General features: G+C 41.6%; 1 protein-coding gene across 2 annotated transcripts; it reads left to right on the top strand.

Annotated features, from left to right (window-relative positions):
- The first annotated feature begins 25,961 nt into the window (after positions 1 to 25,961).
- Positions 25,962 to 61,817, top strand: LOC147634748 (protein GID8 homolog). Of its 2 annotated transcripts, none has more exons than XM_086803918.1 (6): positions 25,962 to 26,119; positions 59,994 to 60,153; positions 60,302 to 60,405; positions 60,489 to 60,620; positions 61,306 to 61,462; positions 61,574 to 61,817. In XM_086803918.1, the coding sequence occupies exons 1-6, from the start codon at positions 26,117 to 26,119 to the stop codon at positions 61,693 to 61,695; spliced, it is 678 nt and encodes a 225-aa protein (XP_086660044.1). In that variant the 5' UTR covers positions 25,962 to 26,116; the 3' UTR covers positions 61,696 to 61,817. The 2 variants fall into 2 exon arrangements, with proteins under 2 accessions (XP_086660044.1, XP_086660045.1); XM_086803919.1 differs by having other exon boundaries at positions 25,974 to 26,119; positions 60,299 to 60,405.
- The last annotated feature ends 10,272 nt before the right edge of the window (positions 61,818 to 72,089 follow it).

Genomic DNA, 72,089 nt, shown 5'->3' with positions numbered 1-72,089 from the left:
ATTTAAGCTTAAAAAAGAATTTATAGTATTAGAACAAAAGGACTACATCATAATTTTATGCTCAAAATTGTATGTTCAATTCACTATATAAGTTCAAAAGAAAAAATTATTTTGAAGTTAAAGCTATTTAATTTTAAGTGATATACTAAAGTGCTATAAATTAACAAAGATGTTTAATTTTAAAAGGAGAAACACTTGAAGTAGGAAAATTATGAAATACTTAAAACAAACATAATGTTTAATTTTAAGTGATATACTTAAGTGCTATAAAATTATTCAATTTTAAAAGGTGAAACACTTGAAGTGAGAAAATTATGAAATAGTTGAAACAAACATAAATACTCATGTACATATCCATGGGAAACACTTAATCCTTCTTGCCAAAGGCTAAAAAAGCCAAAGGAAAAATAAGCCAAAGGTTTTATTTTTTTATTTTTAGCATTCCTTAAAGCTGAGACCAAGGAGTACTATGAATCCATAAAGCCAAGCCCAAGGAACACAATGAGGAATAGCTCACCAACCATTGTTTATACAGAAGAAGTTCTTGTACAAGCCTTTCATACAAAATAAGCGAATATTATTCATAATTTGGACCAAAGCCTTTCATCAAAAACAAGGAAATATTATTCATAATTCAGACCTATTTTCACAAAAAGGTGCAAATAACAATGAAAATTTTGTACAAATAATTTATTAGAGCCATAATAATGCAAGTTATGTTAAGTCATGGTGGTAATGTGGTTCTTCTTCACAAGGTATTTTATATATGCTGCTTAAGTGTTGACCTAGTGCATATGGCTAGAGAAGAGGATATAAAGCGATGTGATCTTATTGTTTTATGATGTGTGAACACCCACACCTATTATAACAATGCTAGTTTAGACATTGGGGTTGTCGATTAGGAGGAGGATTATGTAGATTTGGCTACGCATGGGTAATCCTCACATTGCATGACCAAACGGGCTCTCAGATTGACCTCGAATGGGTCTGGAAGTTGCACTAAGACTAACAGTCACTTTTTTAGTCTAATATTATCCAACGGGCCATATGGTTGTTTTTTTCCATCTTGACCAATAGGGTGGTCAACCTCATTGACCTACAATATAACCAACCCTGGGTACTGTGTATATAGATAGGTTTAGCAGCCTCCTCTATCATCTTGAGATCTATCTTTATTTCATTGTGTGCCCTTGTTAGTGTATGACATCCTCTATCTCAGAATCTACCTAGGTTGTCATCAAAGCTCCTTACCATGCATGCATGGGTGGGTAAACACCATCAGTTTTGTAATTCAATTTGTAACAAAAATTTTATATTTTTCTCCATCTCTCTTGCTCTAAGTTCTTTTTTCTCTATCTCTCTTACTCTAAGTTCTTTAACTTGTGGAAGATTCCGTTGTTTGTGCAAATGCACAAGTTGTATCTTCTTACATGGTGTGAGAGCATAGGCTCTATACACAAGGCTCTATACACAAGGCTTGTTTGTAAGTGGATTTGTTGTAGTAGATTTGGAGAGATGGCTCAACCTAAAAATAATGCAAGTGCAAAGGCTTGGCCACCATAATCATTTAGCAAAAGAAAATTGGATGGGACCAACTATACACTCTATAAGTTTATATTGAGGTTAATTTTTGCAATCGGAATCTTATTCTAGGAATTGATTGTGGAAGAGTAGAGAAATAATTCAATCATAAAAGCCATTGCTTGTAAGCTTCAACTAAATCAAATCAATTGAAATTTAAACACTTAAACAAAATAAAAAATACTTAGCTCATAGACCATATTGGATGCAATCTTCCCCCCTCTTATGCGTGGCCTCTCCCCACACAAGAGTATTTCTTTATTAGCTTTCTTTTTCACCAAAATTAGGCCATAGCCCCCAAAATATACAAGATGTGCTTTTTAGAGAGCACGGCACTCTTCTTTAACAAAAATAGAGTGTTAAATATAGGGACTAGGGTAAAGCCATAAGCTTTAATAAATTCAACATAAATAAATGTATCTTTCCTAAAGTTCAAAATGGAAAAATCATTTGATAAGGTTACAAGCTACTATGCTTGCCAAAAATGAAATGTGATGAACCAAGACATTTCTTCCAAAGTAAACTCTTCAATTCCCATAGTCTTCATCACCTGAAAATATAAGCCCAATTAATTATTAAATTAATCCCACAAATATTAAACAGGCACAAATCATCACCAACTCATGACTACCAGGCGGCGTAAGTACCCCAGGAATCACCCTGCCATACAAACCTAACTGAAATAATCATAGGTGGCCTCAAACATACGTCATATACCGCACGTATTAATATTTATAGTGGTGTCACCCACGATATTAACCTAGCCGGCATGATGCAAGAGTAATCTAGGCATCCCCAAATTACTCAAGAGGGGATAAATAATATTTTTCTAGAGGACTTAAAATATATTCTCATGGCATCCCTCTTGCTTGAGTTTGCAATTGTCCTCAATTGCGGATTTGCTGGGTTTGAAAAGAATGAAGAATTTCAGGGTAAACTCGGAAAAATTTCTCAGGCATCCATTTAGCATCTTCTTGTGGATGATTCTTGAAAGTCAAAAGATACTTGAAGTATTGATTACCTGTCCTTGTTGTTGTTATCTCTTGGTCAATGATAGCATCAGGAACTAGTACTTCTTCCTCTCCTTCAATAAGAGGTGTTCCTCATATGTTGGGTGAGTAGGAAGTGTTCCTCGAAAAGGTTTCAAGAGATGGATATGAAAAGAATTGTGGATATTCCAATTAGATGGAAGCTCTAGTCTATAGGCCACATCATTAATCTTTTGAAGGATTTTAAATGGCCCATAATATCTAGGCGCTAGCTTCACTGCAGGGAATTTTTCCACACTCTTTAATCGACGTTTTTCAATTCTCAAAAGTACATAATCACCTTCTTGAAATGAAAAATCTTTGTGCTTCCTATTTTCTTGAGATGTATACTTCTCAGCTCTTGCAATACAATCACGCACTTCAGCTAGAATGTGATCAAAGTCTCTAACATATTGGTCAGCAGCTTCAATCTTATGAGAGAGTCTAGTAGCTAGAATAGGCAATGCTCTTCCATAGATAATCTCAAATGGTGCTCGACCAGTAGCAGTATGAGGAGTATTATTATAAGCAAATTGGAGTAGGTGTATGTACTTATCCCATGCACTAGGTTGCTGGGAAACATAGGCTCTAAGCATATCTAAGATAGTGCTATTTGTAACTTCGGTTTGTCCATTCAATTCCGAATGGAAAGCCGTGGAAAAATCTAACTTAGTGCCTAAGTTTGAGAAAAGAGCAACCCAAAAGTGACTACAAAATTTAGAATCTCTGTCAGAAACTATCACTTTGGGTAGTCCATGATGAACAAAAATTTGCTTAACAAATATGTTCGCAGCTTGCTGAGAAGTTAGTGTCTTTTTACATGGAATGAAATAGGCTTGCTTACTAAATCTGTCCATTATTGTCCAAATCATGTCATGGTGACTGGAAGTAGTAGGGAAGCCAGTAATGAAGTCCATAGACACTTGTTCCCATGGTCTATGAGGAATAGGTAGAGGCATAAGCAATCCTAAAGCTTTGCCTTTATAGCTTTTAATTGTTTGGCAAATGTTACATTCAGCTACAAATTTAGCTACATCATTCTTCAAATAAGGCCAATAAAATTCTCGAGAAACTACTTGAAGTGTTGCGAAAACTCCTCTATGTCCCACAAATGGTGGTTGGAGCATCTCTTCCAAGACAAGTTGTCTTGGAAGGTTGAGTAACACACAATCTTTTCTCAAAGAAAAGATAGCCATCATTATGAGAATAACTTCCTTGAGATGTCCAATTGTTTTCACGCAATTTGATCCATATTTCAGAAAAATCTGGATCAACTTCATAAGTTTCTTTCAGAAGGACAAATGGTTCATTTTTAATAATGGAAATGTTGTTGATATTTGGTCTTCGACTCAAAGCATCGGCAACAACATTTTCTTTTCCAGGTTGATATTGAATCATAGGTTGGAAACTTTGAATGAAAGCTGCCCATTTGATATGCCTATCTGAAATAAGAGGTTGCGTAAGCAAATGCCTAATGCTTTGTTGGTCTATCTTGATAAGAAATTCAGAGCCCATTAGGTAATGCTTCCAGATTTTCAAAGCATGCACTATTGCTGCTAATTCCTTGTCATAAGTGCTATAATTTTGCTCTGCAGGCTTAAGCTTTCTACTTTGATAAGCAATAGGATGGTTGTCTTGCATACGAACAGCTCCAAATCCTTTGCCACTAGCATCAGTCTCACTAGCATAAAGAATGGTCTTTGAAAATCAGGTAGTGTTAGAACTAGTGCTTGTGTTAAAGCATTCTTGAGTGTTGCAAAAGATTTATCTTGCTTTTCAGTCCAATTGAAATTTGTAGTTTTCTTAAGGAGTTCAGTCAAAGGATGAGCAATACAAGCAAAATTCTTGACGAACTTCCTATAATAACTACATAAGCCAAGAAAAGATCTAAGATTATGTATGTTTCTAGGCGTAGGCCAAGAAGCAATACACTCAATTTTCTTAGGATCTACACGAATCCCTTCGGCCGACACTATATGACCTAAGTATTCAATCTCTTCTTGAAAGAAAGAACTCTTTTCAGGATTGACATACAATTCATTTTCTCTCAAAAGGTTGAACACTTGTTCCAAGTGTTGTTCATGCTCTTGTCGATCCTTGCTGAAAACAAGAATGTCATCAAAGAACACTATAACAAAACTTTGAAACTTAAGGAATATGCGATTCATTATACGGCTGAAAGTAGCTGGAGCATTGGTCAAACCAAATGGCATAACCAAAAACTCATAATGACCAGTTTGGGTTCTAAAAGCTGTCTTGAAAATGTCAGATTGAGTCATACGAACTTGATGATACCCAGACTTTAGATCAATCTTGCTAAAGACCTTTGATCCTCTAAGCTTGTCAAGAAGATCATCTATCCTAGGAATAGGATATCTGTTCTTGACAGTGATCTTATTCAATGCACGATAGTCTACACACATTCGGTAAGTTCCGTTCTTCTTCTTAACAAGAAGTACTGGAGCTCCAAAAGGTGAACTACTAGGTCGAATAAGGCCTCTCTCTAGCAAGTCTTCTATTTGGCTTTGGATTTCTTTTTGCTCTAAATTGTTGACTCTATAGGGAGCTTTACAAGGCGGGAAATTTCCAGGCAATAAGTCAATACTATGATCCTCAGGCCTAGACTTAGGTAATCCTGGAGGCAGATCTTCCATGAAACAGTCACTAAATTTGGAGATAAAAAGATCAAACTTTGGTCTTTTGGATGTGTCAAACTCAGCATCAAGCTGGTTAACCCATACCATATAAGTCTTGTCTCTTTTTCTTAGAGCTCTCTTTGCTTGAGTGTGACTCAACAAAGGACTCATTTCTCCTTTGACAAACTTTGGTCTTTTGAATGTGTCAAACTCAGCATCAAGCTGGTTAACCCATACCATATAAGTCTTGTCTCTTTTTCTTAGAGCTCTCTTTGCTTGAGTGTGACTCAACAAAGGACTCATTTCTCCTTTGACTTGACACTGGACTTGACACTGGAGGATAATATCTTCATTGTCCTTCCTTAGAGAAATGCTATGAGTGTCATAGTCTATAATAGGATTGTATTTGTGTCTCCAAGGCATACCCAAAATTATATCTACCCCTTGTAAAGGTGCAACTAAGAAATCCCTCTTTTCTGTTAAAGGTTTGATGCATAAATCCAAATCTTTCACCTCTTGCATGCAATTATACTTTGTTCCAGTAAATGCTGCTTTGACTTTATAGTGCGTAGGTGAAGAATGAAGATTTAATGCTCTAAGTGCCTTTTCAGAAATGAAATCATGTGTACTACCATCATCATGCAAAATAAGAACTTCATGTCCATTTATCGTTCCTTTTATTTATCGTTCCTTTTATTTTAAGCAAAGAATGAACATGAGGTTTACCTTCTTGTTCTGAGTAATCTGGATCGGAATTACCCTCTTGCTCGAATGATTCTTCTTCATTGTCGTCTTCTTCAATCATGTTGACTCGAGCTGCTGCTGTTGGTGTTGAATTCTTGGTACGCTCCGGACAATTCGGTGCTATGTGACCTTCTTTGTGGCACTTGAAACATTTGATAGGAGATGTCTTCGGTTTGCCACCATTGACTTTCTTATTGGTACTCATGTTGCCTTTAGCCTCGTCCTTGCCTTTGTCATAACCTGGTTTATACATCTTCTTTGAAGCATAAAAAGATTTAGTAAATGGTTTAGAAGAAGTACCCTCATGTGCTTTAATCTCTTTAGGAAAACCATTTTTACGTTCTGAATTAGTTGCCAAAGATATTGCAGAAGATAGTAAATGAGGTCGAAACATATTCACATCGGCCCTAATGGTAGATCTAAGGCCCGATATGAACTTCCTTTTTTGGTCCTTCTCGCTAACTCTATCCACAACCTGCACCTGTAATAAAGTATTCTAGAACTTTTCTACATAGTGTGATATAGTTTCCTTTTCCAATTGATGCAAAGTGTCCCATTGGTGTCTAACTTTGGACTTGAATTATGAGGGTAAAAAGTGCTTTTCAACCAGCCGTTGAAATCTTTTCCAAGAGTCTGGCTTGTCACGACCTTGCTTTATTACACTCCACCATAAAGCTGCACTATCTACCAAATGATTGACTGCACATTTAATCTTATCACTCTGAAAATTTTTCTCCAGAAAAATAGTCATCTAGTTGACTAAGCCAAGCTAAAATGACCCTAGCATCCTTCTTTCCATCATAATTTTGAAATGTGAAAGCTTTCCGACTAATCTTGGATTCTTTTTGTGATCTTTGTGCTTGCAATGTAGCATTTACAGCCCTTTGAATAGTGTCATCTTCGTCATCAAAAGATAGCGAAGAATCACGCTTGCGTCTACGACTCGAGAGCTGTCTCTCCAATTCAATACGCTTCTCTCTTTCTTCTACAATTTGATGTTGTAAAGAAAGGAGTTGCTCTTGAATTAGCGAGATAGGCAAATCTGCCATAGTGCTTGTGCAAATGATGTAGATAAATAAAATTTTACTTTATTTGATGTAAATAAATAAAGCAAAAATAAGTACTTATCTTGTTTTTCTCCCGCAATTTGATCCTGGTTGAAGCTGAACAAAGACGTTGTTCAATGGCTGAATTGAATTCTCGTCACCTCAAACAAATCCCGAACGATTTCACGTGATTCAAGAGTCTTGGGCTAGTCAAATTATTGATGAAATAATTTTTCTGCACTTTGAAACCTGCTAAAACAGTCCTGTAAACCTTGCACAATCTCTGTAATATTTTCTAAAATTTTTCAAAATTTTTCAGAAGCGATTTCGGAATTTTCTGGCCTTTTATAGGCAATTTCCAAGCTTTTTAAAACCTGTAAATCACTTTTCTGCACCCAGAAATTTTTAGAATTGGAAACCTTTGAATTTCTCTTCAAATTTGGAAATAGGAAAAAGTAAAGGTTCAAAAAGAAGTGATGTGACTTGTATGGGGATTGGGAAAAGTAAGAGTAGGATTAGAGAGAGATTAGGCTTATGGAGAGATTAGAGAGAGATTAGGCTTATGGAGAGATTAGCTTTGGTTTTTTTTTTATCACCTCCACTAGCCGTTTTGCGCCGCGGCAGCCGTGCGCCTCTCTTGGATTTTCTTTTTGAAGAATTTATTTGATGGCTTTTACATGCTTAATCTACTCCATCCATTATAGATTTGCTCATCCTTGAAGCTTTCTGATTTCTGAGAGATACCCCCGTGAGGTTTTTGGCTATGAGGATTTCATCCATACGGTCAGATTTTGATTTCACTGAGTATTTGGAAAAACCACTTTTTGATAGAGAGGGATGGTTTTGCAGGGTGGTGAGTGGGTTTGAGAGTAGATCTAGTTTTGAATCTTTGACCTTTGGGTAAAGACCTACAAAACACCCTTCTGTCCACTGGATAAATTCCTGCACTTTCTTGATTTTTGAGAAGTTGAAGCCCTTTCCTACCTTCTCCACAAATCTCCTAGCCCAAGCTCTGATACCACAGCAACACAGAAATCTTATTCTAGGAATTGATTGTGGAAGAGTAGAGAATTAATTCAATCATAAAAACCATTGCTTTTGTAAGCTTCAACTAAATCAAATCAATTGAAATTTAAACACTTAAATTTCAAATCAATTGAAATTTAAACACTTAAACAAAATTAAAAATACTTAGCTCATAGACCATATTGGATGCAATCTTCCCCCCTCTTATGCGTGGCCTCTCCCCACACAAGAGTATTTCTTTATTAGCTTTCTTTTTCACCAAAATTAGGCCATAGCCCCCAAAATATTCAAGATGTGCTTTTTAGAGAGCACGGCACTCTTCTTTAACAAAAATAGAGTGTCAAATATAGGGACTAGGGTAAAGCCATAAGCTTTAATAAATTCAACATAAATAAATGTATCTTTCCTAAAGTTCAAAATGGAAAAATCATTTGATAAGGTTACAAGCTACTATGCTTGCCAAAAATGAAATGTGATGAACCAAGACATTTCTTCCAAAGTAAACTCTTCAATTCCCATAGTCTTCATCACCTGAAAATATAAACCCAATTAATTATTAAATTAATCCCACAAATATTAAACAGGCACAAATCATCACCAACTCATGACTACCAGGCGTAAGTACCCCAGGAATCACCCTGCCATATAAACCTAACTGAAATAATCATAGGTGGCCTCAAACATACGTCATATACCGCACGTATTAATATTTATAGTGGTGTCACCCACGATATTAACCTAGCCGGCATGACGCAAGAGTAATCTAGGCATCCCCAAATTACTCAAGAGGGGATAAATAATATTTTTCTAGAGGACTTAAAATATATTCTCATGACAATTTTATGCCCTTAAGATTTGTGGGAGACCTCTATTGGGCTTGGCTACCAACATTTGGCAAAAGAAAGTTAGATGGGACAATTATACACTCTATCAATTTATATTGAGGTCAAATTTATGTTCTTATGATTTATGGGGAGACCTATATTGGGATTGAGGTTGAAGCTAACTCCAAATCATACAAAGCCAACTCAAACAATTCTTCTAGATCCCGCTCTTATTTTGGCATGGAGGAGAAGGGATGCAAATACTATTTGTGCCATTGTCACCAATGTCATTAATTCTAACTCTAATTCAAACACGTTCAAAAGCATGACTCATTTCAAGGGAGGAGAAGGGATGCAAATACTATGTGCCATTCTCACCAACGTCACTAATTCTAACTCTAACTCAAAACACATCCAAAAGCATGGTTAGTTTCAAGGAGCTAGCATAACCTTGAGAACTAGCTCTAGCATCAAAGAAGTTCTCCCATGGGAAAAGTGGTGGAGTAATTCAATAAAAAGATCAAGAATTTATGAGAATAGAGAATAGATGGTAGTTATTGAAATCAACACACTAAGCAAAGAATTTTCTAACTACTGCATCAAGGTCTTGCCCCAAAAATACGATGGTCACTTCTTTTGAGCACTTAGGTAAAAAATCTTGCCTTATTTTTTGAGGAATTATGTGTAATGTTTTTTAAGGAGGAGATGTGCCAAAGGAGGAGATGTTTTTTAAGGAGGAGATGTGCCAAAGGCTCAAGATGGTGATTTTTCCTTCTCAACAAGCACAACCCCCTCTTCTTTGATTGGAAAAAGAACAAGAAGAAGATGGAAAAAATACTTCTTTTTCAACAAGCTTAGTTATATGCAAGCCAAATGTGGAAAGAGCGAAGCAAACAAGAAGAATGACACAGTGAAGCCCATAAAAAAGGAGTCAAGCAACAGTGCTAAAGTGGATTCATTGTTCATCTCCTGATGGTTCATGCGTCATTTAATAGTGGGGCATCGTAACACATGACCAGTCAATCAAAAGGATTGGTACTTATCTCTATGCAACCAGTAGGAGATGCCATCTTGGGGAATGATGCCAAATGCCCAACAAAAGGCATAAGTATTATATATTTTGTGTAAAAAAAAGTAATGGTGCTATTTTGAACATTTGGATGTGATTTATGTGCATGTTCCAAAATCAAGGACTAAGCGGGATTCCAAATTCTCTATAGTATAGTATGGAGTCAAAGGAGTATCAACTCTACAACCTTGAGGAAAGGAAGATTATGGTGAGCTACGATGTGGAATAGCTCCATTGGATGGAGGAGGAAGTTCCATCCATTGAGGCTCTCCTTGATCCTCTAGAGTCTTGAGAGCTTGAATGATAATCAAGATCACATGTTGTCTTATCTTAGTCCAAAATTCCAACAATTGACAATCCATCCTACCCTATAGTTCCCCATCTATTAGGTTAGCTAAGTCTTCATATATTTGGCTTTTTATAAGAATGCTCAGTAGATTTGATCTAGGGATGATATCCAAGGAGTTATTTCTTAGCTTCAAAGCTCTCCACATAAATGTCTTCCTAAGAGGAAAGAGTGTCACCTAGGAAGTCCCACTTCCTAGGTGACCTAGCCATTACTCATGATCCTAAATTATATCATCATTCTCATCCTCAACTTGGGAATGAAATGAAATCATGGGCTCTCTTACAATGTGGCGCTCTAAAGAAGAATTTAGAGGGGGATTGAACAAAAGTCTTCTAGAGAGTATTCTAGCTGTTTGAGCCCTTTTGGTTTCAAATAGGTCCATATGACTCTTACTCCACCTGAACCTATCCACATTTGTTTGATACAATTGGAGCTATGTCTCTTGGCAAGAATCATTTCCCACTCTCTCTGTTTGAGCCCTTTTGGTTTATAATAGGTCCATATGACTCTTGCTCCACCTGAACCTATCCACATTTGTTTGATATAATTGGAGCTATGTCTCTTGGGGCAAGAATCATTTCCCACTCCATCCGTTACTCTCTCCCTTCTTTTGGCCCGAAGCTCCACGTCTATAATCAATTTCTACATTCAATCAACAAATTTACCCGAGGCATGTTGATCCTTCCCCACCTCCATAGCCAACTCCTTCCCCACCTCCATAGCCAACTCCATAGTGAGCTGATTTAGAGTTTTGAAAGTTTCATCCCTAAACAAATGATCCTTCATCAAATTATTATTAATAGTCGAATTCCTCCTATTGAATCCCCTAACTCCAATACCTCAATCTTTAAATTTTTCCCAACCCATCTAAGGATGCAATGACCACATAAAGTGGAACTAGAGTTAACCCAAACACATAAAGTGGAACTAGAGCTAACCTAAACACTCACAATGGGCATGTCTACTAGGGTCATTACTCCATTAGGCCCCCATCTAATGCTTGAAGGACTTATTTCTTCTAGCTCCTTTCCCAAACAATTTGTGTTTTTGTATGGCGTAGACTCTACATTTCCTATCAGCACAACGTGACTTCAAAAGACCTCTTAGACCTTGTTGGATATTCAGAGTCGCGTGTGTGAGTGTGTAAATGCTCTTATGTGTATGTGTGTAACACTCATTTTTGTGTGTGTGTGTGTGTATAAGAGTGTGTGAATCCACTCTTAATAATATCTTTATATTTGTGTGTATTTGACATCATTGCTTATGTGAAGACAAGTATCTAGATATCTAGATATTTGTGTGTATTTGAAATCATTGCTTATGTGAATACAAGGTTTGATTTGGTCAAAAGATAAGGTTTTCCACCTATAAAAGCATGTACTTGGTGTACTTCAAACTATGATTAATAAAGTACTTTGAGTAGTTGGAGAGACGGAAAACTCTCTCTTTTGTAGTAAGAGGAGTACGATCCACACTAAGCTCACTCCAATGGGATTTGCATCCCTTTCGGAGCTAGGGATTCGACCCGTACCGGTGCACAAGAGCTTATCCACAAAAGGAGAGAATGCTCATGGCTACCATCACTTGACACTAGACTAAGCATACACACAAGCTCAACTTGTCCTCATTCCTACACACCCATTCATTCACAAATACAAGCAAGAGGAATACAATCACTATGCACTCAAGCAAAGAGAAAGACCTCACTCCACTCCTTTCTTCCTACAAGCATGCACACATTCAAGCATCAAGCTTCCATGAAAGCTTCAAATCAATCCATGTACTCAAAAAAATGAAATACTAAAAGCATGCATAAGAGTAAAATGATTAGAGAAGAGGATGAGAAAGACTCATGACATTGCTAATGATTCAATGAAGAGATTAACCTCATACAATGATGTAGATGGGGTGAGAGAAGAGTCTTCACCTCTATGGAGAAGAGGGAGAGTAGGTCTCTCAAAGGAGCTCTTGCATGAACTAAGCCCAAAAGTGTGTAAAGCTCTCAAATGAGCCACCTTTTATACAAAAATTCTAGGACTCCCATAAGTCCCCATGTGGGATTATTATCAAACCCTCTCCCACATTCATCTACAAAGTGGAACTCTTTTCAAGAGCCCTAAGTATTGTTTTTGTTGCATCTTGGTATTGGTATTGATCCTCATTTGCAAGCAACAGTAGTGCAATCTACTCTCTCACTTGAGCTTGTGTTTCTCTGTCTAGCTTTCTCTCTGGGTATCTTTGAGCCACCATAGATGTTCCCTATCCATAGTTAGGTTGTGCCCTATATTTGGTTTCAGAGCATGCTAGCTCTTGGACTTACTGTCTTCATTCCCTTCAAATTCTTGTTGAGTTGGGAAAGTCATCTTGTTTGTCACCATGTACACAGTTCTGTGTGCCACTCCCTACACTATTTAACATCATTGTCGTCTTGGAGCATATTTGCTCTTGCTCATGGGTGTCGCATGGAGGCCTGTGTGGCTATTGATGCACATAGTAGAATAAAGAAAAGCTTTCATCTCTTTGTCATGCAACAACACAAGCATTAGCAATTGACAAGCAAAAGATGGATAAGCAATGATTCTACAGCAAAGTGTGAGGTAAAAGGTGACGTCTTTGAGAGCAATTGATGTTTTTTTCTCTGGCACCACACCATAGGCTCTCTATGTGTTTTTCTCTACCTTGCTGCCTCTGCATGAGCTTCCCCATGCGGCTGCCCCTCTCGCTCCTTATGTGGCCTCCTCCAACTACACCTTCAAGTCCTTCCTTCTTGCATCAACATCTTCACCCTACTATTAGGCATCCTAATAAGTAGTTATATTGGCTGCTTATACTGTTGACTCATGCACCTTTGTGCTGGCTCTAATACCCAACTAGCATGTCAATGCCTTTTCCTTATTGTCGACTTGTAAGGCCACCTACCTAAGCAACCCATCATTGGCAGCATCATCGAGTTGTCGTTCGTTCGTCTCACCACCTTCGTCGAGCTACCGTTCATTTGCCCTCGTCAAGCTATCGTCCATCCGTTGTCACCTTCTGACACTGCCCATCCACCGATTACTATATGCGCCAGCATTGTCGATGGTGCGATTAGTTACTCTCATCTATAATATCTACATAGCAAGAAAGATAAGGTTAAAAAAACTTAGTCTCAATTTTTGTTATGAAAGAACTCACACAAGAGGTGTTCACATGGGTATTTTAAATACCTTCAGATTGAGGTCATCATGGGCTTCCGCAATGTCATCTTCAATGCTATTTTATGTCTTCATCTACATTATCATCATTGAAAGAACTCACACAAGAGGTGTTCACACAAGAGGTGTTCACATGGGTATTTTAAATACCTTCAGATTGAGGTCATCATGGGCTTCCGCAATGTCATCTTCAATGCTATTTTATGTCTTCATCTACATTATCATCATTGAAAATTCTACATTGACAAAATGTTCTTTACTAAAGCACTTTATCCTTAAATGAGACCCAAGTCTTAGAGTCATGGAAAAGCCACCATGAAAAGGTACTTTACAATCATGATTGAGGGGGATTTTGTCCTCGAAATCTTTTATTTAGTTTTTGTATGTGTGTGGGTCATGGGTCCTTTGCCCTGGTCATCCCCCAAAAAAAGATTTGTAATAAATGTTGTGTGTATTTTTCTCTTTGTGTTCTTTGAGTGAGTTACCTTCAATAACACTCTACTAAAAATCCCTTATCAAAGCAAGGGGGGATATTGTGATTGAAACCAATATCATATATGGACAACTAACTCCTAGTGTTACCTTGGCCTTTGAGTCAAAGTTGGCGATGAGCTACATGAACCTTTGAGCCAAGCATGGTAAGCCTAAGCCATGCTAGCATTGAGCCTTTGCGCCCATTGAGGTCAAGCTCACCAGCCTTTGAGCCAGGCTTACCAACCTTTGAGCCAAGTTACATTAGCATCAAAGCCCACAACTAGAACATGCCAAGTTCGGACCAAAGTTGGAGCATGTGTATTCTTGCCTAGTGAAATTTTCACATCACACTCCTACCTTCTCTCCAAGGGGGGGCTTTATTAGATATTTGGAGTCGTGTGTGTGTGTGTAAACACTTTTATGTGTATGTGCGTGTGAGCACTCATTTATGTGTGTGTGTGTGTGTGCGTGTGCGTGTGTGTGTGTGTGTGTGTGTGTGTGTGTGTGTGTGTGTGTGTGTGAGAGAGAGAGAGAGAGAGAGAGAGAGAGAGAGAGAAAATAAAAAAATAATCCCCACCTCCCCCATCCCAAAATGGGATGGGGGAGGTGGGGCTTTTTTTCATTTTGATATTTTATCTATTTGAATTACTTTGAGAGAGAGAGAGAGAGAGAGAGAGAGAGAGAGAGAGAGAGAGAGAGAGAGAGAGAGCTCGCCACTTGGGATAGGGGGAGGGGGGAGGGAGGGGGAGCTTGCCACTTGGGATAGGGGAGATGGGAATACCTCCATCCCCCTCCCCCTCCCCCTCCCCCTCCCCTTCTCTCTTCTTCTCTCAAAGGAATTTGAAAAACTATTTTTTTTAAAAACCCCACCTCCCCATCCCCCAACAGTGGTGAGCTAGGGTTTTTTTCACTCTTTTTTTCCAAATTACTATGAGAAGAGGGTTTATTTTTAAGATCACCTCTCTCTCTCTCTCTCTCTCTCTCTCTCTCTCTCTCTCTCTCTCTCTCTCTGTGCTTATTATCACTTGGGATGGGGTAGGTGGAGGTTTTTTTTTCCATTCTTTTTAAAGCTCACATCTCTCTCATTGAAAAGAGAGAAAGAGGAGACAATAGACACACAAAAACCTAATAGCTTACATTTAATCATCACATAGCAAGTAGAGAAGCACCATGGCTTTCCTCCATTCTCTTCCACGACATAGCACACCCTACATTATGATAAGTTCACACTAAAATAAACCTAATGCTAATGTCCACACACTTAGCCAATTGGGCATGACCATTGCTAATCTCCACACACTTAGCCAATTGGGCATGACCATTATTATCCACATACATGCTACTAGTCTAGAGTCTACACACTAATGCTATCCACCAGTTTTATTGATGAGCTTGCATTCTTACAGTCCCCCTCAAGCTCACTATGTCCATCTCATGTACTCCAAGTCTATCTCTCTAAAGCACTCATACTTCTCACTATGTCCATCTCATGTACTCCAAGTCTATCTCTCTAAAGCACTCCAAGTCTATCTCTCTAAAGCACTCATACTTCTCTTTACCAAGTAGTTTGGTAAAGATATCTGCAACCTGCTCTTAAGTCTTCACATATGTCAAATATATCTGACCATCCAACACTTTCTCCTTGATGAAATAATAATGAACCTCCATGTGTTCAGTCCTTGCATAACAGATTGTATTACTAGTAGCCAACTAAATACTGCTCATGTTTTCACAGTGTATGACAAACAGCTCCATCATGATGCTGTCCCAAAACACCAAGTAACTTTTTCAGCCATACCACCTCATAGTTGCTCCTCTATACTTTGCCTTTGTGCTAGATAAAGAAACTCTAGGTTGCTTCTTGTTGCTCCAACTCACTGCAACACTTCCCATGCTAAAATGCATACCCAGCACTAGTGGATCTCCTGTCATAAGCCCTTCCTGCCCAATTTGCATCTGTATAGCCATACATCATCACATTCTTTCCATGCTCATAAAATAAACCATAATGGTAGTGGTATTCACATATCTCATGATAGCATCCAAGTGTGGATTCTTGTGACTGCACAAACTGACTAACTAGTCCCAATGTATAACATAAAGCAAGTTTAGTAATGGTCAAGTAAATCAAGCTGTCGACCATCTTCTTGTACATTGTAACATCATGTAACTCATTACCAAGATTAGCCCTTAGCTTTATGTACTGCTCCAATGGTGTCACCATAGGCTTGTATGCAATCATGCCATACTTTGCCAACATATCCAAGGCATATTACCTTTGCACCAACCAAATACCATGTGATGTCCTGATAACCTCAGTGCTAAGAAAGAATCTCATCTCTCTAAAATCTTTCATGTCAAACTGGTTGCTTAATGATACCTTCACCTTAGCAATGTCATTCCTATAATCATCTATGGTGACTATCACTAACAAAACATTCTTTGTCATATAGTAAAGAATATGAATTTCCAATATGAAACCAATGTTTATGAGGTACATGCTAATCCTATCACTCCATGCTCATGGTGTTGGCTTCAGCTCATTTAATGCTTTCTTCAATTTGCATATGTGTGTGGGAAAGTCTGGGTATACATAACCCTCTAGTTGTTCCATAAACAACCCTCTGGTTGTTCCATAAACAACCCTCTAATTGTTCCATAAACACTTCTTCTTACAACTCTCCATTCAAGAATGTGTTCTTGACATCCATTTTATGCAATTCCCAACCTTTTAAGGGCAGCCAATGAAATCATAGATCTTACTATAGCCATTTTAGCCATCAGGTTAAATGTCTAATCATAATCAAGTCCATGTGTTTGTGTATAACCTTTAGCGACTAGCCTTGCCTTATACCTTTCCACGGATCCACCTGACTTTGTAAACCCATTTACATCCAATCACATTCTTTCCTTTTGGTAACTTAACCAAATACCATGTAACATTATGTACCAAAGCATCCATCTATTCATTCATAGCGTTGTCCCATACTTCTTTGCCAATAGCTTCTTCAAAACAAGAAGTCTCAACATGCTTAACCATAGATGCCATATATGCATAATGCATAGCATGCCCACTATGTGTGAATCTTTGTACTGGATACCTCACCCTTTGTGACCTCCTCAATGGTGGCTATGGGTCACTAGGAGCTCCTTGAGCTCTAGCATGTGGTGGTAGTACATTTCGTACACCTAGAGTTCTTACCATTGGGATTCCCAAACTAATCAAGACTCTCTGAACTTGCATTCCCAACTCATCAAGACTCTCTGAACTAGATGAGTCATAACCTGCATTCCCAATGAAAATGCCTTCAATCTTCTTTTTACCTTTGTCCAATGCACTACTCTCTGTGCTCACCTCATGTCTCAATATCCTTGACCATGGACTCACATTGTCACTATTAGATGTCCCATGTGGCCCATAAATACTAGTAAACTCCTCTAATAGTAAGTGTACAGCCTTGACCATGGACTCACATTGTCACTATTAGATGTCCCATGTGGCCCATAAATACTAGTAAACTCCTCTAATAGTAAGTGTACATCCTCATTCGCATCGATATCATCAATCATGGCACTTACTTTGCTTATACCAACTAGCCATCTCATTAAATATCGTGTCTCCTAATAATGAGAACCTGCTTTCTCATTGGGTTATAACATTTGTATGCTTTCATATCTTGTATATACCTAATGAACACACATTTTCAGCTTTTAGATCTAACTTGTATATACCTAATGAACACACATTTTTCAGCTTTTAGATCCAACTTCCTGCTCTTCTCATTTGGCACATGTATATAAGCAATACATGAAAAAACTTTCAAATGTCTAATGCCAAGTCTAAAACTTGTCATCCTCATCTCAGGAGTTGTTTTATTCAAGATGTACACCGTTGTAGTACATGTATTTCCTTAATAATACAATGACATACTCTTCTCATTTATCAATGCTCTTGCCACTTCACCTATCAGTCTATTCTTTCTCTCAACAACCCCATTTTACTGAGGAGTATACCTGCATATGAGCTATCGTCTAATACCATGTTCTCTCAAGAACCTATCAAATGCATGTGAGGTATATTCAACCACCACCATCTTTCCTCAAACATTTGATCCAGTGACTATATTACTTTTCCACAAGTGCTTTAATATCTTTAAACTTACCCAATGCTTTACTCTTCTCTTTCAAGAAGTAAATCCGTGTCATCCTACTATAGTCACCAATAAATGTAATGTAGTACTACCTACTTCCATTTATTAATTGTGTTTGAGTAGGACGCCAAATATCACTATACACAATCTCAAGTGGTCTCCTACTCATTTGACCATCTCTGGGAAATGCCAACCTTGCTTGTTTCCCAAACTGACATGCATCACATACATGTGTGCTCCCATCATACTTAAATCTTGGCAAATCACCAACAATGCCCTTTGTCTGCATAGATTTCAGCTTTTGTATATTCACATGTCCTTGTGCCAAATATCAATGTCTAGCACTATCCCATGATTGTGAAAAAATATCATTTATTACCCTTGGCACAATAATGGTACGACAATTTTTCTTCCTCATTTTTATCATGTTGAATTGTTGTTAACATTTTATAAATATCTTATATTCATTTAAAAAGTGTTATATATATATATATATATATATATATATATATATATATATATATATATATATATATATATATATATATCATTCTAACTTGAAAAATAAACATCGAAGCCATGTCTACATGTGTGAGCTTGTTGTGTAGATGAAAATTGAAAGAAAGCAACATCTAGTTTAGCCTTGGATTAGCTAGGATTAGCGTGATTAACTTGGATTAGAGAGAAAACTAGAGAAGATGTCTAAGGTATTCAATGTCATAAAGGTATCCAAAAGGTTCAAAGCTACAATAGTCCTAGAGCACATGCCTTTTATAGTCCCAAGGCCCATGTGCCTTAATCCCGCATGTAAATGACCCTAAGCCCATGTGACTAGGCTCATCCCATGTGCATGTGCATCCTAAAAATACTTTGTTACAAACCATCCCCTCCCGACATGATTTCTTCCTCGAAATCTAAAGGTGGTAATGCATGAAAAGACACATACGAGAGGCTATATACAAAAGCCAAAAATCAAATAGATAGTCCGTATACATCCAAATGTAGAAATGAAGATCGCACAGTGACATAGACGGTGTAGAGGCCTCCCGGATTGAATGGAAACCCAAAGAGTTGCATGATCAAGGACATAAATCTCATGCCACCCGGGTCAAAAGGGTAGGTCATATCTCTCTCGCCCCACAAGTATGCGGCCACCTGGGTCAAATGTGAAGTAATGTCGCCCTACTCTCAAAAGGTGATATTCAACGATGCTCGAATCAAATGGAAAGTTCAATGGACTCCCATCTCGATGATGAGGCTAGACAAACTCCTGCGTAGATCAAAGGGAAATCCAAGGCACTCTGAATCCAAGATAGTGGTCCTGTGATGATTTGGTGCGAATGGAGAGGCTAAGGAACCACCGTCATTGATGGTGAAACTAGTCGTGTACCCTCTAGGATCAAATCGATAGGTAAGGTACACATTAGGGATCCTCGATATCGATGTTGTGGTAGCACCAGGGTCAAAGGGAAATCTCGTAAGCCCGTCCACAGTGTGAATCCAAAACCCAAGGTATCCACTAAGTGGAATCAACACTCTTAACAGGAATGTGGAATCAACACTCCTAACAGGAATGTGGAATGGGTGCCATGCAGAAGATCCATCGTGTATGCCATGACCGAGATGTGCTATAGGTGCATCAAAATGATGTGCTATAGGTGCATCAAAATGATGTGCCACATAGTCTGTATAACCATATGCCCAAAGTGGAAAAGAATGCACCCATAGGAAAATGTCCCGGCCCCAAAGAACAGAGGCTTGTGTCGACACCCGTGAGAGCCAAAAGAGCATAGCTCAATGCTATCATCATCCACTAAAACACCACTTAAACAATCGAAGGCATGATCCACTACGTCAATGTGATTAGAAGCACGATCCAAACCATGCACTACATCCTTGAGTGCAAGATCCTCTATGTATTGCGTGATCTACCAAAGTTAAAGCATGATCAAAAGGATCACTGTAGACCTCATCGCGTCACTAGAAATGGGTAGAGTGTCTACACATGAGATGTAAGTAGAGTCACCATCCTCAAAATATCCAAGATCACTAAGATCACCCCTATAGGAATGATCTATACCAATCCATGATTCCCTTATATGACCTAAATCCCAAGACAGATCTATCTCTAATAACAATGAATCTAAGTAGATATCTAGATCAAATGAAAAGATCTCTAGATCCATATGCATAATTCTTTCTCTCCTATGAGGCCTCACCTCAACAAAGTCATCGCTATGCTCGTGTGAAATGCCTAACTGCCCAAATATATATATTAAAGCCAAGTGAATGCTGCCAAGTATGCTGTGAGAGCTAGGAGTAGAGATAGAATCATGGATAACCTCGTGAATAGAAGACCTAAAAGAGTAACCTAACTCATTTAGCACTAGGAACTCAAGTCTACACCCATAGGTGTCTCAAAAATCCATATGCGGGGTAGCACTAATCTTGAGGGGGTACAATGGATGTCAGCTGAATGCACACTATCCTCTAGAATGCCCTCAAGATCATCTAATGCATCGCAAATGATCCGTAGGAATGTAGGTAGGCGTAGAAATATCATCACACGTAGTGCTCGGTATGCTCATTGCCATCCCTCCCATCAAGATCATGCTCACATGATCTAATTCACATACCACTAACACATACATCATCATCATGTGCATATGTGTAAATGGCATCATATGCATGTGTATCACTATCATCATGCGTATGTGTGCACGATACATCAATATCATCATGTGTATGTGTGTGTGATACATCAATATCATGTGTATGTGTATGGGATACATCATAATCATCTCTGTCGATGTCGATGTGGTATACATCCTCAGTAACATAATCACGACTACTCAAGAATCACTCGAATAAGCAACCATAGGAATCATCCCAACTGAGAAATCATATGCCTCTAAGAAATATCTTAACAACCAACAGTCATAGGACTGCCAAATGTGCCAATCTCCCTTACCCCATAGATGACGAACATGTGTAGATAATAAACTTTACTCTATCCTCCATATATGGCCTGAATGGACTATCTCCTCATCACGTGAAATAGATGATGAAGGATCTGATGGTCGAAGTCTAGATGCCCCAAATGTATGCACAAAGTTAACAAAAGTGAATAATTTAATCATGCTCTATAGCCCATAGTAATGCATATGAAGAATCCCCACTAAAAATCTAGCATCACACATGCGTCGTCGCCAATCATCAAGAGTCACAAGATGATGTCGTCGTCTGCTAACGAAGGAAAGGACCATGGCGACGAGTAACAAAGGAGTAATAGTAATAAACCATGGCTACATGCGTCTAAACACACTCACAAAGCACTAAGCATGCAAACAAGGGCTAACAATGCACAAGTATGCACAAATAAACTCCAATAATGCACAAAAATATCCCTACGCATGATAGAATCAAGAGCGTGTGAACACTACCCGATCACTCATAAAAGTGTCCTCATGCGTGAAAAGAAACCCAAATGTGTGAGCCTCTCTTAATCAATACTCAAAATGAGCCCAACAATGCATAAGAAAGTACTCATGCATGAAAGCATGTGAACCGCCCCTCACCAAGACACCCAAGCATAAATGTTTGGTTGTGTTTTATTTAGTGTATTCTTTTCTTCCCTCTTTCTCACACGTTGGTGGTCAAGTTGTTTCCTTCCTCCTTCTCCCTTCATACTACTAAGAGCTTAGAGAGCTCAATGATGTTGAACTTTTTTTTTTCAAATGTTGGCTAAAGAGACAAAAGAAAACGATGAACTGTTGTGCTTGCTAAAGCACTGAAATGCTATGCGCCTGAGCTTATAGAAGGCAAAGACCTCTATTAGGTGATGACCCATGGAGCTATTTTTCTTCTTTTTTTAAATATATAGTAAGCTGCGCTCAGTAAAAAAAAGGGAAAAAAATATGTATAGTGTTGCACTTTCAATCAAACGATTGTAATGCGCTGTCGGTTTAGCCCGATCAAAATGCTCTACACCTGAGCACGAACAAGGTGATGAAGCCTTGGCCACTTGAGCTTGGCTAAACACTCTAGATAGACCTGCTACATTGCTTGCAACTTGCCTCGCTTCGTTGTTTAATCATCTTGCACCTACACAGCCCACAGCTCGCCTCACTTCGTTGTTTGATCAAACCACCACTTTAAACGATGGAGGACTCGCTGCTACCTATAGAATTCGCAGAGCGGTTGACAGCTTCCCACTCGAGCGCGGACTCATTGCTACCTATATAGAAGTCACGACACTGAGAACTTCCAACTTGAGCTACCAACAGCGGGCTGAGTGAATGCAATGCTTAGGCTTAGCGTCCGATTGATGAACGGTCTGAACCCCAATAACCAAGAGAACCTCCCGGACAAAAAAAAAAAAGCCCCAGGGGCGGTTCGGCACGCAAATCGAGGTCGATGCCCCAAATTTGGGTACCTCGTCCCAAAATTTAGACCGTACACACTTACAAGGGCGCCCGTACGATGGCCGCACAAGAACAAAAGGATGGTCGCCCACTGTGTGGTCCACACGTACCATTACGTGGACACCCATGTTGCCCCTGACCAGATAAGGTACATGCGTACCACTTCTTTCCCTGTTAACCGCCGCGACACCGTACCTTTCCCCTAGACCCATGCAGGCCACTGATCTACAGCCTTTACTGGTACATCGTCCTTTTCTCCTTGCTTTGCGCAGCGCCCGTACCCGTACCCCACAGTTATATAAACCCCCGGGGTGCTCCATGGGCAACACGCATTTCTGTGTAACCTATGCTCTGCTGTGCCGCTGTCCGTACTGCCGTTCGTCCCTGTGCATGTACTTGCTGTAGTATACTACAGCCACCCCTCTCACACCCCCTCATTTGCCCCTTTTCAGATAAGGCAATTTTCCTCTATCCCCCTCTTGCTAGGAGGCAGTGTCCTTAACTCTTCTCCCCCCCCGCAGTCCCCCCACCAGCCCCCGTGTGAAGAGACTTACAGCAGCCCTCAGCCCTTCTCCCCTTTTGAAAAACGTTTTTGTGTTAAGGACATCTCACAATCCCCCCCCCCCCATTTGCATGGACTTTAGTAAGAGGTTTTAGCCTTAAGAGAGGGTTCGTGCGCTGTGGTCTATTGCTCATACAATGAGCAAACGATCTCAGAATTGAGATCCAACTGAAGCGTCATCCAAGATGGCCCCTTCCCGGAAACGTCAGAATATTAACTTGGGAGGAGGAGCGCGAACAACGAGATTAGGGAAGATGCTCCCGATGCAACCCTCCCTTTACAAGCTCCTCAAGGAAATGGTGGCCAGGTTAGCTTGGTTATCTTTTAAAGAAGAGTTTTATTTATATTAGTGTTAATAAGTGTGTATCTTTTTCTTTTAAAATAATGACATAAAATTGTATGAAGTTACGAATTGTGTGATGCTGTATTCAATAAATTGCATTGAAATTGTTATCTTTAAAGAGTGCAAGTTTTTCCTGGCTTCGACGCTAACTCCGTTCCGTGCTTGTGTAGCCGAGCGGCGTATTTAGCAAAGCCCGGGAATGGCCCAAGATATCCCTCAAACCATTGGGAGAATAAGGTTCGCCGATTGAGGTGAGAGATTATGATACTGCTTAGTTCTGAGGACCCAGGCTAGTGTAGTGAATAAGCCCACCCTAGTGTGTAGACATCCCTCTGAGGGGCGGGAGGATCGAGCGATGGAGCCTGGGAGGGCGACAGGCCGGCTTAAGTCCTCGCCAGCGGCCGCTGACGATGAGGTGTATGGTCCCCTAGGGTTTTGCTCAGCATGTAGAGGCTGGAAGGCCAAATTCTAGATCATCGGTAGTATAAAAGAAAAGAATAAGAGAGCCGGTGTGGCTTGTATTAAATTGATTCATGTATAAACTTTTTTATAAATCTTGTCTTTGGTATTATTGTATTGTGAAAAAAGGCTATTTTAACAAACCTTGTGAAAAGGGCCTTAATTAAGGAATATGTTTATTTATGTCAAACACTGTGGTAGGATTAATTAGAAAACAAATTGACACGTGAGTAGGGTGGAAAGTGGGAGGATGGAATGCCCCGACGGCACCATCCTACGGACGGGTGGACCCGATTAGTCGGGTAGCTTTCCAACAGATTAAGTGAAAGCCCTACGCTAGATAAATAGGTTCTTGGCTAGTAGTTGCCCAATTTATGATCAATTACCCTATGGGTGATTTGATTTTTAGAAGATCATGCTCCCCCTGCAGGATAGGACTAGGTCTTACCTATGAATCGTATCTTTGAATCTCTACATGGTCAAGGTGTCGATAAATAGGAAATTTTCTCCAAGTTAAGACTTAGTGGATTATCTTAAGTGTTTCTCCTATTTTAGAAGGGGGGAACCTTACAAAATTGTTAAACTTGTGCACTTTTGCATCAATTATTTATCAACATGCTCTCTACATAACACTAATGCCTAGATCTATACATTTTCTTGATGAAAAATGTATTAAAATATTGTAATCCACAATGTGTGCTTGCAAACAGTGTCTTCTCAACACTTTTCTTGCTATCTTTACTTGCAATACATCAAGATTTATACTAATGTATATAGATAATAGATTTGTAATCTTTGTCCAACGTCTTTGTAAGAAAGCGATAAGATTAGAAGGATTTTGATCAAGAATCATTTACTGTTATTATCATCAAGATTTGATTTTAGTACAATAAACTTTGCATAGTCTATAAACTGCTCTATTCTGCATTATAGATCTGCACAGAATAGTACTATGCATTATAACCTCCAATTCTACACTATTCTTGAAACAAATCTTCATTATTCTTCAACTCTGCACCTAAATCTACAGAGTAATTGTATTCTGCATACTTCTTGAAACTGCATCAAGATTCTACACAACAACCTTGAAACTACATCAAATTTTTGCACAACAACCTTCTTCTTGCAACATTATTTTGAGAACTCAAAGATTTGGCAATCTAAGGTTTCAATCTTGAAGAAATAAGGGCTCTAAGGATAAAGTATGTTCCCTAAGTAAGATAATTCAAGAAATCACTCAATACTGGTTGCTGAAATTTTTGTAAATTTTAATTTAAAAAATGAAGAACTTCAAGAAATCAAATAGTGTTTAATATAAATTCAAAAATGATTAACCCAAATTTCATTGCTAATCTTCTCAAATTAAAAAAATAGCAAATTTGAAAACTGTGTAAAAATCAATTCCGAAAATGGTTCACTAATCATGATTTACAAAAATGCATTTTGAAAAATTGGATTAATAGTAATCCAAAAATGATTATCACTAATTATGATCAAGAAAATTTATTCAAAAGATTAGATTAAAAATAATTTAAAAATGATTAATCTTTTAATAATTCTCTACATAAGGATCTAAGCCAAGAGCTCTGATACTAATGAAAGAAAACAGCAACATCTAGTTTAGTCTTAGATTAGCTTAGGTTAGTTATGATTAACCTGATTAGCTTGGATTAGAGAGAAAACTAGAGAAGATGTCTAAGGTATTCAATGTCATAAAGGTATCCAAAAGGTTTAAAGCTACAATAGTCCTAGAGCACATGCCCATGTGTCCTAATCCCACATGTAAATAACCCTAAGATGTAAATAACCCTAAGCCCATGTGCCAAGGCCCATCTCATGTACATGTGCATTCTCAAAATGCTTTATTACAAAAATATAAAAATTAATATATATATTTTCAATATAGATTATTTTATCTTGAAAAATAAACATTATAATAAATGGCAAGACGAGATATATGTAGAATTAAAAAATAAGCTATTTTATCTTTAAAAATAAACATAAGAACTCTATTAGGGCCGATTTATTTGTACTCTTAGGTTAGTAGGAAACTTTTGAATAGAATTACGCTCAGAATGTTTTGCATAGTTGGTTTTCCTGCTGCAAGAATGCTTTCTTGTTTCTGCGACAGGTAAAAGCTTTTTTTATTTCTTCATGTGTGGTGCGGAGCAGGAAAAGAACATCATTGCTTGGATTTTCAGACAAAATGGTGAGCCACTTTATGCTCAGTTTAGAAAGTTCTACTCTTGCGTTCTGTTAAACCCTAGAAAACTTTCTTGGCAAGCTGTGTGTGTGTGTGTGAGAGAGAGAGAGAGAGAGAGAGAGAGAGAGAAAGAGATTGTCTATTAACGTCCACCAAGGACCCAAAGTGCTATGAGATCAAAAGGTAATACATGTGGTCCATGATTAGACTGAATGTCCAAAAGGAAAAATAGTACTATCTATTAGAAAACAGGGCCTGTGTGGTATGTGAGTACTGTATGTACGATGAAATAGGCAGATCCCATCCTGTGCTATCCTCCCCATATACAAAGTACATGGTATCAATGTCTATCCCCATGTTAATTCCTCTCTATGGCACTGGAGTACGCCCCGAATCTGGAGAAAGAAGGTCTGGATCTTGTAGGCAGGGACGTGTGGCTCTCTAGAGGGAGTGTGCTCTCTTCACATCCACGCAGTCATTGTATGTCGGGGTTGCGACACACTCTCATGGCATTGTCCATGATTTGTTTGCTCTCTCTGGTGCCATTGCAAATGGGCATTCATCATACCCATTTGGTGGGGGCCAAAGAAGTTTTTAATGGAGGTCTGAGTGGTATCCAGCTGATCAACTCAAACCTTCCGTGAGAGAGAGAGAGAGAGAGAGAGAGAGAGAGAGAGAGAGAGAGAGAGATGCAGCATGTCGTTGAAGCTTGTTTTTGATTAATGCTAATCAAGTGCTGGTAAAGAGCTAATTAATGTTAATCACATTATGCTGCAAAAACACAAGAAGACCAGAGAATCAACTTAATTTACTATATATTGCCTAAACTTGAATATGTACAATGCTGAACTTGGATTTAGACTCTTGGAACCCTATCGTGCTAGCCTTAACCTACATGCATAAACATAAGGTTACCGCTGTCCCAAGACTTGTGCATGGTTGAGATCTGCACATCAAGGCGGCCTTCTTACTGGTCCAGACAATTCCACTGTTGCACATGACTTTGACTGAGCAGATATACTTTCACCTGCCCCTCATCTGCCTAGGTGTCCGAGCCAATGCCCATGGTCCCTTAATTGCATATTTAATTCTCCTGTTTTCTTGCTAGTGACCTTAAACAAAAAGGCACTTGCACAACACAAACTAGACTTCCTAATTGACTTGATTAGTGTTCCAGGCACCTAACTAGAGGTCTAATAAATGCGTCAAACACTTGTACATTCATTACAACTTCCAAGTGGGATGTCGTGGTATCTATGCATGATGGAGTTGATGGTTTTTAGTCTTGTGGATGACTACCATGAGGTTATAAATTGCACTTTCTTATAAGGTGAATTTAGGCATGTTCTTGGATTCATCTAGGTATATCTTTATGATGTATTAGCGGACGTGCAAATTTCACATTGTGAAGTTTTTGTCCAAGTTGTAGCCAGTTGATATTGTGTTAATTCTTTCTATATTGTGTTAATTCTTTCTATCTTTAGTGGTGCATATGCCCTATCAACTACCTTTTTGTTGTAATAATTCTTTCTATTTGTTATGATCCTTGGTGCTAGGCTTCATTATGGCTGAGTCTGCCCTGTATCTTCGGAGCTCTGACAGAAACTCAGGACAGAGACCTTTGTGTGAATGTATGTTGTGTGTGCATTGGATGTGTGTGTGTGTGTGTGTGGGAGCATATATTGATACCAAGTTCTACACCCACTATTGGGCATTGATGACGTTAGTGGGAATGTCGTAGTATCTAGTCCATACTATGCATGATGGAGTTGATGGTTTATTGTATTGTGGATGACTACCATGAGGTTATAAGTTGCACTTTCTTATAAGGTGAATTTGGGCATGTTCTTGGATTCATGTAGGTAAATATATATATACATCGATAACTTACACATAGACATTGACATTCGCTGGATCCTAAATCTAGATGGTGCCTAGCGACATGCCCCTAGACGAGGGCTCACAAAATGCATAGTGCCCATTCCAAAATGAGTCCTAAGTGTATCGACTAAGTAGAATGTCCACACTGCACCCTAATACGATAGGTGTGCATGTGACAAAAACGTAGCTTCAAATGCCTACTACCTAGACCTAGATTCTCCCTCACGCAAGATTCCTACATGCAAGCTAACGGATGGATCTATTGCAAAACCCTAAAGAATTATGCAAAGCTAACGCACAAGCAAACTAACAAACATGTGGCTGTGGAACGTCCTGGGCGACCACATGCTCTGATATTAATGTGACATGTGTGCGGAAGCTTGAATAATTTATTGCAGATTAAGTTGCTAATAACACAAATCACATGACTTTATCACTTAGCTGCAAATACATAAGAGACAAGGTGGAATAGACCTTAATTATTCTGGATTGTCAAAACATGAATATATACAATGGTTGCTCATATTTGGGCTCTTGAATGATGTGCGTTAACTACTAATGCATGCTACTGACTTTAAGTGCCACTCCAATGTTCAATGGTTGGAACTTGCCATGCTATGGCTGCAAACTGTTGATCCAACTCTGGCTAGTGCTGCATCTAGCTTGGAGTGCAGATCTTGCACCAGATTCTCTCATTTGACCCTCAATCGCCTATTTATAGGTGTTCTCTTGGGTTGCTCAATCTATTAGGGCTGGTTGGTTGGCCATCAACTGTGGCCAACTTTGCAAGATGCCAAATGTGCCAATAGTTTTCACACTTGGCACTTAGTCTTTGGGATGTTCGGGTAGCACTTGGGTCTCCTAAATAGCACTTTTCGGGCCTTTAAATATGTTGAACTTGCTAATAACGAGTCATGACCAAGTAGCACTTATGGAAGTGGTGCGTGTGACATATTTGCTTTATTAGTAAGAGGGGATGTCATGTGCATCTGGTAATCCCGATGCTCATGGACATGATTATCTTTCCTAGCAGTATATGGGAAGATTTAGAGGCAGATTTGGACCTGATTTTGAGGTCCTACGGGTGCCCGTAAGTGCGCGGAACATGCACCCATGGATGGGACACCTTTCGGGCATAGTTTGGAGGCCAAATATGACTTTTTGGACATTATTATATAGGTCAAAAAGGCAAAACCGCCGTGAACAAGACTCTCCATCCTATCCCTATATAAAGAAGGTCAAAGGGCATGGAAAGGCAGAAATCAGATTAGATCTCTCGGGCATCTCACAGATGTTGTCAAGATTGACTCTCATTATTAGCACGTTCAACATATTCAAAGGCCCGAAAAGCACTATTTAGGAGACCCAAGTGCTGCCCGAACATCCCAAAGACTAAGTGCCAAGTGTGAAAACTGTTGGCTCATTTGGCATCTTGCAAAGTTGGCCATAGTCGATGGCCAACCAACCAACCCTAATAGGTTGAGCAAGTAGCACTTATGGAAGTGGTGCGTGTGACATATTTGCTTTATTAGTAAGAGGGGATGTCATGTGTATCCGGTATTCCCGATGCTCATGGACATGATTATCTTTCCTGGCAAGTATATGGAAAGATTGAGAGGCAGATTTGGACCTGATTTTGAGGTCCTGCGGGTGCCCGTAAGTGCCTAGAACATGCACCCTTGGATGGGACACCTATTGGGCACAGCTTGGAGGCCAAATATGACTTTTTGGACATTATAATTTATTATATAGGTCAAAAAGGCAAAACCGCCCTGAACAAGACTCTCCATCCTATCCCTATATAAAGAAGGTCAAAGGGCATGAAAAGGTAGAAATCAGATAGATCTCTTGGGCATCTCACAGATGTTGGCAAGATCCCCCGCATACAGGCAATTGTAGGCAAGAAGGCAAGCATCTGGAGAGCACGACCAAGATGTGGAATCAGCAAGCTTTTGTATGCACGTAGATTAATATGCACAAATTGGATCTAGGTCAAGATCCAAGATCATTGTACGTATTCATGTTTGGAGTATACAATAGATTAGGTCTACCTTGTCTTCTGCGTGTTTGCTAAACATAGGATTAGCGTTAATCATAGATACGCTTCCACAACGCATGTCACATTGGTATCAGAACTTAGGTCATCTTAGGGCAGTCCTTAGCTTGTATTTTTTGTAGGCTGAATTAGGGTTTGTGGTTTAGTGTTTGCAAGCCAAGATTAGAGTTTTTGTATTTCGCATGAGTTCAGCCTTAGCAACAGTGTTTTCAGCCCTAGATTCAGTGTGGAAGGTGGAAAAACCGAATTAGGGTTATCGTTTTTAAGGTTTTAGCTCATGCACAAGTTGTTAGCATATATCATCTCCTATTGGTGGCTTTTTTGGTGTCTACGGGAGCCATTTCTATGCCCTGGCATTCCCCATATTTTCCCCCATATTTTCCCCTATTTTCCACCTATTTTATGGGCCTTTGATGTGGGTTGCCCGCCCTTTTTTATGGTATTTTACCTATTCTCAGGTCGTGTAGGAGCCTAGGAGGCAGTTGGCCAGCTCATATAGGAGTGTATATATATGCTGCCCTCTTCCTCACTTTTCATCATTCTTGATCACTCTGGTGAGCACTGTCAGCCCTTTGCCTACGGAGTCCACTCCTCGCCTACGAGCTGGTTGTATCCACTCTTTTCTTGAGGATTAGTGCATCAGCGTTTTGCTGTTTTCTCTCATCTCTCTCTTGGAGCTTCAGCATTTTTGTCATTCGTCTACATCTTTCCATTGCTCTTTGACATGGTATCAAAGCACAGAGACGTCTAGACCTGAAATCGCCGATTTGGAGGTTAATTGGTGCTGATTTTTTGCATTTCACGCAAACTTGCAAACTCGGTGGCTGTCTGTAGTGGTTCATCCCTGCGTTTTTTGCTCCAGAGGGGCAAATCCGCATTTTTTGTGTTTTTTTAATCCTCCCTCCTTCCTTTCTATCATGCCCATCCTCCCTACAAGTGCAGAGAGCAGCTCTTGGGCTGTTTTGGTGATTGCGCTTTTCAGAGAAGGTACATCATGGCACTCATCCAACCTCTGTCAGTTCATATATCCACTCTTTCGACTTTTCCTTTAGATGCCAAATTGGATGGCACAAACTACGACATCTGGAAAGTCATGGTGGAAGCAGTTGTGGAGGCTTGTGATCTTCTGGAGTTCATCACTCGACTGGTCCTTCGGCACAACTCGGACATCATAGAGGATGAGGATACGAGGGATGCCCTTACGCACGAAGCTGCTCTATGGGATCAGCTTAATGCTCTTCATTCTTCTGAACTCTCAACCCTCAGTGATTGCTCACATCAAACGGGATACCCATGCACATCTTGCTTGGAAGAGACTATGGAACATCTACGATCGGAAGACACCCATGAAGAGGTTTCCCTGGAACTTCAAATGTCGAAGCTTTCAACCACTGATTCTACTTCCATGCGGGATCACATCAACATATTGGAGTCATTGCGATCTGAGCGGAAATCGTTACCTGGGATGAGTTGGTGTCTATGGTCCTTGATCAGGAGAGGAGATTCAGGGATTCTTCTTCAACGAAAGTTAACCAGGCTTTCATTGGATAGAGAGGGGGCAACCTAACAAAGGCAAAGGTGGGGCACCTCCCTCTAAGGACTCTAAGGACACCAAGGAGAAGTCTTTAACTTCTAATTTGTGTTTATTTCTCCAATTAGGGGCACTTATGGCAACAATGCCGGAGTGGCATGCGGGATTTGGAAGGGAAGTCAAAGGATAAAGGGAACCCTGATTGATCTTGAGTCCAAGACTCCCCCTCCAGTGGCTGAGCAGGCTTTTCCTTCTTGTTCCCACTCTCCTCCGGTGGATTTGGGACACCAGTGCCACAACACATGACTTATCGCAAGGATTGGCTTGATGAACTACAGCAACGCCGTGGCAGAGTTGCCACTAGAGATAACTCTACTGTCCCCATTCTGGGCGGAGGGACAATGTGTGACACAAAAAGGCAATGACTCGGAACAAGCCTTCAAACAAAAAACACACAGCAAAAGGTGGCACAAACACTATAAATAGACATTGCATTGAGCTGGAAACCCCCTCCCCCCCCTAGGTATTGCTTTTATTAAGATAGAAGCTTTTCTGTTACAAAGATAACCAAGGTGCGGGTGAAAACATCGGATCTTTCCCTCAGTTCTTCGGCAAGGTAACTCAAGTCCACGACTGGCAAAGAGCTCCCAAAGATTGTCCAAAGTCTGTCTAGAAACAGCTCTCAAAATTGCCCTCTAAAACGGGTTTCACATGTGTGAGCTGAAACCGACGTGGTACAGCTGTACGGACAGTTCCTGTCATCGACGGCTGTATCTCTGTTCCGTCTCTGTTGAGAGAGAGAAGAGACGTAGCTGTACGGACAAATTAACGCAGCAGAGAGAGAGAGAGAGCTGGTTGTTTGCTGAAGGTGTGAGCACACGCTCATAAGAGAGAGAGCCAGCCCCTTTTTAATGAATTTGGCCGGCTATTTTTGTAGTGCTTTTTTCCCTTTATGCCATAAGTGGCTTTGCTCCCAAAAATAGCAACTTTTAAGCTTTTCTCCAAACTTGCTTCCAAGTTTGAAGTGAGGCTCCTTGTTTTGTCCACAAAGACCTGTCCAATAGTACTAATATATCCAACCCTGTGTGAAAACACTAACTCATCTCTTTAATGAAAGAGTGAAAATATATTCAACCAGAACTGAACATATATTTATTTCTTGCATGTACAAAGCCAAAAATACTTGGCTGATAAAAAGGATAGTGGCAAAAATACGCTGTTGAAGTGAAAACAAAAGTAGCATTCTTGTACAATATTTTATGTCTTGATGTGAGACCGAGATCTGCTAATCTAAAGTTCTGAAGACGCTTTAGCATTGTCATAGTGTGTGATCTTTGGCTGGGGCTAGAAGACTGTCATGTGTCCTTTGGCTCCGCAATCGATACATGTAGGCTGCCACGCACATAGTTTCACAGTAGCTTGAGGCTTCATTCGACATGCTACTCCTTTCTCAGACTTAGTAGATGTTGGGTGAGGATCGTCAAGCTTCTGCTGCTCCTCAAGGGATGTCAGGCGAGGTTTCTTCTTCTCATAGCATGACTGTTCATCCAAGTCCTCCAGTGTGTGTTTTCGGGATTGTTCAGGAGATTTCAGGATGAGAAGATCTCCGTTTGGCTGTAACTGAATGTTGTTGTCTTCCCAGAGATATCGAAAGGCCAAGTCTGTAAGATCCTCAGCATACATTTGGGCTAGATCTCCAAAAATGTCCATAATTGACTGATCTCGAGCTACCTTTCCAGACAGAAGTGTCTCTGTCACTATTTGGGCATTCTCTGCGCTTCAGGCCTATGGACGAGTTCTGTAGGATGGACTGGCATCTTATGGTTGGGGACTTATGTCTACACCGAGAGCCAGTAGGCTGGATATATGGGTTGGGATTGTGTATCTGCGCCCAAATCCAGAGTGTGGTACCACGGACTACAAGCTAAATGAATAGGGAGACTGTTCAATGCATCCTTGCATAACATGTTTGCAAGTTAAAAATCCTGTCTTTGCATGAACTATTTGATTGCATGCAAGATTTGTTTGTGTAGTTCACATGTAGGGGACGCCCTCTTGTGAACCGTGCGAGTGAAACTGTATTCTGACCTCGTTTGTGGGCTGTAGACAGGTGGTAAGTACACCACTTTACTCTTTTATGAGTTAAAGCAATGTATTCTTTGTTTTGCAGGTCCACACTTTAATAAGTGTGTCCGCCCAAGTTATAAGTGAGATTGGGCGTCCACACTTCATTAAAGCTCGGGCGGACAAACTATAAGTAAGAATAGACTAGAATTCCCTTCCGGTCGGCTAGGCGAGTGTCCAGGCACCCTTCCCACTAAATTTGTGTGGAAAAGGGATGGTTATGGACTGGGTGGCAGTATGAGGACCTGTCACCATGCTATTACTCATTTTGAAAATTACCTCTCTCTACACTCTCTCTCTAGAAATAGGCGCCCCCCTTCAAGAGAGCCTATTTTTGTTATTCTCTCTAACTTTTTGCTTGGTGAGAGTGCTGATTTTCATTCCCTCTTGCTCCCAGCTCCAATGGAAAGCTTGAAGATTCTTCCTTTCACAGTTAAGCCTCCAGTTGCTCACCTTTTCACTCTATCTCTCTCTTCTAAATGAATATGGAGTCTCCTAACCATTCTACCGCCCCCAAATTCTGCTGAAATCCTAATTTTCAGAAACCCTAATTCTGCAGAAACCCTAATTTCGGAAACCCTAATTTTGGAGGAAACCATACCAAGCTGTGCCCCTTACTCATAGGCATCTAAAGAGCCCAAAATGCCCAATTTTGGACTCATATAACCTGCTTAAAACCCTAAAAATCAGAAACCCTAATTTCAGCCGGAAGTGGAAAACGGTCACATTCAAGCTGTAGTTCGTCCGCACGGAGGTGGAGCTCGACATTGATCGTCCAATACTTGGTAAGAGCATTTTGCAAGCAATTTTCAATTTGAGATTCGAATGCTTTGTCAATATGGTCTCCTATGTCTCGGTCCTGGCACACACATGTGTATGTGTATGGATGCCAGTGGAGCATAGCTGCGTTTGACAAGCTTCAAGGAATCAAGGAACGAAGCTACTCTCAAGTGAAGCTATGGATTCCATCGTCTACGACAAATTTGTTTGCAATGCTGTTTTCATGATCATGGATGCACTTGAACAGTTTGGCATGTGAATGCCCGTGAGGCTTGTAACAGTTTTCCTTGATAATAAAATCTATTACAAGGGGGGTCGGCCCTTTCCGGCCCTAGTGCAGTGTGCAAAAATAAAATTCAGCTTCTTACTCTATTGTGTTGCGCCATTTAAAATTGTTTAATTATGTTAATAGCTTAAGTGTTTGCCAAGATTGTGCTCAACCCCGACCGGGGGAATCTCATTGGTATCAGAGCCTAGGATCTTCCTCCTTTCTGTGTGGAAGACGGTCCTAATCTAGCTTACACTAGCTGTTAGCATTCTTAAGCATTATGGCGAGCCAAACAGGTACTTCACGGGATGTAAATCCAAGGAAGAGTACATATGTGAAGCCAAGAGGAGACAATGTGCATGATGATACTCAAATGCATGAACAATACACTGCTGAAAATGTTTTTCTTGGGTCACATGATGGTATTGCACATGCCGGACAGCCATCTTATGTTAGAAGGGAAGGAAATGCAACTCATGTATATATGGGACAGCCATCCCGAGGTAAGGAGAAGGCTATACAGAGTGATGCACATGATGCTATGCAGGCTGAAATTGCAGACCTCAAAAGGCAATTATGTATGATGCAAAAATAACTCAAGGATATGCATGAAGACTCACAGTCAAGGCATGTATCTCGTGTGTCAAAGCATTCTCCTTTTGTGAATGATGCATTGGAAAATGTTGCCATGGAATTGGGGGTTCAACCAAGAGATATGGCTGTCTCTTACCTTATGGGACAAGGTGATGTAGTTACTCGAAAGGAAGGAGGGCTTAGGTTTAAAAAGCCTCCTCTTATGAATCAACATGCAGCTGAAACATCAAAGCTTAAATCTATTGTGCGACAGGAAAGAGAAGAGGCGTCTGCTACCTCTCATCATGCCTCTACCGCACATGTTTCTCCTCCCCACAGGTCATCTATTAAAGCTCATGAAAGTCTTCTCAAGGAACCGACTCATAAATCAGCCCCTCCTCATGATGGAATTGAGCGATATGTTCCTACTAATGAAGCAAATAAGCAACCAATCGAGAGAGATGAAGAGGAAACGCATCAACATAAGAAGAAGAAGACTAAAGAGTTTACTGCAGGTGACAAAACAGTTAAGTTTGAGTATTTTCATGGAGAATATGATTCTACCAAAGCTCTATCTTTTATCTCCCAATTTGAAATTGCTTTTCATGAGGGAGAATTTTCAGAATCATCAAAACTCAGACATGTGGGCATGTACATGAAAGGCACTGCTGCTCATTGGTGGTTGGCCGAGAAGCTTTCCGGCAACACCATTTCTACATGGGCTGAATTCAAACAAAAGTTTTATGATCAATTTTTGCCTCCAAATTTTACTCAGGATATATGCAGGAAGTGGGACAGGTTGGAGCAAAAAGAAGGGCAATCCATTACCTCTTACGTCTCCAAATTTTGGGAGGTATTAATGGAAGTGTTACCCTTCATCGTTACTGAAGAAGAAAAGAAGAGGAAATTTGAGTCAGGATTGCAACCCATCTTCCAAAGAGGACTACAAATCTATCCAAACCAAACTCTTCGTCAACTCATAAACTCGGTCTTGGCTTCCGAAGAGCTTAATGTCAAATGGGTGCAATCTAGAATTGACCAAAGCTTGGGCAAGGGTAAGGAGAAAGCTGGTTTTAATGTGCAAAAATAAAATTCAGCTTCTTACTCTATTGTGTTGCGCCATTTAAAATTGTTTAATTATGTTAATAGCTTAAGTGTTTGCCAAGATTGTGCTCAACCCCGACCGGGGGAATCTCATTGGTATCAGCACAATCTTGGCAAACACTTAAGCTATTAACATAATTAAACAATTTTAAATGGCGCAACACAATAGAGTAAGAAGCTGAATTTTATTTTTGCACACTGCACTAGGGCCGGAAAGGGCCGACCCCCCTTGTAATAGATTTTATTATCAAGGAAAACTGTTACAAGCCTCACGGGCATTCACATGCCAAACTGTTCAAGTGCATCCATGATCATGAAAACAGCATTGCAAACAAATTTGTCGTAGACGATGGAATCCATAGCTTCACTTGAGAGTAGCTTCGTTCCTTGATTCCTTGAAGCTTGTCAAACGCAGCTATGCTCCACTGGCATCCATACACATACACATGTGTGTGCCAGGACCGAGACATAGGAGACCATATTGACAAAGCATTCGAATCTCAAATTGAAAATTGCTTGCAAAATGCTCTTACCAAGTATTGGACGATCAATGTCGAGCTCCACCTCCGTGCGGACGAACTACAGCTTGAATGTGACCGTTTTCCACTTCCGGCTGAAATTAGGGTTTCTGATTTTTAGGGTTTTAAGCAGGTTATATGAGTCCAAAATTGGGCATTTTGGGCTCTTTAGATGCCTATGAGTAAGGGGCACAGCTTGGTATGGTTTCCTCCAAAATTAGGGTTTCCGAAATTAGGGTTTCTGCAGAATTAGGGTTTCTGAAAATTAGGGTTTCAGCAGAATTTGGGGGCGGTAGAATGGTTAGGAGACTCCATATTCATTTAGAAGAGAGAGATAGAGTGAAAAGGTGAGCAACTGGAGGCTTAACTGTGAAAGGAAGAATCTTCAAGCTTTCCATTGGAGCTGGGAGCAAGAGGGAATGAAAATCAGCACTCTCACCAAGCAAAAAGTTAGAGAGAATAACAAAAATAGGCTCTCTTGAAGGGGGGCGCCTATTTCTAGAGAGAGAGTGTAGAGAGAGGTAATTTTCAAAATGAGTAATAGCATGGTGACAGATCCTCATACTGCCACCCAGTCCATAACCATCCCTTTTCCACACAAATTTAGTGGGAAGGGTGCCTGGACACTCGCCTAGCCGACCGGAAGGGAATTCTAGTCTATTCTTACTTATAGTTTGTCCGCCCGAGCTTTAATGAAGTGTGGACGCCCAATCTCACTTATAACTTGGGTGGACACACTTATTAAAGTGTGGACCTGCAAAACAAAGCCATGCACAAAGCTGAAAATTCAGATTTGAAGGATGTAAAGCCCCCTCAAAGAGCTGAAAATGCAAAAGAAAAGAAACCGTGGCAGAAAAAGGGTGTTTATGGCTTGACTCCTCAACAAAGGGTACAATACATTCGTGAAGGCAAATGCTTTAGATGTGGTAGTAAAGATCACATCTCTCCACAATGCCCTAACAAGAATAAGAAGCCAGAAGAGCCTAAAGTGCATGTCAACATGGTATATGATGTACAGGGCAACACGGGACATGCAAACATGCATAGAATGGTATGCAAAGCATGGGGACAACTAAAAGACCAGCCAGCTTTATTCATGTTTGATGACTGCTCCACTGACAACTTCATCTCCACTGATATGGCTGCTGCCTTGGGGATTGAAGTAGGTGACATGGGACCCGAAATTCATGCATGTTCAGCTTTTCTGGAAAAAGATGTGAAGGTTACACCCCTTATTGGAAAGCTGCGAATGCATATCCAAGGATACCTCGACCACGAGAACTTTCTCGTTGCCCCTCTTAGTGGATGTGATGTATTACTGGGAAAACCTTGGCATGCACGCCTTGAGCCTACCAAGAATTACAAGACCAACAAAATCACTTTTATGTATAAAGGTAGAGAGCATCATTTAGATGCAGGTGTGTCGGGTGATACTATCCCCGTTGTATCTCATATACAAATCAATAAAGCAATGAAAAAGAGTGTTTCTTCGTACTTGGTTTTTGTACGTGATAATGTGGAACACAGTAATGTACATGTGGACACTCTTACTAAAGAGAGGCTGAAATTTTTAAGCGAATTCGGGGATTGTTTTGCTGACTCTTTACCTAATGTAATGCCTCCTTCACGGCCAGAAGATCACCGCATTGAATTAGTTCCAGGGAATTCACCTCCAAATAGGCCAGCATATCGTGTTAGTGCTTGCCAACAAGAAGAGATTATGAAACAAGTGGGTGAACTACTTGAGAAAGGCTTGGTGCGGCCTAGTTCTTCGCCATTTTGTTCACCCGTTCTTCTTGTACAAAAGAAAGACGGTTCATTCCGTATGTGTGTGGATTACAGGGCATTAAATAAGATTACCATCAAGAATCGGTTTCCCATACCGAGGATTGATGATATCTTGGACAAGCTGGATGGATCATCTTGTTTTAGTCGCATTGATCTTAAAAGCGGCTATCATCAAGTGCGAGTGATACCACAGGATGTACATAAGACAGCATTTCGCACTTCTTTTGGTCTCTATGAGTATTTGGTTATGCCATTCGGTCTTACAAATGCCCCGGCTACTTTCAATCGCATGATGGACCGAATTTTCAGAAATCATAGAACTTTTACAGGTGTGTTCTTTGATGACATTCTTGTATTCTCCAAGAATGAGGAGGATCACAAAAAGCACTTAAGAGTGGTCTTTGAAGAACTAAGGCAGCATAAGCTTATGATCAACGCCAAAAAGAGTGAATTTTTCCTTTCAGAGATTCACTACTTGGGACACATAGTATCAAAGGATGGTGTACGAATGGATCCTGCAAAGATCCAAACCATCAAAGATTGGCCAGAACTTAAATCTATTCATGAAGTCCGAAGCTTTCTTGGTCTATGTTCATATTACAGGAGATTTATCTTTCACTTTGCAATGATTGCTTCGCCATTGCATGAACTCACCAAGAAACGTCCTATGTTTAAATGGACAGAGGTTGAGATTAATGCTTTCAATAAGCTCAAAAATGCCATTATCACAGGGCCAGTCTTAATCATTCCAGACTTGCAAAAGCCATTTGTGGTAGAATGTGATGCTTGTGGCAATTGCATTGGAGCCGTCTTAAATCAAGAAGGACATGCCATTGCATTTGAAAGCAGGAGATTGCAAAATGCTGAACTTACTCTTGATGTTTATCAGAAGGAATTATTGGCCGTCATTCATGCTCTCACAGTATGGAAACATTACTTATTGGGAGCTGAATTTGTTGTCAAAACTGATCACCAAAGTTTGCGGTACTTTCTTACGCAAACTAAACTCTCTGAGAAACAAATGAGAATGGCCAATTTTCTCTCAATGTTTCATTTTCAGATTTTGCATACTCCTGGCAAGAAAAATGTGGTAGCAGATGCATTGTCCAGAAAACCATATGTGGCTGCAATTTCGGTTGCTTCTCATCAAGACTTGTCTACTATGCGAGAAATGTACCATTTGGATGCTGATTTTTCAGATTTATGGGCTGATTTAATGACTGGTCATACACATGCTTCTTATGTGGTCAAAGATGGTTATATCATGAAGGATAACTGCTTATGTGTGGTTTCAAACATGAGACAAAAAGTTTTGGATGAATGTCATGCACCACCTTATGCAGGGCATAGAGGGATACTCCCTACTACTCAAATGATTGAGAGATACTTCTTTTGGCCAGGTATGAGGAAAGATATAGAAGCCTATGTACGTGCATGTGTCACCTGCCAAAAGGTAAAATTTGATAGGCAAAAGACTCCTGGTTTGCTTCAGCCTTTGCCTATTCCGGACCAGCCATGGGAAAGCATTGCAATGGATTTTATTATGGATTTGCCCCGCACCCCAAATGGCAATGATGCAATATGGACAATTGTGGACAGGTTTAGTAAACAAGCACATTTTCTACCTGTCAAAAAGACCATAAAACCAGAACATATGGTCAAAATTTTTGTGTCACAGGTATTTAAACACCATGGTATGCCCAAATCAATTGTGGGAGACAGGGATCCCCGAACAACAAGCCTCTTTTGGAGAGCTCTTTTTGATAACATGGGCACAAAGCTGAATTTTTCTTCAGCTTATCATCCTCAAACGGATGGACAAAGTGAAGCTGCAAATTCAGCTGTGTTGGATTTGCTTAAATGCTATGTGACAGATCAGAAATCTTCTTGGGAAAAGTATCTACCGCTTGTAGAATTTGCATACAATAATACGGTACATGCTTCTACAGGCAAGGCCCCATTTGAGATCATTTATGGCAAAGTGGTATTGCCACCTATCTTACGCACAAAAGATGAGATATTTGCTGCTGATGACTTTGTCAGGGACCTTGATATTGCCTTTTCACAAGTTCGGACAGCCATTGCACGCTCTCAAGCAAAGCATAAGAAAGCTGCCGACAAGCATAGAAGGCAATTGGACATTAAAGAGAATGACTTGGTATTGCTAAAATTTGAGAAAGCTAGACTCAGGAAGAGGTCTGGCAAGGAGAGAGCATGCCCAAAACTCTCTACCAGGTATTATGGACCCTTCAAGGTGATCAAGAAGATCAATGATGTGGCTTTTCGACTTGCTTTACCGGATCATTGGAAGATTCATAATGCATTCCATGTGAGCCTCTTGCGCAAATATGTGGGACCGGAACCTTTGGAACCGGTTATGGAAGATCCACCAGAGGTGGAAGAGCTGGAAGAGGTATTGCAACCAGAGCAAATTGTGTTTCATAAGGAGCGAAAGTTTGCAGGTGGCAAACTCCAGAGGCGCTACCTTGTGAAATTCAAGAACTATTCTCCTATGGATGCAAAATGGATGGATGAAACATACTTCCAGGAGTATCCGCAGCTCCTCCAAGCATATTTGGAAGCATTTCAGTTGCGGTCAACTGTTTAGAAGCAGGGGAGGATGTCACTATTTGGGCATTCTCTGCGCTTCAGGCCTATGGACGAGTTCTGTAGGATGGACTGGCATCTTATGGTTGGGGACTTATGTCTACACCGAGAGCCAGTAGGCTGGATATATGGGTTGGGATTGTGTATCTGCGCCCAAATCTAGAGTGTGGTACCACGGACTACAAGCTAAATGAATAGGGAGACTGTTCAATGCATCCTTGCATAACATGTTTGCAAGTTAAAAATCCTGTCTTTGCATGAACTATTTGATTGCATGCAAGATTTGTTTGTGTAGTTCACATGTAGGGGACGCCCTCTTGTGAACCGTGCGAGTGAAACTGTATTCTGACCTCGTTTGTGGGCTGTAGACAGGTGGTAAGTACACCACTTTACTCTTTTATGAGTTAAAGCAATGTATTCTTTGTTTTGCAGGTCCACACTTTAATAAGTGTGTCCGCCCAAGTTATAAGTGAGATTGGGCGTCCACACTTCATTAAAGCTCGGGCGGACAAACTATAAGTAAGAATAGACTAGAATTCCCTTCCGGTCGGCTAGGCGAGTGTCCAGGCACCCTTCCCACTAAATTTGTGTGGAAAAGGGATGGTTATGGACTGGGTGGCAGTATGAGGACCTGTCACCATGCTATTACTCATTTTGAAAATTACCTCTCTCTACACTCTCTCTCTAGAAATAGGCGCCCCCCTTCAAGAGAGCCTATTTTTGTTATTCTCTCTAACTTTTTGCTTGGTGAGAGTGCTGATTTTCATTCCCTCTTGCTCCCAGCTCCAATGGAAAGCTTGAAGATTCTTCCTTTCACAGTTAAGCCTCCAGTTGCTCACCTTTTCACTCTATCTCTCTCTTCTAAATGAATATGGAGTCTCCTAACCATTCTACCGCCCCCAAATTCTGCTGAAACCCTAATTTTCAGAAACCCTAATTCTGCAGAAACCCTAATTTCGGAAACCCTAATTTTGGAGGAAACCATACCAAGCTGTGCCCCTTACTCATAGGCATCTAAAGAGCCCAAAATGCCCAATTTTGGACTCATATAACCTGCTTAAAACCCTAAAAATCAGAAACCCTAATTTCAGCCGGAAGTGGAAAACGGTCACATTCAAGCTGTAGTTCGTCCGCACGGAGGTGGAGCTCGACATTGATCGTCCAATACTTGGTAAGAGCATTTTGCAAGCAATTTTCAATTTGAGATTCGAATGCTTTGTCAATATGGTCTCCTATGTCTCGGTCCTGGCACACACGTGTATGTGTATGGATGCCAGTGGAGCATAGCTGCGTTTGACAAGCTTCAAGGAATCAAGGAACGAAGCTACTCTCAAGTGAAGCTATGGATTCCATCGTCTACGACAAATTTGTTTGCAATGCTGTTTTCATGATCATGGATGCACTTGAACAGTTTGGCATGTGAATGCCCGTGAGGCTTGTAACAGTTTTCCTTGATAATAAAATCTATTACAAGGGGGGTCGGCCCTTTCCGGCCCTAGTGCAGTGTGCAAAAATAAAATTCAGCTTCTTACTCTATTGTGTTGCGCCATTTAAAATTGTTTAATTATGTTAATAGCTTAAGTGTTTGCCAAGATTGTGCTCAACCCCGACCGGGGGAATCTCAGTCTCAACATTGGGGTAACGCCGATATTTACTTAGCAAGGCCTCTCGTGTAGCCCATTGTCCAAGAAGCTTGTCCAGTTGCCTTGAATAAAACTGTTTCTACGCATCCAGAGTCTTTTGGAACTCTGCAGTCATGTTCTCGAACAATGTTTTAATGTCATACCCCAATAGTGCTGTCGTGTCCATAGTGCAAAGACATGAATTCTCCAAGTCTCCCAAGAATCTTTGCTCTTTTCCAATCAATTTGGAAAAGCCTACGCTCTAATACCGCCGTCACACAAAAAGGTGGTGACTCGGAACAAGAGATAGAAACACCTCTAGCCTTCAAACAGAAAAAAACACAGCAAAAGGTGGCACAAACACTATAAATAGACACTGCATTGAGCCGGAATGGCTGCCCCCCTAGGTATTGCTTTTATTAAGATAGAAGCTTTTCTATTACAAACTTCAAAGATAACCAAGATGCGGGTGAAAACACTGGATCTTTCCCTCAGTTCTTCGGCAAGGTAACTCAAGTCCACGACTGGCAAAGGGTTCCCAAAGACTGTCCAAAGTCTGTCCAGAAACAGCTCTCAAAACTGCCCTCTAAACAAGTTTCACACACGTGAGCTGAAACCGACCTGGTACGGCTGTACAGACAGTTCCTGTCGAGGGCTGTACCTCTGTTCCGTCTGTGTTGAGAGAGAGAAGAGAGAGTATGTTATATCACTTGCAGCTCTTCTGATCAGCCTGCACAAAGAGGAATCTTGCGTTTATGGCTGCCGTACACCTTCCAGCTGGAGTGGAGAGAGAACAAGGGAACCAGTCGCTGCCCAGGCTGTACGAACAGAGAAAAAACAGATCCCGAGGCCCTTCTTCCGGTGTACGGACAGCGAAGAAGAGAGAGAGAGAGAGAGAGAGAGAGAGAGAGAGAGAGAGAGAGAGAGAGAGGCTGAACGACTGCGGCGTCTTCCCATGGTGGCGGCAGCTGTACAGCGCTGCTGTACAGACAGATTAACACAGCACAGAGAGAGAGAGAGAGAGAGCGAGAGAGAGAGAAAGAGAGAGATTGCTTGCACCCCACCTACCTTGGCCCTCTTGTCACGTGTGTGCGACCCCAAGACCTCGAACCTTTGTCTCCATTGGTTATTTGAAGCCGTATTTCTTGTCTACTTGTTGATGCTATGCCCTATGTCAGCTGATCCGCCCTGCTGTACACCCAGAAGGTGTGAGCATGCTCATAAGAGAGGGAGCCAGCCCCTTTTTAATGAATTTGGCCGGCTATTTTTGCAGTGCTTGTTCCCCTTTATGCCATAAATGGCTTTGCTCCCAAGTTTGGAGCTAGGCGTCTTGTTTTGTCCACAAAGACCTGTCCAATAGTAATAATATGTCCAACCCTGTGTGAAAACACTAACTCATCTCTTTAATGATGAAAATCCCATGGTATTTTTGCCCAGATGCCATCTTTCAGGCCAAAACCTTGCCGGTTAATGCTCCGGCTTTCTTTTGTAGAAAGATCCCTGTTCACACCTTGGTTCCACCCAGTGTATAAAACACTAGTCAAGACGGGTGAGGGAACCAAATGGTGACACAATGCCCCTCATTCTGGATGGCAATGGAGGGAAATATGCCTGTCACCTCTATATGTGCTAGATTTAGGATTCCATCTCCTTTCTGTGGATGAGATTTGCAAATTGGGCACTACGGTGGAATTTATGGAGGACTCTGTGATCATTCGTGACCCTCTCACTGACAGGATCCTTTGGCAAGGCACCGAGGACCATGGCCTCTACAACTCACGTCTCACACAAGTAATCCACACAGGCGATCTTTGGCATGCTAGATTTGGACATCTTCATTTGGAGGCCTTGCAGAAGGCTTTTTGGGAGGAGCTGGTGATGGATTGCCAGATGTTGTTGACAAAGTCACGCAACAGCAGCACGCACACCACCCTAGGGCATTGAGCAACATCGACGGCTGGGCTCACATCTCCTAGTCGTTGCTCCCCCCCAAAAACCTGGCCGGAGGAGATATCTATGACAAGGTGCCACCACACCCTGTGGCTCTTCGACTTTCCATGAAAGAAAATGGTAATGCTAAAATGAAAACTAATCTATTAAAAACGTGAGTGTACTTAAAGTACTTATCTTGATGCATACCGTACACGTACCATATCGCACCGTACCTAAAGTCATAGTCACAAGGAACGGGGGACAGTAACGGGGGACGGGGGACGGGGACGGGACGGGACGGGACGGGGGGCGGCCATAAGTAGGGAACGGGGACGGGGGAGGGAACGGCACTCAAAAAATACTTTTTTTTTTAGTTTTTCCACCCTCAGGTAACTACGCAGGCACCGGCTAACTCTACTTTGTGAGTCCCCCCTATATGAGAAGAAGGCATTTATGAGTAGCACGGGTCACCTGATAGGTCCCGGTTTAAACACCGGATGGTGGCCGATTGTGGCCAGATAGCATGAGACGATTCTGGAGAAGGTTGGCACACTGCCAACCAAGCTACATGCATGTGCGGTGAGTTATTATACACCTACTGCATATGGGCTGTAAATTTTGAGTCTGTTGGGGCACGCAGTTTCACACCAACCTACTTGGGGGAAGGTGCGGAGGGGGGCGTGAGCCCCTCTCTGCAGGGGGTCCGGGGGGGAGATGACTCCCCCCCGGCCCGAAGGGCCGTTTACGCTAAACTCCATGTTTGTAGCCTTGTAGCCTTGTTCTATATATAGATATTAGATAGGCAAGAGAGAGGCAAGGGCAAGTGAGAGAGAGAGAGAGGCAAGGGCCAAGCCTCAAGGCCCAAGCCTCAAACTTAAGCCTCAAGGGCAAGAGAGAGAGAGAGGGCCAAACAAGCCTCAAAGAGCCAACAAGAAATGGGAAGCGCAACGGCCAAAAACGGCAGGCGTCTCTCTGCCGCCCCCTCACAGGTCCGTCCCTCACCGGCGTCCCCGTCCCTGCGCCGTCCCCGTCGCCGTCCCCTGTGAGAAACGTGCCATGGGGGACGTCCGTCCGTCCCCGTCCGTCCCCGTTGCTGGTCCGTCCCGAATCGGCGTCCCCGCGTTCCAAGCTGCCGTCCCCTCCGTCCCCTATGACTATGCCTAAAGTACTCAACCACTATGGGCGGTTGGGCTCCCATCTCCTAGCTGTTGCTCCCCCCCAAAAACCCGGTTAGAGGAGATATCTATGACAAGGTGTCACCACACCCTATATATGGATCTTCGACTTCCCATGCTCTTGCATATGGGATAATCCACCACAACTTCTAGTCATGCCTAACCCGAGAGTAGCTACGAGAATTGCCACCTCCAACAGTTGGCACACGTGAGGGCAGCTAAAATTATCAACCAAAAGAAAAACATAACTAGCAAAACCAAGAGACGGAGGGCACATCGGGCCGCACAAATCCGCATGAACCAACTCTAGAGGTACCGTAGCTCACCGTGTTGCCTTCTTTGGAAAGGCCTCCCGATGTTGAGACGAATGACAAGGGGTATACTTGGGCCTATTTTCTCAAATCCAAAGACAAAACTCTCGACAGATTCCAAACATGGAGAACCTTCGTGGAGAAACAGTCAGGACACTCTGTCTTGACATTACGAGCCGACAAAGTAGGTGAGTTTACTTCTCGCCAATTTAAGGCCTATGATCAGCCCTGCACATGTCTTGCACATGACAGAGATGGCTCGGACAATGTTGGAACATTGGAGTCTTCCTCAAAAGCTTTGGGCGGAGGCAGTTGCTACTATTGTTTATATTCTCAATCAGTCCCCTTCTATTGTTGTTCCAAGGCTGACCTCCTTTCAGGCCTACGGTCTACCTCGGAAGAAAACCCACGGTTTCTCACTTTTGGGTTTTTGGGTCGGATACATTTGTTCATGTTCCTTATGGTGACAGGGGGAAGCTGGACGCTAAGTCCAAGCATCATATTTTGGTTGGTTACAACTCAAAATCTAAAGGTTATCGGCTCTACAATCCGGCAACCTTGAAGATCATTGTTAGAAGAGATGTGGTGGTCGATGAAACTTCATCTTTAGGGGTTGATTCGACTCAGCCTCTCCTTGGTTCCTCGCTGGATCCTCATGTTCCTCTCCTCAACTTGACTTGGCACGTCCTTGAGCACCGCAGGTGGAGGAATGATCTGAGATTGATCAAGAGGAGGAGATTTCGATGGATGCTCCATAGGAGGCTACATCTAAGGAGCAAGGTTCGACTTTTGACGGGGGATCTCTTATTCCCAATTGGTTGTACCAGACATTGCGAGACTCAGGGGTAACATGGTTGCCTTCACATCCAGCAGGGGTCCTTGTTGATCGGAGCGGTTGTGTACCACGACATCATCTTAGGAGAACCTGTGCGTCAATTTTCCAGTGCTGTCACTTATCGAGATTGACTTGGAACCTACTCATATTGGGGAGGTGCTTTCCAAACCGACTTGGAAGCAAGCCATGGAAGCGGAGCTTGACTATATTGAGTGGAATCAAACTTGGGAGCTGGTTTCTAGACCGGCAGAGCAGAAGGTGATTGGTGTCAAGTGGGTCTATAAGACCAAGTACAAATCGGATGGGACTCTGGATAAGCACAAGGCCAAGCTTGTGGCCAAAGGCTATTCTCAGAAAGTTGGCGTGGGTTTTGATGATACCTTTGCATCGATTGCTCGGATGGTGACCATACGGATAGTTCTTGCTCTTGCTGCACACTCTCATTGGCCCATCTTTCAGATGGTTGTCAAGTTGACATTCCTCAACGGGGAGCTAAAAGAGGAAGCTTATGTGGAACAACCCTCGGGATTTCAGGCTCCTAGCTCCAAAGGTATGGTCTACAGGCTAAAAAAGGCCTTATATGGTTTGAAACATGCCCCTAGGGCTTGGTATGAGAAGATTGATGCTTTCTTTTAACAGAAGGGTTTTAAGCGGTCGACAAAACTGATCCAAATCTCTACATTTATCCCTAGAAGGGTTGTATACTCTTATCATCCTCTATGTGGACGACTTTATCATCACAGGCAACCATGTAGCACACATTGCTCAGACAAAGGTTGCCCTCAGTCAGGAATTTGAGATGACAGATCTTGGGTTGTTTTAGCGCTCATATGGCATATTCATTTTCAGCAACGGTATGTTACAGAGCTGCTAGAGGCTTTTAGGATGACAGATTGTAAGCCCATCACTTCCCCCATGGATCCCAACATCAAACTCTCCTCTTCTGGATCCGATCCAATGGTAGATACACTTTTGTACAAGAAACTGGTTGGTTCTTGTTAGCATTCATCTCCTGTCTGTACCATACTATACTGTAGGGAGTGAGGGCCTGTGATGTGGGTGTGCCCGCTCGCGAGAGGAGTCCTCGTTGTTGTCCGTTTTTTCCATTTTCTTTCTCCAGTTTTTGTAGGCGTGGGGGCCTTCTTTATACCTTTATGTGGTGAGAATCTTTAGCATCCAATTTAGAGAGTAGAGAGAGAGAAGAGAATGAGAATGAAGAAGACGGCAGAGTATTGGGTCCCAAATACCCACTGAAGGGCCCCCTTGCAAGCAGGTGTATTTGCTTATATTATTCTTTGGAGAATGCTGTACAATGCTTGAGTAAACAAGTGATATGAATGCCCAACACAAGGACGAGGAAGACCGCACGTCGGTTGAGTATCCATCTAATCCGAAGGCTTTCTTTTGGCCACTGATGCAAGTCCAAGTAGCTGTAGGACTGCACATATGTTGGCTGAATGTGAAGAGGAGCTTCTTCATTGCCTAGAGTAGACTGGATGTTGTTATGCTTCTGCACTTTGCTAAATTACCTGAATGTTTTGTGTGGGATTAAGGCACATGTATTTATATGGCCTCAGTGTGCTGGTCGGTTGCTTGAGGAGGGTGTCGGCTTGTAGGAATTCTCACAACTGCCATTAAATGCTCAATCGACTAAAACTGCTCTTTGTCGGCTAGTGGTCGGACTGTAGCGCTGGTCGACTAGTTGTATGGCTTGGCCGACTTGTGGTTAGGCTTGGCCGATTGTCACGTAAGCCCACCAAATGGCTGGCCGACTTGCCCTAGGTGTATGGCCAGGGTTTGGCTACCCCTTGTTGTGGGCTAGCCCACATTGGGGCTGGCCTTAGGGCTGGTCCCTTATATATGAAATGAGTCTAAAAATACCTAATCATGCATCTATGGCTATGGTTGACATCTACATGCACCTGTATGATGAATTCTCCAAGTGAGTTAAGAGGACGGACACTTGACTAATCTCTAAGGCTCAGAGACTAACCTACGTAGCTCGTATCCACTAAAACCATCAAGAAAAGATTACATCTCGTGATGACTGGCTCCATCTAGCAAACAAGGAATTCGTGGATTGAGGGCTCACAATGGAGTCACGGCATACGACAAATATTTCTAAAAAATGTGCTACTTCTGTACAAATGTTGCACTGATTATCATGCGAGAGTGTCACTGTGTACCCGAGTGTAGGGTGCACGTGACATTCCCTCCTACTTAACTTGGCGGTAGATTCAGGGCTTCCAAGTAGTCCGCCAACAACTAGGGGTACTGCTGAAAGAACTCTTCATCCAGCCAAACTACTTTATGGGTTCTACGGTCTTTAAACTTCATGTAAAACTGTCGTATTCTTCAATTGGATCCATGCTTCCATATGTGGAGGAGAATTTGCTCTGGCTCTATGACTTCAGCTTCGCTGATCATATTTGGTTGTTGATATATCCTGCAATGCTAGAACTACATATGGCTTCAACCAAGAAACATGAAAGACATTATGCATAGTCCAACTTCCGCCAACTTTAACTTTAAAGAGATACCCATGTGGGCCAGTAAGGCCTAGGCTGGACCCACCAGCCATGGAAGGGCTGTAGGACAGTCCTAAAGCAAGAATAAGGCTATTTTCAGGAGGTTACAGCCTTCATAGGGCTGTAGGGCAAGTATAGGGCAGCCCATATAGGTTGCCCAGCCCATGGATTGTGGGCAAAGGCTATGCCCAACCTTCTAGAAGCAAGCGCCTGCCTCCCCAGCTTGCTAGGGAAAATACGCAGCATTTATTAGGATTTTTTTGAGCATTTAATGCTGAATTTACTCAGTCGTGGGATTTGTCTGCTGGCTGCCTGCTCTTATATTGGCCGACTGCTACTGTAGGGTAGTGTAAATAGGAGAGGTCCACAATCCAATCATTCATCTCATTATTTCACCAAGAGCTCAAGCCAATCAAGGGCTAGACAAGCCAAGCAGATTGCTAAGCAAAGGGGTGGACTTCTGAAGGTCAAGGGCAGGGATTTCCCAGCCAAGAAAGGTCAAGAATTCTGTACTTGTTTTCAGATTTACATCATTCTAATAAAGCAAATACACCATCCGTGGTGGGGGCCCTACAGAGGGTAATTGGGACCCAATACTGTGTCCTCTCCATCTCCCCCTTCCCTCTCTATTTTTTCTGCACATCTCCTTTCAGTTTGTGCGTTAAATTCCGTCGTGAAAAGAGTGCTGAATTCTAAGTTTTGAAGTTACCGATCTTTCTCTCCAAAGCTTCCGCATATTACAGTGGTATCAGAGCCTACTTCAAGGACAAAGATTCAGCAAAGAAAACTAGAAAATTTTTCTCGCTCGTGTGGTTGGTTTTTAGATGCCGGTGGACTACCCCTTTCGGAGTGACTCCTGTCCCTCGAAGGTTGGTTTTTAGCCTCCGGAAGTCTCCCACACAGATAGTGGATGGTCAGATTGCGTTCCGGAAAGGAATTGCATTTTCCTGCTATGGCGAGCTTCGGCGATGAGAGAGACCCAGAACCATGGGACCAGAGTGCACCAGGCAGCCCAGCTAGGGCACCCGGCTTGAGTGTCACAGACATGTTCCAGCAGATGATGCGAAGGCCAATCCAGTGGCCGACGCTTTGAGCAGGAAGAGACAAGTATCTATGATTCAGGCCACTAGACTTGACCTTGTTGGTACAGGACTAGAGGACATGAAGCACACGTATGCGGATTCCGAGAAATTCGGTACTCAGTGGGAACATGCATTGGATGCCATAGGACCATGCCATTTTCTGATACGCGATGGTTGGCTTTTCTACAAAGGCCGACTATGTGTCATGAAGTCATTCAGGGCAGCTCTTCTCCATGATGCCCATGACACCATTACAGGTGGTCATAGGGGCATGAATTCGACTCTGGAGAAATTAGAACGGCAATACTATTTGCCAAAGATGAGGCGTGATGTGTTTACATATGTATAACGCTGTGACATTTGTCAAAAGGTGAAAGCTCCTCGTGGACAGAAGATAGGGTTGTTACAGTCTTTGCCAATTCTTGAGGATTCTTTCCAGGACATTTCGATGGACTTTGTCACAAATCTGTCTCCCAGTCCGAGTAAGCGTAATGCGCAGTGCTTAACTATTGTTGATAGGTTTAGCAAATTTATTATGCTTATTCCTTGCAGGGCCAATGTGACCGCGGAGGACGTTGCTCAGTTATTCATTTGGCATTGGTACCCAATTGGCGGGATTCCTAGGACCATAGTATCAGACTGAGATGCCAAGTTTACCAGTCATTTTTGGAGGGCATTGTTTGATAATTTTGGTACTAAGCTGAATTTTTCCAGTGCATTCCACCCACAGACAAATGGCCAGACAGAGATATACAACAAGTTGGTCTTTGATGTGCTGAAGTGTTATGTCCACGATCAGCAAGGTAAGTGGGAATCGTTTTTGCCTTTAGTTCAAGCTGTTTTGAATGACTCTTTTTCTTCAGCTACTATTGGCAGGACTCCATATGAGGCAGCATTTGAAAGACCTTTCCAGTCGTTGTTAACCAGGACTTCGTCTTCAGTACCGGAGGCGAACAGAGTGACGGAGTCTTACTAGGAGATTTTAGAGTCAGTAAAGGACAGATTGGCAAGAGGCCTACACTCGACAGGCCAATAAAGACCGAAGGGATATGAAGTTTTCAGAAGGAGATTGGGTTTATCTTCGGATTATGAAGCAAAGACTAAAACAGGTGGGCAAGCGATGCCCAAAGTTGTCTTTCAGGAGCTTCGAACCTTTTCCCATCCGGAAAAAGATTAATGAGGTGTCTATGCAGTTAAAGCTATCTCCGAGTTGGACTATGCACGATGTATTTCATGTCAGTTGGTTAAAGCCATATGCAAGTCCCACCTCTTCAGAGGTCAAAGACGAAGCGGAACCAGACATTGTTGATGAAGCAGAAGTAATGGTTCCAGAACAGATCCTTCTGCACCGTTTCAAGCATGGCTCAAGCTGAAGACTATGACAGTTCCTCACGAAGTTTCAGGACCGAGGAACCCATGAAACGGTATGGCTCGACAAAGAGTTCTTCGAAGACTATCCGGCGTTATTGACGGATTATTTGGAGGCTATGCAGCTTCCGTCAAGTTAAGCAGAAGGGGATGTCACGTGCATCCCGCACTTGGATGCCACGTAGACATTTCTGTACAGAAGGTGCATGACCTGGGATGGTGAACTGGTCCCATGTGAGCCCAGTTTGGGACGAGTCAGCCAAGGATCCATCTAAATCATCCGAGGTCAGGTGTGCATGGCCTTGCACATGAGTCCAAGGTCAGATGTGCACTGTCCTGCACATGAAACAGTGCCAGTCCGTGCTGAGTCTCCCTCTAGAACGATGTCAGTGGTTCTGTGTATCAGGTATGGTACCGGATGCCAGATCACTGAGTAGATAGTGGTTAGGACAAGGGGCCAGCCCATAGGACTACCCTGGAGCTTAGTATGGGTATGGGAATGGTGTGAAACCATCCTATAAGGCCCAGGCTGGACCCACCAGCCATGGAAGGGCTGTAGGACAGTCCTAAGGCAAGAATAAGGCTATTTTCAGGAGGTTACAGCCTTCATAGGGCTGTAGGGCAAGTATGGGACAGCCCATACAGACTGCCCAGCCCATGGATTGTGGGCAAAGGCTATGCCCAACCTTCTAGAAGCAAATGCCTGCCTCCCCAGCTTGCTAGGGAAAATACGTAGCATTTATTAGGATTTTTTTGAGCATTTAATGCTGAATTTACTCAGTCGTGGGATTTGTCTGCTGGCCCCCTGCTCTTATACTGGCCGACTGCTACTGTAGGGTAGTATAAATAGGAGAGGTCCACAATCCAATCATTCATCTCATTATTTCACCAAGAGCTCAAGCCAATCAAGGGCTAGACAAGCCAAGGAGATTGCTAAGCAAAGGGGTGGACTTCTGAAGGTCAAGGGCAGGGGTTTCCCAGCCAAGAAAGGTCAAGAATTCTGTATTTGTTTTCAGATTTACATCATTCTAATAAAGCAAATACACCATCCGTGGTGGGGGCCCTACAGAGGGTAATTGGGACCCAATACTGTGTCCTCTCCATCTCCCCCTTCTCTCTCTATTTTTTCTGCACATCTCCTTTCAGTTTGTGCGTTAAATTCCGTCGCGAAAAGAGTGCTGTATTTTGAGTTTTGAAGTTACCGATCTTTCTCCGAAGCTTCCGCATATTACAATACTGATGTCGTGAAAGAGTCCCTCAAGAATAGGCAAAGGCCGAAGTAACCGTGCTTGTTTGGTATGAGGAACTTTCACTTTTTGACATATTTGGCATGCATGGACGTGTTGGTAGACATCCCGTCACATCTTAGGCTAATAGAATGACCTCTCTAAGTTCTCCAAGGTATTGTTGATACCCCTATGACTCTCAACCAGAGAATCATGGGCATCTGGAGAAGGACTTGGTACTTTTCTTTGAGTACACAGAGACGGTTCTTGAAAAACAACCAACCATCCTGTATACTGGAGTGGCCTAGTTCTGAATGGAGGGCCAACTGATATTGAGTCTGGAACTCTTCTGAATTCAAATACTGTGAGGATGTGCCTTCATACTGTCCAAGTCTTTGTCTTGAATTTCTAGCACAGTGGACTCCTGCAATGTCTGAATAGTGTCCTTTCGACTAAGAGCATCGGCAACGGGGTTACTTTTGCCCGGGACGTATTCAATCATTCCCTCAAATTGTTGAAACAATTGACTCAATTTGACTCAACTTGTCACTCCGTTGGGCACTGGGCATGGTTTGCAACCATTTAAGTGTATGGTGATCTGTCTTAATTGTGAGGTCCCTCTCGTAAAGGAAGTTCTTCCAATGATTAAGAGCGGTCATCACCCCCAAGAGCTCTTTGTCATACACCAAATAATTCTTTTCGGTGTTATTCAATTTGCGGCTATAATAAGCCACTAGCCTACCATCTTGCTGTAAAACAGCTCCAATGGCAAGGTTACTGGCATCGGTAATCACCTCGAAAGGATCATCCCATGATGCCAACTTCAAAACTAGTAACTCAGAGGAAACTTTCTTCATTGCCTGGAATGCCTCCGGAGCCTTGCTCGTGATGGACACTTTTTGACGACAAGTCTTCACCCCCTTGAGCAAGTCAGTAAGAGGTGCTGCAACTTGTCCATGTGGGTGCTGTAGGCTTGACAAGGGTCCATAAATGAGCGGATTTCTTGGATTGTAGTGAGAACATTCCAAGTGAGAATGGCCTGTACCTTTTCAGGGTTGAGGCTAATACCTGATCAATTGATGATGTATCCCAGGTAATGGAATTCCTATACTCCAAACTCACTCATCTTGGCATTGATAAATAACTCATTGTCCTGCAAGAGTGGCAAAACCTGTGCCACATCTCGCTCATGCTGCTTGGCAGTCCTTGAGACGATAAGAACGTAATCTAAGGAGATGAAAACGCATTTGACAATGAGATCTCGAAAACCCGCCCGAGACATCATTTTGTTGAACGTCGCTGGTGCGTTGGTGAGGCCAAAGGGCATCACCACAAATTCGTAGTGGCCACGCTCAGTCCTAAAGACGGTTTTTGGAATGTTGGCCTCGAAGATCCGAACTTGATGGTAGCCACTCTTAAGATCCTATCTTAGAGAAAAATTTTGCACCATTGAGTCGTTCTAGGATGTACTCTATTCTGGGCAGGGGGAATCTATTCTTAACTGTTAGCTTATTGAGCGCAGAAAGCCTTGGCGAGCGCTTCCATCTTGAGGTCCCCCAATTGGGACATCATATTCCATGTTTTCAAATGAGTGCGAGGATGAGTCTCGGGCTATTGTTCCAACTAGCTAGGCTTTGTCAGTAGGAGAGGTTGATCCCGAGGTTGGAGATTTGCCACAGCCGCAGGCAGCAGGTGACTTCGTGTTTTGTTCAGGTACCGAAGTGGTTGGATACCACTCGAGAGTTGGGTGTGACGGAGTATCCCTCTGAGTGGACCACGAAGGACGGACCTCGAATTTCGCACAGAGTGAAGGGCTTAAGCTGTTAGGGTTAGGGCTAGATCTTTCTCTTCTTTCTTTACATACAAAGTGGCTTCTGATGGATTGTTCACAAAACCTTCAGTGAGCAGGAAAGCATCTATCTTTTCATACCAAGCTCGTGGAGCTTGTTTCAAACCATACAAGGCCTTTTTCAGCCTGCATACTTTCCCTTCATGACCATGTTCTGCAAAACCTATGGGCTGATGTACATAAACTTCCTCCTCGAGGTCCCCATGTAGGAAAGCAGTCTTGATGTCCAACTGATGAACAACCCAACCACGATGTGCAGCCAATGCAATGACACACCTAAGTGTTGACATACGGGATGTAGGAGCAAATGTCTCCTCATAATCAATGCCCTTCTTCTGTGCATAGCCCTTTGCAACTAGACAGGCTTTGTACCTGTCAATGGATCCATCTGCATGTCTTTTCAACTTATAGACCCACTTAGTACCAATGGCTTTCTTGCCTTTGGGCAGATCAACCAAATCCCATGTTTGATTCTTTTTGATAGAATCAGGTTCATCTTGCATGGCTTTGTTCCAATGCACATTGTCTCGTGCATCCACAAATGAATCAGGCTCATATGAATCAGGCTCATCATCATCCTGTAAACTGGCTGCCATAACCATATTTAAATCCATGATGTGTGCATGCTCATTGGTCCGTGTCTCCCTACGAGTACGGCCAGCAAGAGGACCCTCTAGATGGCTGTCCTGTAATGTCCTCAAATACCATCTAGGTATGTGTCTGACCTGTGGAGCCTGCTGCCCCATATTTGGCTCAACTTCTGGCTCAATTGCCTGCTGAATTTCTGCACCATCTTCATGATTAGCTGGCTGTTCTGCACCCTCATGGGTTGGATCACCAACTGTGGAATGAAACTCCATAGGTAGTAGACCTTCAAACACATCATTTTCAGCCTGATTTACATCATAACCAGCCATGGATATTTTTGATTTTTCATCAAAAATCACATCCCGACTAGTGAATATCTTCTTGGACAGTGGGTCATATAACTGGTAGCCCTTGCTCTCACGGCTATACCCAACAAAAATACATTTTGTGGCTTTATCATCCAACTTCCTCCTCAACTCTTTGGGGTATGTGTGCATATGCAAGACACCCAAAAGTACGAAAATGTGATACCGAAGGCTTGCGGCCATGCCAAGCCTCAAAAGGAGTAATGGAAACCAATGCCTTTGTGGGACATCGATTCAAAATATGACAAGCACACATAACAGCTTCCACCCAAAAGATATGTGGTAGCTTCTTTGCCTTTAACATACATCTGGCCATCTCCATGAGTGACCGATTCTTCCTTTCTGCAACCCCATTCTGCTGTGGAGTATAAGGAGTAGTATACTGAAGCAACCTCCTAATGACTTCGTCTGCATGGGACCACAAAGATCGCTCTGTATAAGCTGCAACTTTGCAGTTGCTTGTAGAGCCTGATCACGTGGAAAGGAAAACCGATGCATTTTTCCCAAAATACATCCTTCACATATGTGATCTGGAAGAGGTAGGTCTGTCAACATGTTATGTCGCTGCATAAGCATAAGACTACCAAAATTTACATGCCCCATGCGAGCATGCCATAACTCCGCATCAACCATAGCTGGAGTACGAGTGAATGCATTATAAGCAGACCGATCCACTGGTTGAAATGCATCCAACTGATAGAGTCCATGACATAATGTACCAGTAAGCATCAAGGTCAAGGCATTAGCTTTGTCTCTGACCATGCATTTGTCATCATCAAAGTTGACTTGCATACCACACTGTGCTAAAGAAGAAATGGACAACAGATTCTTCTTTGTCCCTGGTACATATAAGGCATCTGTAAGGCGAAGAATAGAGCCATCAATGGCTGTGAGCTGAATCTCCCCAATGCCACGAACTGGATATGAAGCATTATTGGCACACTGAACAGTTTTGCCAACAGGGGCAGGGCATACATTACAAAACAAATCCCTGCGAGATGTGATATGCTTTGAAGCACCACTATCAAAATACCAAGTACATGCATGCTCAGTCACACTGAGTGCCTGTGAAGACCAAGAGGCATCATAACTACATGTGTAGAAATAGTAATCCCTGTCTCAACAAAGGAGGCAGTCTCCGGAGGAGCTTTAGAGGCATCATTTACAGACATCCCAGATTCCTTTGCCTTCTCTTTGGCAATCCTCTTCCTACACTCTGTGATTTAGTGACCTGGCGTCTTACAGTAATGGCATTTGCCCTTCTTCTTGGGCTGTCCATCACCTTTCTTGGTGTCCTGAGATGAACCACCATCACCTGAATTCTGATTTGAACTCTTTGGCTGAGATTTGCCTTTCCCTTTGTGACCTGTCGTAAATGCTTGTTCAGCACTTATGTTCATGTTCATGTTCTTCTTGATTTGCTCTTCCTGTAACAAGAGAGCAACAAGTTCCTGATACTTAAGGGGCTCAACAGCATTCCTCATGCTGAGGTTCAAAGAGGTATGAAAAGCCAAGTAGGATCTTGGCAAAGAGTTTAAGATGGTGGATACAAGCTATGTCTCAGGAATAATCTCGGCCACATTGATGAGTTGCTCTCTCAAATCCTGCAGCTTGTTCAAGTGGCTAGACATATCATCTCCTTCATGCATCTTCTGATTTTCCAGCTCTCTTTTCAAAAATGAGATCCGTGCCTCATTACGAGCAGCATACATTTGCTCCAAAGTCACCCATGCATTCCATGAAGAGCGAGCTGAACGAATATGAGGTATAATAGACCTCTGTACTGACAATGCAATAAGTGATAAGGCTTGTGCATCTTTGGCATCCTATGTCTTCTGGGCATTTGTTCTTTGAACAAGCAGTGGCTGACCTGGTGCTTGTGCCTGTTGTCCTCTTCCACAAGCACCCCCTTGGGGAGGAGTCTCTGGAGCCAATGGACCTGGACGTGGTTCATCACCACTAACAAAATCCCAAAGACCTTTTGCCACCAACACATTTCTCAGCATAAAACTCCACAAGGAGTAGTTCATGCCATCCAACTTGTCTTCCTTAGACAAGTACGTGAACACATCACTCTGCTGTTGATTTGCCATTATGCCAATGCACAATGTTGTACCTGTGTATCAAAAAACCCAAAAGCAACAACCCTGAAAGCAACTGTACTCCACTGAATACAGCTTACCCAAATATGCCTGCACTCTCAATCCTCTGAATGTGCAACACAATGCACCACTGATCGAGTAGAGCAATGAAAATGGCTCACACAGTGCCAAAATGCCCAAAAATGCCCAAAATTACTGCACCCAAAACCTTGCAAAAGATCTGTAGAGATTTCTTTGCAAGAAATCTCTCGTATGTGCCAGAAAATTTTCACAGAGAAAATGCCCAAATTTCAAAACATGTAAGGCTTACCAAAATGTGATTTTGCAGGTACGGAACAGGAGTAGAGTGCTGGTCGACTGTACGGCGGCTGTACGGAGCTGCAGGTACACTCAGCACGTGCTGGTCGCCTGCTGTCTGCTATACGGAGCAGTGTATGGAGCACAGCAAGAGCTTGTACGGACAGCTGGTGGCACTCCTGTACGGGCAGCTGGTGGCGAACCTGCACGGACAGCTTGTGGCGAACTGGTTGTACAGGTGACTGTGTACGGAGCTAAGCAGGAGCCTGTGCGACTGTACATGCAGTTGACGGCGAATGTACGGACAGTGTCAGGCGAACCAGTACATGCAGGTACTGTACGGAACTGACTGTCAGGAGCAGTGTACGACAGCTGGCTGCGCAAGACTGTATGGCTGTCTGCGCTGGAGTGATTGTACGGGCTGTTGCAGGCGAAGGCAACTGATGGCGTGGAACTGTACGGGCAGGGCAAGCCAACCTGCTCTCATACCAAATGAAGGGTTTGACCTGTTAGGGTTAGGGTTTGGAAGGCACTTCAGCAGGAGGCGTGAGAGTGTGAGAGAGGAACACGACTGCTCATATATTGATTGTTATAAAATGAAGTACAATGGCCACATAAAAGATGTGACCTAAAAGGTGTGTTCACATGGTCCGGCCATAAAGTGTGCCAGGTGGACCAAATCACTTATAAATCATTATAAGTGAAACTAAGCTAAAACTGGGGAAAAAAACCTCCACTAAGTGAAGTAGAAGGTGCCCCAGTAACCTACTGATGATCACTAGCACTCCCCTGGGTGCATACACAGCATAAAACCCAACACAGAGTTCGTGACAAAAGTAAGTCATAGGAGCACTTACAAGTAAATTATGCCTTGATGTATCCTATCATTCGAGACAAGGAGCCTACTTCGATTAAGGAAGCTCTTTCCCAGGAGACGTGAAGGAAAGCCATACAAGTGGAACTTGAGGCCATAGAGAAGAATGGGACTTGGAAGTTGGTTTCAAGGCCGTTAAAATGGTCAGTCATTGGTGTCAAGTGGGTCTGTGGGCAAGCACAAGCCAGCCTTGTGGCTAAGGACTATGCTCAGTGGCCAAGCATCGACTATGAGGACACTTTTGCACCGACAGCTAGGATGGCCATGATTCGGACAATTCTTGCCCTTGCCTCTCATCAGTAGTGGCCGGCGACTTGCAAGAGGAGGTGTTAATGTTCACCTCCTGTCATGTTGCTGCTCTATGGCGAGAGAGAGAGAGAGAGAGAGAGAGAGAGAGAGAGAGAGAGAGAAGTCAGTTTGTTCATTAATGGCTAGATTGGTTATTATACCTTGCACCACTCATATTGTTTTGCTTGACCTTGGTTCTTTGAAGCAGTCTTCCTCAAAGAAGATCTTTACAAGGGAAGAGTGGGAGAAAAAGCTCAACGCTGTAAAAATAAGGAAAAACGATATGAACAAAGTAGTCATGAATTTTCTTGTTACGGAAGGATATGTTGAGGCTGCTGAGAGGTTTCAGATGGAATCTGGGACAGAGCGTATCCTGCTTTTGCATTAAGGTCCTTTCTCATTGAAATAAACAGGGACTTAGTTGGGTTGCTGGCTTGGAGACACTTGTACTTGTACAGCCTTTCTTCTTCAGGGTGCTCTTGACATACCCTCTTGAACCTTAGCTAAGGTCAGCAGATATAGATCTCCGGACTATAACAGATCGGATGGCAGTGCGAAAAGCTGTACAGTGTGGCAATGTTGAAGATGCCATTGAGAAGACCAATGATCTGAATCCTGAGGTGAATATGTTGCCATCCCCCTTTTGGAATCACCAACTCCATCATGCTTGAGTAGTTATGAGGTTTTAATGTGAACTATGCAGATTTTAGACACGAACCCGCAGTTGTTCTTCCATCTGCAACAGCAGAGGCTTATAGAACTGATCCGCAATGGGAAAGTAGAAGAGGCTTTAGAATTTGCTCAGGAGGAGCTTGCACCACGGGGCGAGGAAAATGTAAGCAAAAAGACACTGCTCTTTAGTGTCTTTAGCAGGTTTGGAATCTCTCATGTGATTTTTAAGAGGCAAGAGCCAGAAATATGTTGCAAACATGTATACACATGCACGCACTCACGTATAGCATCTACATATGCAAAAACATACACATACTTATATACATATTTAGTCATATACACATACATATACATATGTATGTACATATTTTGTATGTATGTATGTATGTATGCATGTCGACACATCTACATACATCCATGGGTACATGTATATATGTTTGTATGTATGGGAGGTATTGGAGTGGTGCATTTATTGCATGGAATGAGGGGGGTTGTTTGGTGGGTAGGTTTATCCCAAATAGATGGGAAGCCTGTGTGGACAGGGCCATATAAAGGCCACCCTGGGATGCTGGAATCATTCACTTTCATCTGTCCTGGAAGTGTTGAGGAGGGAGCAAGCTGGTGTGGCAGAGCACCATATACCAGCCCCGCCACCCCCCCCCCCCCCCCCCCCGCGCCATCCCCGGCGGTGTGGTTGTGCTGGTGGCTGACTCCACTTGGTGAACTGCCCTTAATTTCCCAAGCATGAACAGAGTAAACATTATGTCAAAAGCATTCACCAGCAAACTCTGGACTATATGATGAGAACTATACTTATCTGACAGCAGGCTTTTTGATTTTTTTGACAGCATGCTTTTCTAGAAGAGTTGGAGCGCACGGTAGCTTTGTTAGCTTTTGAGGACTCTTCAATGTGTCCTGTGGGAGAACTCCTAGATATTTCACAACGTCAAAAGACAGCCAGTGAACTCAATGCTGCTATTCTTACAAGCCAAAGCCATGAAAAAGGTGTGTTTACAGAAGTCCACAGGGCCTAAATGCTTTGAATTGTGCGTGTCAGCTTTTTGATGAATTCAAATTTTGAGGGTTCAAAAAGCTTTCATCGATTTGATTTAACAGATCCAAAGCTTCCAAGTCTAATAAAGATGTTGATCTGGGCACAAAACCAGCTCGATGAGAAGGCTTCCTATCCTCGCATAACAGACCTCGTAAATGCTACACTTGAGGAAACTACAACTTAACAAGGAGTGCTTTTTGATTGAAGTCTGCTTTTAACTAGGGAAATCCAATATGATAGCCTGTGTTACATTCTCTGACAATCTCAAACCTAATGCAATCTTGTAAATGTATTGTTGGAAGAGCACTAGTGGTGTTGTTGTGGGTGTGTATCAAGAAAGTAATGTTCCTTTACACATCATAAATGCATCCCTGGTCTGTGGATGGGGAAGATTGCCTGGCAATGTAAGTTTCACGATCAAGGGGCACTTTTTGAGCCCGAGTATGTACAAGTGTGCGAAAGTTTCCATCAATGCGCAGTCCTTGAGTGTTGCACAGTGTTTCCACCCTTTAGTGTGTGAGTTGCAATAGAAAATAAAAAATTCCACACTGAACCACAGACCAGATTGGTTGTAGCTGAGATGATGCCAATTGGTAACGTCCAGAGAGCAGCAAGGCCACAGGCCAGGAGCATTCCCCACCATGGGATTCTAAAAGCTGGTCTGGAAATATGACGCACACCAGGGTAGTAGTGAGGAGGCATACATACAAACAAATCAAGGTGCCAACTAGGTTGCACGCCTATGGGGACTAGGCTGCATCTCGGTAGGCCCTCCTTCACATGTTTCTCTTTAAGATAACTAGAGCCACAATGGTGTATTCCATCCTCTTAATTGTCCAGAAGCTTCATATGGGCTTTTTTAAACAGGTTTTCATTTTCACTAAGGCCATGGCAGTAATCTCCATCTTCTTTGCAAAGTAGCCTATAGCACTTGCCAACCGACCAACCCACCAACACCAAGTATTTAGTACATTGAAATTCAATCTCCAATTTAATATGTGGCCCTTATTGAGAACTCAAGATTCATTTTTTTTCCAACTTGGGACATGTCCCACTTTAAGCTAGAAGCATAGCGAGTTTCACTTCAGGTGGGCAAAAGTTGAACCTTTGGTGGGCAAGCTGATCAACACCTACCTACCTACGTGAGTCTACAGTAGCAATCATACCAACATAGTCATCAAGATTCAGTTAAAGAATGAGCTTAACTGTGGAGAAGAAAAATATGTCTATGAATGATTATGTCTTGAAGATCAAGGGCATTGTGGAATCTCTTACATCAATTGGTGTTTCTATTTGATGATGATGATAAGGTGAAAGTGTGTCTACGTGGTCTCGGGCCATAATACAAGGTATTCAAGATTCAGACTGGGAAAAACATTTTCAACTTCATAGATTTGGTGTCAATGAAGAGAAGAATTTGAGTGAAGATCAACAGTCTTCACAAAACAAAAACAATTCAGAGCAGCATGTCTTCTACACAAGTGTAGGTAGAGGACGAGGTAGAGGACGAGGTAGAGGTCATGAACGTGGCCAAGGTCGTGGCCGCGAACAGGTAATCAAAATTATGGTCAACAGCAGTAACAATCCCAAGATTCGCAACAACAACACAAGTGGAAGTGGCCAGTTTAGAGGCAAGATGAGTCAATGAGGTCGTGGTAATTGGCAAAGGTAGAATAATGATACATGAGGCTATTTTTACTGTGGTAAGCTTGGACATGTGCAGGTAGATTGCTATAAGAAGCAGAGTGACATGCGAAATGGAAAAGTGCAGCAAAACATCTATGCATCCTCTAGCAAAAATAATGAGGATAATAAGAGGTTGTTTGTTTTTCAACATGTGGTTAATGTTGTGTCTCGAAATGACAGCATGTAAGAATGACGTGTGGTATATTAATTCAGGTGCTTTGAACCACATGACAAGTCATGGTGAGCCACTGCTTAAGGAAATAAAGAGTCTTAAAAGACCAGGTTTTGTTGAAACAAGAGATAATATTACTCATCCGCTTGCCCATGTTGAAGATGCATCATTGTCTATGCAGGATGGTAAGGTGAAGTATCTTGCAAATGTACTCCATATTTCAAACATTACAAAGAATCTAGTTTCTGTTGGGTGGCTAGATGATTGAGCAAGGTTTGCAGATCCGGTTTAACTTTGATGGTTGTTATGTAGAAGAATTTAAAGATAAGTGCAGGTTGGTTGTAAAAGGTAATAGAGTGGACATAATGTTTACATTGAATGTAAATATGCCTGAAGTGAGTGTTACGATGTTTACAAATGGTTCAGGAGTTGTCACAGATATAGACATTTGACATAAGAGAATTGGGCATGTAAATGTGCAAAGAATGAAGTCTATGCAGACTAAAGAAATTGTGACAGGACTGTCCAAGTTTAAAGTTGAAGGTATGCAAAAAGTATGTGAAGCATGTGAATTTGGAAAGCAAACAAAGCATGTAATTGCACATGACAAAAATGTGAGCAAGAATGTACTAGATGTTGTGCATTCAGATGTATGGGATTCTGCGAAGACTATGTCTATGGGTGGTTATAGGTACTACGTAACATTTATTGATGACCACACGAGGAAAGTGTGGGTATATTTCATGAAGGAGAAGAGTGAAGTGTTCACTCATTTTCAGAATTTTAGAGTGATGGGTGGATGAAAAACAGACATGAAAGCATGTGAAGTGCCTAAGGTCAGATGGAGGGGGAGAATACTTCTCCAATGAGTTCTTTGAATTCTTGTGAAAGAATGGCATTCAGAGACAATTTACATGTAGATACACTCCAGCAAAATGGAGTTGCTGAGCGAAAAAACAAGCACATTGCAGGAGATAGCACGAACATTGATGTGGCAGAGAAGAATATGCCGTATAGCTATTGGGCTGAGGCTGTGTCTATAGAAAGAGCAGTTTATATCATGAACAGGATTCCTACTGCAACCATACATGATGTAAGCTAGAGGAGAAGTTTACTGGCAAGAAACTTGATTCGTCTCACTTGAAAGTTTTTGGATGTATTGCATATGTGCATGTGCCGAATGAGTTGCGTACTAAGCTGGATCCAAAGACAGAAAAATGTGTGTTTATTGGGTATTCCCTTGAGCAAAAGGGATATAGATGTTATAATCTTGCTACACGTGAATTAAGGGTAAGCAGGGATGTTATATTTGATGAGATGAGTAGCTGGTATGCTGCTGAAAAAGATACTGTTGGGGTTGATGTAAGTGGAAATGTGGTTGCACAGAATGCAAGGCAGTAATCACAATCATTGAGTGGACCAAGAGAGTTTCATCCAACGGTTCTGTTGATAGACCATGGAATGGCAGGGTGCGTTATAATACCAGTCCCTGGAAATGTTGTCGGTATATCACATAAAGGTAAACAGAAAGTGGTTGAGCCCCTTGGTATGCCTGATATTTCTGCAAGACACTCTTATTGATGGAGAGTCTAGTTGCTCAGAGATGAGCCTTGATATGAGGAGCTTAGGATTCCAACAATGAGCTTGGTGTGAAGAAGGCTATGGAAGCCATGAATGCAAAGTTATGAAGATTTAGAAGAGTTAAAATCCCTGTGCAGAGGTTGACTTATGATGGTTATGTGGCATGTCACTATGCTTAGATGAAAAAAGTTGTGCAGATCGTAGAACCCACATGTTTTGATGAGACAATTGGAAATGTGTGTTGGGAGAAAGCTATGGATGAGAAGATGGATGCATTGTATGTAAATGAGACTTGGGTTTTGTTGCCATTGCCTGAAGGCAAGAAAGCTATTGGCTATTAAGTGGGTGTATAAGGTGAAACATAACAGTGATGGTAGCATAAGCAGGTACAAGGCTAGATTGGTAGCCAAAGGATATGCACCGACGCATGGGATTAATTATGAGGAGACATTTACCCCGGTTGCAAAGATGGCAACTATGAGAGTTGTGATTGCGGTGGCTGCAACTAAAGGCTGGTTTTTACATCAGAAAACAAGTTATTGCATGATGGTGACTTGCAAGAAGAAGTGTATATGGATCAACCACCTGGTTTTGCGGATACAGGTCACCTAGAGTATGTATATAAATTTCATAAGGCTTTGTCTGGGGCTGAAGCAATCTCCAGGAGCATGGCATGACAAGATTGGTGAGTATCTTCTCACTATTGGTTTTTCATATGGCAGATATACATATCACTCTTTGTATATGCACAAGAGTGATAAGGGTATTGTATTATCACTACATATGTAGATGATCTTATTGTTGGGGGTGACAACTTAGATGAGATTGAGCATGTGAAAAGTCTTCTCAAAAGGAAGTTTGAGATGAAGGATTTGGGAGATCTCCGCTACTTTTTGGGAATTAAGGTAGAAGTAAACAGTGTTTGGTTACTATCTTTCAAGGGTTTCTCTCTATGCCTACATATGGGGAGCCACAAATCTTTGGTCTTCATACATGACCCTTTATAGAGGACCAAACTCTTCTCTCAATAAACATTGATAGCACCCTCAAGTCTCATAGTATGTTGAACAATAGATTATAGCATTTTTCTTTTTCTCCCCCTTTTGTGAACTATACACCATGCATATATGGAGCTCCCTAGGCTCTCTTATGTGTTCCACTTCTCCACCCATCTTTAGCAACCCAGATGTGATGAAACACTGAGCTACACATATATATCCGTACCGCATGTGATATGTAAATCCATCTAACTATGTATAAGATAATGCCATCTATGGTAGCATTTTTATGTCCCCTATTGACTTTTCCATGTGTTGAATCCTCTCAATGTATTTAACTAACTAAGATGATCCATCTATGTGCAAACTCTACTGAGATAATGTGATGATGAGTATTGAGAGCTTAACTGTTGATAAGGTATGAGAGTGTCATTAGTTCTAGTTTCTATATGTAACTCCACTCTAGTTGAGTGATACCAAAAGAGAAAATGGGTACACCATACATAGCTATAGGTATATAGCTATAGGTATATAGGGATTTTAAAAAAAGTGCCTTGGTTTGAACATGCTAAAAGTGGGTTTGATATCATTGTTGAAGGTAATCTAATTATGCAAATTATTTAAGTCAAGAGCTTACCTTAGCCTTACTGAAGCATGTATCGTTGGATCTTGCCTTAAAAGCGGTAATTTGTAACTTTTCTATGTGGTTGCACTAGCTCATCCATCGCATCTTCACTTTGTTGTCACATCGGAATGTTCCTTTGCTAAAATGGTGAAGGGATTGCTCTTTATGCCTAGATGGAGCCAACAAGAGACGATCATTTGCGATGGTTCTCCCTCACAAAAGACAAGGGAAGAAGAAGCTAATGGAAGAGAGAAACATACAATCAAACCTATTGAAACAAGCATTCATCTAGCATGTTATGTGCACATTATATGTGCATATACTAGGAGGCTGCCCACCCTAGGCATGTGAACATGGGAGCATGGGAACATGCTCCCATGTTCCCATGCTCTAGTGGGGCAAGGGTTAGGTCTAACCTTGGGTTGAGGTTAGGCTGACCCACCCTAGGCATGTGAACATGGGAGCATGGGAACATGCTCTAGTGGGGCAAGGGTTAGGTCTAACCTTGGGTTGAGGTTAGGGTCATGCAACCAAGGGTCATACATGGAAATGGAGAGTCAAGAGTCACTTGAGGGCCCTCCTATATAATAGGGGCATGGGGCAACGCAAGGGGTGTTCTCTTATGTAGAGCATTGTGTCTACTCTCTTGCCATTTTTTCAAGCTAGAGCTAAGTGCTGCTGGAGTGAAGTCATATCTCTTGGTGGTATGGGACACTAAGGTAAGATATGTGATACTTCATTGTATTTATGTGTGCACCCTTGGGCTCAGGGGGTGGTTGGGTGCATGAGTATATGCCTGGTTCATGCATGGTTATTAGCTAGAGAGATCTTTAGGGTTTTAACAGTGGTATCAAAGCGGTCTCTAGTTAATTTTTAATGTTTTTCTCCTCTTATTTTTCTCTCATTATTCCAAAAAAAAATAGCATTTTTAAAGTAAAATTTAAACATTTACTAGGCAAAAAATGTAATTGTTTGGTTTGTTTTGGTGGTCTATGTGTTGGAACGTCAATATGGCGGTTTGAACGTGGTTCTTCTCAACTTGGATGATGTATGGACGTTGTCGGAAAATTCGGTAAGTGGAAATGCTATTTTTTTCTTTATTTTTTATGGTTAAAATAAGCATTTACAAAATTTTTAAACCAAAAAATGGGTATTTTGCTAAAAAAGGATTCCCCTCTATCTCAAATAAATTTATGTTGCTACAAACAATTTTTAGAATCACCACAAAAAAGAGCATAATTGCAAAAGCGAGAGAGATATAACAACACTTACACAATTGCTTGTGTTGGCATACAATGATGTAGCCTATGATTTGAGTTAACATGTTGATATCACCATCTTCGAGAGGCAAAGGAAAAGGTACTTCTTCCACTTCAATGTCCTCAATCAACACGCCAACATGACCAGTGGGCAAAGAAATTCCACGGACGGTATCCAGAGTAGGGTTTCCATGTAAAACGGTCCCAATAGCTACTTTGGTGCCATTGAACATTGAGAACACTTATGTCCCTCGTTGAAGTTGAAAAGGCGCCATGTAAAAAAGAGGAGCGAAAGGAGATTCGAAGAGAAGAGAAAGATACCAAACAAATAGAATGAACAAAAAAGAAAGAAACTAAGAAGATATAAACAAAAGAAGAAGAGATCTAAATAGAAAAAATCCATAAATAGAGAGAAATCTTAAATAAAGAGAGAGCTAAAAATAGAGAGAAAAATATTAAGAAAACAAATTTTAAGATTTGAAAATTTTTTGGGTTTGGAAAATTTTAGGGTTTAAGAGAAAGAAGGAACAAAAAGAAAGAGAGGTGTTGGAGAGAGAGAGAGAGAGAGAGAGAGAGAGAGAGAGAGAGAGAGGGACCAAGAGGGAGGAAGAGAGAGAAGGAGGCGGTCGAGACAGAGTGTGAGAGAGAAAGAGAGAGCGAGTGTAGCAGGTGGGGGCGGGCGAGAGAGAGAGAGAGAGAGAGAGAGAGGGACCAAGAGGGAGGAAGAGACAGAAGGAGGCGGTCGAGACAGAGTGTGAGAGAGAAAGAGAGTGAGAGCGTAGCAGGCGGGGGCGGGCAAGAGAGAGAGAGAGAGAGAGGGTTGGCCTTAAGTGAGAGACACCCTCACTAGAGGGGGGGCTCCCCTCACATAAGGCCACCGCTCTCTCTCTCTCTCTCTCTCTCATCTCCTTTTTTTTGAAAGAGAGAAAAAAGAGAGCGATAAAGAGAGAGAGGTGGTTTAGAGAGAGAGAGAGAGAGAGAGAGAGAGAGAGAGAGATGAAATAAAATTTTATTATTATCTTAGAAGGACCATAACGGGTCCATGAGACACATGTCGAACATACATGAATACATAAGTCAATGCGCTCGGGGGAGAGAGAGAGAGAGAGAGAGAGAGAGAGAGGGGGGGGGGGGGGTGGACACCTTAAGTCTCCTCACTAAGGGCGACGTCGCCTTAGTAAGAGGGTCATTCTCACTAAGGGCGATGTCGCCCTTAGTGAGGAGAGTTAAAGCGCCCGACCCTCTCTCTCTCTCTCTCTCTCTCTCTCTCTCTCTCTCAAAAAAAGAGATATTATTTAAAATTTTATATATTAAATAGAATAGTTATTCAAGATAATGATTTTAATCACAACAATGTGATCATTATGTATAAATTACATGTATTCATGAAAATTTAAGATAGTTAGAATAATGAGAGCTAGTTATGTAAGTATTTATTATTAAATATAATTATTGAAAATGAATTTTAGATTTCATACATTAATGACATTATTTATAATGATTGAAGAATGTTTTATATTTATCAAAAATAATATTCTTTTTTTACAATGAATATATTTTAAAATTTAGTCTAATATGTTTATATTTAGTGTTTAAAATTTGAATTCATTTTCATTAGTTTGTTGTGTGTTTATGAGTTGATTTTGTAAGATATAGTGCTTGACAAATAGAGATATTTTTCTTTCTTATCTTCTTTTTGTTTGTTTTTTTCGTCATTGACATGGAGAACACAACTTTTCATATTTTTGTAGGAGGTTTGGACAATGATCCTATTGAACTATGCAAGGACATTTTCATATTACTAAACCTGATGATTTTGATGGAATGCTATATCCTCATTGAATGTTTTTGTAATCAAACCACAAGATGATAGTGTAGATCATCTTTTGTTAGCTAGACCCACTAGAGAGGAACCATGGTATATATTTAATAAAGATATAATAACAGAATCATTAGGCAAAATATGAAATCTCATTTTTACCCCTTAAGGATTTCCACACCTCCTCTCTCTAGAAAAATGGGCTCATGGTGAAATTTTTGTAAATGAAATCAAAAGTTGACGGAGATTGTACATTTGGAATCTACTTATCGAGACCTTTCCAATGATATATAGCATGCCACATCATCACCAATTTGGGGACTTCTTGAATAATCAAAATTTTCCATCATGCTATATATCATTGGAAAGGTCATGATGAGTAGATTCCAAATGTGCAATCTTCGCCAACTTTTGATTTAATTTACAAAAATTTTACCATGAGCCCATTTTTCTAGAGAGAGGAGGTATGAAAATCCTTTAGGGGCAAAAATGAAAGTCCATATTTCGCCTAATAACCTAGTTGTTCCAATAATAGAAGAGTCGGGTAACACTACAACAAGCACACCAAAGCAAGTCATTATTGATCTTACAATGGAAGATTCTCCCACAGGTACACCACTTCAGAAGAGTGTAGTAAAATAATTATTGTTTGAGGAATCTCGTGCAGGTGTTTTTCATAGAATGTTATTAGTAAACACGCATATTGAGAAGGTAGAAGAGATTCCTCAAATCTATAATGGCAAAGTGGCTTTTGAGTTACCAAATGTACGTGATCCTTCAGCCTCTCCAATGCAAGGAATGGCGCAAGCACATGATGGCCATTGTTGGGTGAAACCTATAGAGAGCCATGTGAAGTTTCCTAAAGTAGTACGAAAGAGTTCCCGTGGAGTCTTATTTGAGTACACTTATGCCTTGTGTGGAAGCAAAACTATGAACCGCACACCGAATACAACATCATGGATTGGTAAGCTTATTATCTTGGCTCAATTTCAATATATCATGATTAATAAGAGTATTTATTGAGACTTTTACATTTTTCCAAATAATAGGCAAGCTCATTTAGAAGCTTAACAACGGATGGATATGGCTCTCTAGCTTGTTTCTACTATAAGAACAAACCTGTATATGTAGAAGAATGTGTGATGCTACAGTGTACTATTGTATGTCTGCTAACCCTACATATGACTAGATTGATGATACATCAGGGGAAACATTTGCATACGGTGCAAAGGGGCATATCAAGACAGCCATTGCAAAAGATAAGAGAACTTGGGCAAGAGGTAGTTTCAGAGGTGGCTCCAAGTGGTCCAATGAAGATACAAATGGATATCACCAAACAGCTTGTTTGGATACAGTTGTTAGGAGGCATACGAAGGATGGATCAAATATTAGCAACATGGAGTTGTCGCTACTATTATTAGAACATATGCATCCCCTAATTCAATGTCAAAGGTAATGTGTATCTCATAATGATTTTAATTTTTTTATTCTTCTTCTCAACTTAAGTTTATATAGTTTGTTAAGTTCTCCAATTCTCTTGTAGATTCAAGAGGATGGTACGTGCCTTTAGGATCAACGATTCAGTGCAAGGAGCAGAGTCTAGTATCCTAGAATTGAAGAGACAATGCGCTTTTGAGTTCTTTCATGGTAACCATTTTCCTGGGCAAATGAGTCAGAGAGATGTTATGTGTTTAAAATGTCAACAACAGGGCCCGCACATCGGGTTTGGATCTAGTAAACCATATGCGCCAAACAGGAGATGGTGATTTGAGGAGGGCTTGGAGTTGTTTTGATCATGTCAAGCATGTGTAGGCATGGACAACAATAGCTGCACATGTATATGATCCAAGCTACATTTTGGTCTTGTCAAATTCTTTAAATTATGAACTTGTTTTCAACTGCTTTCCAACTATTATATAATGGCATGCAGCTTGCAAGAGCTCATAATAACTGTGACTTGTGAAACTAAAGAGGAGGACACAGTGGCACAAGTTCTTTTCTGGGAAACGATCAACAATGTTATGGTGCAAAAAGGCTTTTCCAAACCTGAATTTTTTGGCTTTAAGGGCTGATGAGGTTCGAGCCAACTGGAGGGCAATCATGGAAATTTATAATAATGGACCAAAGAATATAATGAAAGGTCATGAGTATTCCTGTATTTTTCATTGAGAACAAAGCTTAAACATTCATATAGTAAAATATGTAGTTAGGAATTTTCAAGAAGAGCACAAGCGACTATGCCGTCATAGTGGCGTTGTGCATTGAGTGAAGAAGAGGCACTCTTGAAATATAGATGCATTAGATCATGGTGGATGAACGATAAAGTTGCTGATGCAAACTTACCAGCCATAGATTATTGGCTTAGTTGGTGGCATACTAGATATCCCCATGGAGGATATCTAGTATAACTTTCTTGGATTTAAAAACCAATAGCTTAC

Source organism: Cibotium barometz, chromosome 10 (genome assembly GCF_041138505.1).
Source record: "Cibotium barometz isolate CiBa-2024 chromosome 10, ASM4113850v1, whole genome shotgun sequence".
In the NCBI taxonomy this organism is placed as follows: domain Eukaryota; kingdom Viridiplantae; phylum Streptophyta; class Polypodiopsida; order Cyatheales; family Cibotiaceae; genus Cibotium; species Cibotium barometz.
The sequence above is the reverse complement of the archived record's forward strand: the minus strand, read 5'-3'. Positions and strand labels throughout refer to the sequence as shown.

Excerpts from the sequence above, each read along its gene's own strand:
- LOC147634748 (XM_086803919.1), top strand. Across the intron at positions 60,154-60,298 it reads GATGGAATCTGGGACAGAGC|CAGATATAGATCTCCGGACT; the intron begins GTATCCTGCTTT and ends AGCTAAGGTCAG. Across the intron at positions 60,621-61,305 it reads CACCACGGGGCGAGGAAAAT|CATGCTTTTCTAGAAGAGTT; the intron begins GTAAGCAAAAAG and ends TTTTTTTGACAG.